We start from the raw sequence: 72,089 nt of genomic DNA on the forward strand, positions 1-72,089 counted from the left end.
AATTAGAGCGGCGCAACAGTCTGGAAATGCTTTTAGCAACTGAGAGTTGACACCTCGTCCCAATGGGCTGATTTTCAATCATAATTTCGGACACGTTTAGCTGTGTGACTAAAGAAGCTGAATAATATGAATGAGCGCAGCTTCACGGGGCATTTGGCTGTGTAAATACACACAAATGCTTAAACTTTGGAGCGTGCGCAGCGCGCTACGGCTAATTTGAGACATAATTGAGCTAATGTTTGCATGCGTAAATCGAATCTAAATCATACAATATGTGTGTGTTAATCTGATTCTGAGAAGCTTGATTTTAGTCAAACTGACCCGTTTACTTGCATTTCAAAGGCCCGGGTTTTGTACAGTGGAGGCTTGCGATCACATATGGCATTAGGACGACTTTACTACATTTTTGTATCCTATGTATAAGAGTCTGTTACTCATAGATGTGACTTGTAGACTTCAGCAGTAGACTGATACTCAAGTGCAAGGGCTCCATCTCCTGGTGTTGATGAGAAAATACAAAGCAAGAGTTCATACTCTGGGGTGGGAAGGAGTCTGAACTGAACTATAGCTGACATGGTACTGAGTTCTGTGACATGGCAATTAGTTTAATTGAGATATGTTGTATTCATGTCTTCCTTTTGAGCTCCCCCATAGGCATTATGAATTGAATGCTTTCATGTATGCGCCACAATTGTCACACAGCAACCTCATGCGGTCGTTTCGGTACAAATGGGAAATGCACTTCAAAGAGGAATGCATGTGAGATTAGGCACTCCATCACATCATGTGATGCGTGTTTCAAGATTAGATATGATCTATCTGCATTTTCCCGGCTGGATATTTCCGTGTGTTCCTATTCTGCTTTCTCAAGGTTATACACATATTTTTTTGCCGTCAGATTATTGTGTTGGTGATGCAACACTCAGATCCAGCCACGCTTAATTCGAACCACACTAGATAGCAGGACCTCTTCCAGCTCCCCTATTGAGTTTTTCCTGTCACTTGGAATTTTCCTTCTCTTATTTGTACAGAGTAAAACACATAACAAGAATCAAAACAAATATCAAGTAAATGGTTAGGAGCCTATGACCTCCACAAAGAAAGCTCCTCTAAATGAAATACATGGAGTGAAAAAAAATGAACTAAACTTAAATAATTGAATCACATTTTTGAAGACACATGATTGAAGTGCATTTTGCATCAAAAGTGCCGATGACTCATGTTTGATACTGAGTTGCAGTTATTTCCACTATATGGGTTGTCCTAGGAATGTGCATGTGAGTTTAAATGTATACGCATGCACACATGAGTGAGTGTATGCTTGTCGCAGTGATCATTGTTAAGGTGTTGATATGTGGTTGAAAAAAATTCCATTTTCATTTCTGAAATCTATATTCTGAATCTATAATTAGGAAACCAGCTCGTTTGTTTGATTTTTCATAATTGCAATTCCATTTTTGCTCGTGTGTTTGAATTTTCCTTTCTGTGTTCATTTAACATTTAATAGTCCCACAGTTCTGGTCCTGCTGTGACACGTCCGTTGACCTGAGTCACTGGTGGTAACTGTTTCCCAAAGTGTTTTACGTAAGGTTTGACAGCTCTTTCAGTTCATCTCTCTATCTCTGCATAGTTTAGCAATACATCAAAGTGAAAAAGACATAAAGCGATTTCTCTTGGATGTAGAGTTGTCTTTGGCCTGTGGGAGTTTGTTGAGAAGATCACACACATCATGGATGTTCTTGGAATGCATGAATTAAATCTGAGCTTTTCAATGCTCTTCTGCCCCATGGGCAATTCTTTGTTTTTTTTTACCTCCTTTTCTGGGAAAATAATTACATGACAGAAAATGTCCTGAAAATGTGAATTTGTGTTGGATTTGCTCCTATTTTTGTTCACTTCTTGAGTCTGTGGCGCATGAAACGAAGGCCGTGATTATGCCCCTTTCGAAGTGTTTCACTTGACAAAACGCAGGAAGAGAGGAACCGCTAATTATTATAAATGGACTCCATTATGGGACTAGTTTACTCTTATCACACCTTTTTGCTGGTTTAATGAAGACAGCTTATGTCTTGGTGTGTGGTTTCAGTGGAAAAAAAAAAAAAAAGAGTGGGTGAAGGTTAAGGAAGACGAGGCCAGCAGGAATAGACAGCAGTAAATGCAATTAGATGAAATCCCCGCAAGAGCACAGCAGGGAAGAGAGGGTTAAAACAGATCCCACCCAAGATCCCTGTCCAGACACTCACTTTTCATCTAGATAGCCCTGCAGCATCATCGGCATCTCGGTGACTTGCCTTCATCCTCTAATTACAGTTGCACCATCATAAAAACCAGCCAGGTAATTTATATTAATTATACAGGAATGAGTATAACAGTTAGAAACGCCATGGCTTGACACGCTGTACATAACATGCAGTAAAATTGTCAGAGACGTGTGGGTTAGAGCCTTGTAATTGATCGATGCATACACTGAAAGAATTGCTCTCTTTCTCGTGTGTGTGTGTGTGTGTGAGTGGACTTTGTGTATTAGAGTCAATAAATTATCATCATCTGTAAGCTTACAGAGTCTTTATGTCATAGTCAATGGGCCCCTGCACCCATCCAATAGCTTGTCCAGTTAAACAGACACAACACAGGGGAAAACAATGACAGCATGTTGGACCCAGCAGAGATGCCTATTACAAGAAGAGCCATTATATTGTCTGAGCAGGGCACAGGGTGAGACTCACAGGATGCTTAATGACCCACTGTATTACAATGAACAAGGCTATTATACATAGTCTCACAAACAAAGATCACTAACATAATCTTTTTAATCTGTTATTTAGTGGAGAGAAATTCATACAGTTTTAAATGCACATTAGTACCCTGGTTTAGAGTTTAAAAAAAAAAAAAGGTTTTGGTCATATTCTCTATGTGATGTTTACATAACGCATAAGAAACATAGTATACACTGTCATTAAAGGTCTTTTTTTTTTTACATTTGTGTACTGTAGTGTAACAACTCACCACCTCAGCCACTAATAGCACCAGCAAATTAAGCTCATAAACCGGGATAAGCTGTTTACATGCCACAGTATACTGGTTTCTGTCAAATAACTCCAGGTAGCATACCCAGGTTTCACAAAACCAAGATAACACCTAATCCAGGTTCCCCCAAAGCAGAATAAGATGTTTACACGTGCAACACATAACTATGACATACCAAAACCCCAACAATAACCAGTATACTGTGCGCATGTTAACATTTCGAAATAGGTCACCGAAAGCTGCTCGAAGCGTATGTGGTTGTGCGTGTGTGCATGCAGACAAGAGGAGATATGCGCCCAGGCCTGCTCCTTTTACCTCAGCAGCATTGTGGCAGCCTGATGTGCTTTATGGCCCCAGTTGCCCTCTCCAGGCCTGTTTATGGATTCCCATAGAAAAGAGAATAATGGCCTCTCCAAGAAAAGCCAGCCAAAAACAACACCTCCACCACCGCACTCTAGCCTGCCTTTGCCATAACTCAACCCACTATTTATGTGTCTGTAGAAGGAAAAAAAAACTTTTCATAGTAATGACATAAGATGACTGTAAATTCTGATGATAATGTTTAATTTTTTTTTGTTGGTGTAAAATAAAAGTGTCACCCCAAGTGTGTGTGGTTTATTGGATGTCATTACAAGTTGCTGAAAAAACAAACTGGGATTTTTTTTTTTTCTGTTCTGCAGCTCCGCCTTCACCATACCAGTTATTTCATGATACCTGCAAGATTTATCACATGAAAATGTTCAAGTTTGATAGGATAATGAAAGCGCACCACCAAGGGAATTTTTAGTCAAGTAAATATTCCTCCTGATGTGTTTTCCTTCTGCTGTTTCCCCGCAGTTCTCCTGTGAGTAACTCTTTCCTGAAAGCACGCTTAAGAGGAGTGATAGTGAGAGCTCTTTGAATGTGTACACACTCACTGCTGGCGAAAGGTAAAATGGAGCGGCAGTCGGAGAAGATGGGCTTCATCGTGGCTGGATTTTCTTCCAGCATGAAATCCCCAGGGCTAATTGTTCAGGTTTGCCGCGCTGCAGTGGCAGTTCTACCATGCTCTGAACTTGCACAACTGGGGCACATCTGGCTGGTGGATAGGCTCAACTGGACTATGCTTCACCCCCTCCGTGGGCCTCACGGGCAGGTTGTAATCCTGGGGATATGCTGCTGATACTGCTGTGTCCTGACAGTCAGAGGTTACTGCTGTTGTCAGTCAATTCAAAGTTTTGGTGTGACGATAATGCAAAAGAGCACTAAAGAAGGGCCATCAGTCATTTTCACTGTAGACAGTCAACATCAAATAGACTACTGCCATGTTGGCTGTAAACCTTTATGAGTGTGCTGGTGTTCATCAGCCCCTACTGCTGTTTTTTATTTATTTTTTTTTGCCCTCTGCTGTTTCACTGCAGTATGTGTAAATGTGTTTTTTGGTGTTGGAGCTTAAGAATGAAAAGAAAAAAATAACATTTTCCGTGCATACTTCTAAACCCTCAGCATGTTCTCTCATCCACTCTTTCTCACTTTCTTCCCTCCCTCCCTGTGGATTCCCCAACCACACCACAACCCCGTTAACAGACCGGCCTTGACAGATTTACAACCCTCGTCTTTCCATTGGCCGCCAGCGTGACAGCCGAGATTTAATGCCGCCTTCTCATTGGCCAAGGCTTGGCAGGTTAATTTATGGGTGCGCTGTGATTTGATGCCTCTCCCCTTTGAAGTGAGTTACTGCTCTGTCGCTTATAGGACACAGAAACGGTGTCAGGTTGCAATCGTAAAATCTTATCCCTGAAGGGAGGTGGCAGTGGAGCATAATAGTCCCTACATCACGAGAGTGTCTCTTGCAAGCACAGAGGTAGCAATGAGTGAGAACCTAACAGCCAGATGTCGATCCAGAAATGCTTTTAACAAAACATTATATTCAGACTGAGGAGACTTTTTCTGATCGTGCTGCAAAAAGAGAGGAAAAAATGTGATTGTGCACGTCTCCTTGCATCCAAAACCCATCTCTTACTTTCCTCTGGATGATTTCCTATCTCGAAACATGATTTATTTTTTTTATTTTTTTTACATAACTGTTCTGCTCATTCCTCATTTCTCAAGTTTTTGGTTGAATCGGGGGTCAGAAGATTAAAAAAAAAAAAAAAATCACTTTATCACGTGCCTGATCTGCAGCTGCAAACCTCCAAAGTCACTTTCTATCTGACAACTGCATCTGCTCACTGCAGCCTCAGTGTTCGTGCAGTACCGTCATCTATCTACGGCCTATCTCTTCATCAGGCTGACAGCCTATCCTGACAAGATCGAGAGCAGGCAGAATGTGGCCCTGTAACAGCCTTCACCCATGGAAATCTCTAAGGGTAAATAGCACGGGTGCCCCTGCCCTGTCTATCAACCTCAAGTGAATTCATGCACCATCTCCCTTGGATATCAGACCCCTCCCTTAACTCTCACCTCACACTCCGTGTAGTCTGTTCAAGTGGAAAATGATTGGAAAATGAAAAGATTGAGGAAAGCCCTGGACTTGCCTTGTCAAGCAGGATTGCATAATTTCACGAAAGACCTTCTCTTGAACTTGATAACATGGGGTTACACAGCTTGGCCCCTGACAACGTGCCATGCAGGAGAGAGAAAACAGGTTTTACATCTTAAAGAGACATGATCCCTCTGAACTCACAGGGGTGATGGATAGTTTGGCGGTGTGTTAAAAGGGTCTGAGGCAAATAGAGCAGGGTAAAGTTAATTATTACGACGAGGTCTTTCTTGTAGAATCATGCTGCTGTTGAACCTTTGACTTTATTGTTCCACTGTTGTGATTGGCCAGGTTACATATACACATCAGGACATCTTTTACTTCTACATTTTTAAGGTAATGGGGGGAAAAAAAGATCCAGCCATAAGTTTGTACTCTGAAAAATAGTTGAAGATTTATTGCTGCATTTTGTTTTTTTCCTGGCGTGTTAAACAAAAAGATAATGGCTTCAGAGATAAATGTCTTCCCACAGGGCAGTGAGCATCCAGCACTTCTAAAGTGAAAGGGAAATATACAGGGGTTACCAAATTTAGAGGGATATATTCTTTCAGTAGCACAGCTGTTCCAACATTTTGTGCGGATCCATCCAGTAGCTGTAGAGAAATACCCCACAGGATAAGTGAAAACTTGGGCCTAATGGCTTTGCAAGAGAAGAAGTTATTATTATTTGTTCTCCGGTGTTCTTGAATGCAGTCATTGTTAATGCCGAGACTAACATGGCCACCACTAAAACCATATGTTTGAATGGCTAAAAGTGGCCTGATGTGTGGAGATATTTGTCGAAGGTTCTACTTCAGTTTCACTATGTGAAATGTGTGAGTATTTTCAAGTACTGATGAAACAATGAGAATTGTACAAGAACCCATTGACATTTGTCTGAAACACTTCCATCTTTACTTGGCGAAGGGAAAACCTCACATAAAGCCGTAGATTTGCTCAGCCCAGCTCTGCGGTAACAACCACAGATTGGATAAAGGTATATATTTAAAACTCAGCTTGTGTACTCTGAGCGCACTTGAGGTTCAAGTTCATGTATGAATATTCATTGTCTTAGTAAATCAAAACGAAAATAGGCCAAATTTCAAACCTTTCCCTTGTTACCTGTCAGATAGGTGATAGCTTTCGCTCCTTTTCTCCTCTGTGCTAGGTGTCGAGTCCTCGGAGTGATATGCAGATGCTAATTAATCTTGCTGAGTTACACTAATTAGAAAAGCGAGGATAGACATTTGAATATAGGACACTGTGAGGCGTGAAGTCACTGAATGTTCCCACTGGGGACCTTTTGTGAGGTGGGTATATGTGGTAGACTTCCCCATGACATTTCTTCCAGAATTTGGTAACACTAACTGTGATAACCTTGTAGCCTACTGACGCCATCTTCACACCAACTGTGTGTGCACCCCACAAGCCACATTGTCTGCTTTCATATTGGTGTCAAATTGCTGCCTTCAGCTAATTTTGCACCTCTAAAAATCTCATTTTGGTGCACGCCACCCCTTGGGTATAACACAGACCAGGATTCTGCTACATAAATGATTTATTTCTGAATAATAGCCCCAAGTGTGAGAGAATATTGCTGTATTTGGTAATCATTAATAAGTAATGCTTTCACATTTTCTCTGCTCGTTGTTTGACGAGAACTTTGAATTTATGGCAAATTCTTTCATGTAATTTCAAATAATTATTAAGCGAGTGTAATAAGTCAAATTGAGATTTTTTACCTTCCTGCTGCCAAAGTTGGTTTAAACCCATGAAAGAGACACAGGGAGCATTTATAGTGTTCACCAGGCTTTAGTTGAGGTATTTTTCAGATTTCCTCAGCATTGGCTCTTTGCATCTGTGTGAATGTTTAAGGACGTGTTCACTGAGGTGTTGAGGAAAATGGGGGTAACCTAGACTCTGAGGAATTGAAATTGCTATGATGAGCGGCACAACCTCCACGCTGACGGCCATGGAACACCTCAGACAGCTTAAATATCACTGCTAATTAACACAGAGAGGTGGGCTGTCATGGACATGATGGATGCTCAGAGGGGGCAGATCGTTGCTTTCAACCAACCAGCGGTTCCTTTATTAATCAAAGCCTGAGATGAAAAGGCTCTCCCACACCTTGGGGAGAGGGAGATAGCAGGAGCTATTGTTGGGAGGGTTTTAATCATTTGCAGTAAGCCTGTGATGTGTTTGATCAGGCACGGCCAAACATTTGTCTTCGACAGAACATTTCTGCTGCTGAGCACTTGTTTTGCAAACCTCTGAACCACCCAAATGTTTATGGAGCCACAGTGTGCACAGGCAGCCGAGATTTACTGGTTGTTGGGAGATATTTTTGTTTAGAGGACCAATTTTTTGTATCCCTGTGACAGGAGAGCTGAGCCCTCCTCTTTGACGGAGGGGCGCCACACTGAGGACAAGGCGGCCCTCCCACACTTTACCTCTGGACTGACTCCGTGATCAGTCTGTCTTGCGGAGATGATTTCAAACCTCGATGATTTCAGCACTTTGTGCATTAAGATGGAGTGTTATCTCCACTCTCTGATCTCCTCCCCATCTACCTCACTTAAGAAGGTCCATTGTTGAGTGCGAGGGGCCTGTGGGTGCTGTAAATCAGGCTGCAGAGGGAGGGGATGTCTCCCATGGGGGAAGGCGCACACTCCTAGCAGCCTTCAGGCTGATCTCATTCTACCTATCCTAATGCTGTTATTAAAGAACTAGTCAATAACAAAGAGGAAGGTGCTAAAGGGTATGATCTGCACTCCCCACCATACGACTAATGTGCCAATACCCACGCAGGCAGAATTACGGAGGCAATGCACCTGAGGAAATTCCTTCCTTTACTCTGAAGAATGTGGGTTTCAGATAACACCACACAGATGATAAAGTCTGTTTGATTGCCGACTTTGATCACGTTGTGCCGAACAGACACATTTCACATGATTGAGTCCCATGACTGTTGTGTTTAAGACATTCCTTTTTCTGCAGAGTTCAAGCAACTTCAGAAACCAGCCTCGATTTGCAAACTCATAAAATATCACAACTCTAAGCCAAAGTGTTTAAAGTCAATGCATTCAAAATTCAACGTAAAAAAATGAACCCACAAACACACCCAAAAAGGGCGTGTGAAACATGCGAAGCACTTTGTTTTACACGGTGCAAAGACCATCTGTTTCATAGAACCATAAAAGGTTATAAAGAGAATTAGATTGCACTTTCTTCTCGCAGCCAAGGAGCTGTAAAAACCCAATAAATGAACAACCTGGAATGGTTGATAAAGTTTTGTTAGTTCTCACGCAAAGAAAAGTGGGTTTACTCTGTCTTTCATGTCTCTTTTAAAACTCAAACAACTGTCTTCACGTTAATTACTTCTGTGTATTTTCACACCAAGAAGCGTACAGGAATGGGAGTAAAGCATTTTCTTGTTTTCTCCTCTTTATCACTGGGCTGGAAAGACAATTAGTTGTCATATGGTCATGGCTGCCATCTGCTGACATACCCGGTGTATTGCCCCCCCCCCCCCCCCCCCCTTTAAAAAAAAAACAAAACATTTGCGCTACACTAAAATCTGAGCGAATTTCAAGTCGCAAACCATTCAGAAAAGTTTAAACAAGTTTGAAAAGGAGAGTTTGTAGTTTGATTCAAAAGAAAGAAAAACTACAAAACCACATAAACGGCACTCACTGTTTTTTTCTTCTTTTCTTTTTTTAAAACACCTTTATTGTGACCCCTTACACTCCATTCAGTATGAAGTCATTAAGTCAAAACTGGCTTCAATCATAACATGACAAAATGGTTAAGGCCTTTATAAAATAACAAAAAAAAAAGATTAAAAAAAAAAGTTTTTTTTTTTTTTTTTTTAACCAAAACAAAATCTATACAAGCTCATCAACAAATACATGCAAGATAAAACAAAATAAAAAAAATAATCCTAACTAATCATGGCTGATGCTAAAATGAAACGAGTGGCAGCTTTTAATCGTCACCGAACACAGAACCAAGCCTGCGATGGTCTTTTTCAGCCGGCACAATAAATCATGGGTTTATAACTTTGTAAAAACTTGATTTGCTTTTGGAGTTTAGTTCCCTTGTACTATTTACTACACCTACATCGATTTAAATATATATTAACTTCATTAACAATCGACAGTTGGTAATGGAACCCAAACTCCTCTCACATCTAAAAGCCTGACAGCAACAGAGCTACTGGTCTATCATAATACATTTCAGTCTAAATAACTGTTAAATCTCACGTGTTCCTCTACAACTGGACTTCCATAATCAGTCCAGCGTTTACAGTCTGATTTAACTATAAGCAGGCACGAACAAGCTCCCTGTCAACAAAGGGATCCATCTTCACTGAAGATGTTCAATGTAAATGGGACTTGACATGACACGGCACTGCAAGTGGGTCACATTCAGTCAGACAGACAGAGAAACCTGTTCATGAGGCAGTTCGTATTTTTAACTAACCGGGTTAACCTGGGACAATTTACATTGAATAAAAGTAGCCGCCATCAAGACGTTTCCCAGCGCCTCCGGTGAAACAATTATTGGGGCCTTGGGAGTTTTTCTGATCCAAGCACTGTGCAAAAAGTCTGGTAAGTATGATCCATACAAAATTTCATCTGAATTTTCATGAAAATCTATGGGCTGCAGAGAGCGTGCTCACCCGACTCCACGCGCTTTCTGAGGGGGATGAAAGTCTTTGAAAGCCAGCAGAATCAGTCGGTTAGTGAACGGGGGAAAAGACAAGTTGCGGATTTCTAGGAGCAGACAAACAATGGATTTATATAGGCGGTTATTTGAAGGAAGCACATTGGAAAGCACCTTTTGCAACAAAGAATTGATTAAGGTAGGTCACCGTTCTCGGGCTTAAGAAAAATCTGCTCTCCTACAAACGTATCGGCTTTCTAACGGTTACTACTAACAATGTCAGTTACTAACAGTTAGGATCAAATCCCTTTAAAACAGGGAAGAATCGTGAGTGTGGGTGCCAAACTTTCACTATGCGTCTTAATTCCAGAATCAGTCAAAAAGTGAACCTTTAGTGTTTCTCAGACAATGTTTAACCATCGCTGCGAGAGCGTAGTTCTTCAGGTTTTTTGGCTGGAAGATTAGCAGGCGAGAAGTTAGTTTGGAGCCATTTAAGGGGGAAATGAGACTCCTCTTAAGACTAGCTTGAATTCCAATTCTTAGTCAAAGGGTTTACATTTTAAATCGGGGTACATTAAAGGGATCTACAGTCATTGATTATTGACTATATATGTTCTTTTTTTCTCTTGCCGTGACCATTTTTTTTTGCTTGTCAGCCCAAGCAGGTTCATGATTGGGAGCATACAGAACAAAAGACAAGCAGGATTTTTTTTAATAATAAAAGGTCGCAAGGCTTTGTGCGCATCCAATGTAACAGAGGTATACGGTAGATTGCAGGTCAAAGGATAGAAGAAGTGCTGCTTTATTCTGACTGTCCAGGTAGTCAAAAAAAAGTAAAAAAAAAAAAATCATTGGGTAGTGACTCCAAATAAATAAATAAAATCACAGGAGATGTGTGCGTTTCTCAGCCGAGTTAATTCAGTTATTGCCTTAATGACTTGTCCGAATTAGTCCTTCCCCTTCTGCTTGTATTATAAATGTAACAGTTGGGTAAAAAGTTTTTAAATCCAGTATCAAGCTCCACAAATCAGCTGGCAGGAGCAAACTAAAGTTTGGTTGTCTTTAGGTGAAACTATTTTAAGGTCAAACTCCAGTGAGTGGCGGTACTAAGAGGCAGACTGCTGTCAGGAAGCCGATGGTCAGACGGTCAGACGGTTGTTAGAAGACTGTAGGGGACTCCAGGAGGCTGGATGAGCAGATGCATCCTGGGAGTACTGGCTTTCCTCTTTGCTTATCCCAACTGTACACAGCCGTCGGTGTCTTAGCAGTCTGTCTGTCCGTGAGAAGCTCTGCGGCGAGGCAAAGAAAGTTGTGCGTTTCAGGCAAGGCAGCAGAGGAGTGCACGGCTAAAGTACACGTTGAGTATTTTGGTATTCCTGAAAAAAAGACTGACTGACCTGATGGCAGCGATCACACTGGTACGGCTTTTCTCCGCTGTGAACCCTCTTGTGTCGGTCCAGGTGGTAGCGCTGAATGAACCGCATATCACATGCATCGCAGGCAAATGGCTTTTCCCCTGTAAGCAACCCACAGGCGTGGAGCATTCATTAGCATTTACCAGAACGCTTTGCATTTTTACGACCGCATATTATGAAGAGAGGCTCCATTTACCAAGAGAGGATTTAAAGGGATAGTTCGCTTCTTTTGACATGAAGCTGTATGACATCCCATACTAGCAATATCGTTTATGAACATTGACTTACCCCCCGTAGTGTCCTGTGAGCCGAGTTCCAGCCTCGTTTTGGCGTTGACAAAGGTAGTCCGGCTAGTTGGCTGGGATTTAAAAAATAAAGCGTTTTGATTCTCAAAACAATATACGTTCAAAAGAGTAATACATTTCCATCACAAAATTGTTGTGATGCAAATGCGATTGTCAGACCTCACAATCGCATGGCGCTATTTTCTCTCCCTTCGTATCACTGCGTGCTGCCCCCTGCCAACAGTCGCGCCTGTTACGGTGTTTACTGCTCGGAAGCAAGGGACTGCTCAGTCTACACTTCGGTCTGCACGGTCTACACAGTACAGTGATACGAAGGGAGAGAAAATAGCGCCAAGCGATTGTGAGTTCTGACTTTTTCCTGGACAACAATTTTGTGATGCAAATGTATTACTCTTTTGAACGCATATTATTTTGAGACGCAAACCGCTTTATTTTTTTAAACCCCAGCCAACTAGCCGGACTACTTTCGTCAACGCCAAAACGAGGCCTGAACCCGGCTCACAGGACGCAGCAGGGGGTAAGAAAATGTTCATAAACGATATTGCTGAAGCTGTATGGGATGTCATACAGCTTGATGTCAAAAGAGGCGAACTATCCCTTTAAGGAAAGAAAGAAATACAGAAAGAGCAGAGATTAAAAGCATTCAATAAAAAAAATATATATGAATGAAAAAAACAAACAAACAAAAAAAACTGTTGCATGCAGCCATTTTATGCTCAAAAAAATTCCAAGTGACTTCAGTCTGGAGTTTTCGCTGCTTATCCTAACTGAATATGTAAAAAAATAAATCCCTGCAGAGATCCACTCGCTAATCCGATGTGAATAAATGAGCTTTCGAGTTCTCACCCGTATGCGTAAGAATATGTCGCTTGAGGTGGTAGCTGCTCCGGAAAGCCCCGTAGCAGTGATCACAGATGAAGTTCTTCTGGACCTTCAAGGAGCTGTCATCGTCCATATCCATCTGTGGAAGTAAGAGCTATCACCATCGACACAGTTAGATCAAACTGATTGCAACTGCAGCCAGCATCTTTTTCATTTCTTAACATCTGAAACAATCCTCACCTCCACTTTCTCTTTAACCTTGTTGGACGACCCAGATTTTTTGTGTTTCTTCTTGGGTTGCATATTCTGGTTAGTCTGCGCATCCTTATCCTCAATTATCCGTGCTGTGTGATACTCCCCGTCTTTCCGGATTAGCTTTTGAGGGAGATAAAACATACATAATCACATCAAGAGTATTCTTTCAACTTTAAAAAACGGTCAAATTAAGCACTTAATGATATTATAAAATGAGTAAATGTTTATAAGACAGTAATAGTGTAGTTGCAAGAAGATAGAAGCTTCAAATGGCACATTTGACTGAAGCTTCTACAGATACCTACCTAATGACAAAGTAAACTGTCCTTATATCTGGAAATTAATACATTGATGCCTTCGCCTCACTCACCAGGGGCGGACAGCTCCCATCTGAAGAGTGTCCCATGAGGCTGTGGTGGGCTTGTCCATGATGACCCTGGTGCCCATGGTGGTTTTGGCTGTGCTGCGAGTGGGCCTGGTGACTCTCAGTGCTGGCCCTGTGGCCCTGACCCAAGGCTGACATCATCTTCTTCTGGCCTGGGATGTTGTTGGCTTGCATCAGGGCCATGCTGGACAGCACCGCCTCGCAGCCCAGCAACCCAGCCTGCCAACGCAATCAACAACACGTCAGAGCATACAGGGGGGGGTTACAGGACTCTTCACAGAGACAAGCAGCCGGGGGAAACTTGGAGGTAGGGTTGAATAATGGGAGAGACAGATTAATGCAACCATGATGGTGATTCTGGAGATGGAGAGACTTCCACTGACCCATTTCATATGGTCTCGAACTGAACTGTTGGAATGGTGTGTCATCGCCTTGGTTTGAATGCGTGTGTGTTTGAGGGGAGAGAGGGGGCTTCACTCAGGATGAGGGGTGACAGAAGAGACCACAGCCCCCCAAATCATCGGGGGCCAAAACCCTGAAAATAGAGGCATACGAATACATGACCAGATATTGAGGTCATTCATTGAGGTGCTTTTTTTTTTTTTTTTTTGGTGTACAATCTGGAAAGAAAGCCCCAAGGATTCAGCCTCAAGTTTGCAGGGTTGAGAGGAAACAAGAGAAGTAAAAAAGAAAAAAAAAGGAAAAATGAAGACAACCTTAAAAAAGCTAAATTCATTTGTGGTACACCATCAACTACTTCAAAACTATCTACGAGGAGAAATGTGCCAAACCTGTATATATACCATGGATTATTATAAGCATACATATATAAATAAATAAAATATAGAAACAGATTTTGAAAACTAACTGAAAGCTTTAGTCGACTCTAATATAACTGAGCCAGAAATGTCAAAGCAAACTAAAGACGAAAAGATAAAAGTTACAATGATTCTAAACCTAGAAATGTCACGCTCAGTGGTGTAAAACCTAGATAATCACAGCGTACAGTTCATCAGTCAACAATAAAACGGATTCTGAAGTATGAAGAATCCAGCAGTGCATGGTAATGATCTAACATCGCTAACCCAACAGCTTAATCTCCTTTGATTAAAGAGAGTGAGGAACCTCCCTAATCCAGCTAAAAACTTTTTTAATTTCCTTCCATCTTACGCAAGTCTGAGAAGTATCAACATTCAGTTTCCAGAATAACACATATCCTAGAGAAAAAAAAAAAGAATCCAAATAACTATGTAAGAAGATTAATGTTATTGTTGCTCTCTAAGCACTTTATCCCATGGGTTGCTTTATTTACCTGTGAACAGCCCTACAGGTGCAGGTTTTATTTATGCTGGTTTAATGTGATGGATTTTATTTGATCTACCCCCTCAGTTTTATACTTCCGTCATGTTTTATATGCTTTGAATGAGAAACAATTTTGTCTGTTTAAAAGCAGAATGACACACGATATGACAACGAAGTAAAGCATGCTGCTGACAGCACATGGCAAGCAGAGGTTTGTCCAAATAGTGAATGAAAACCCCAGTAATGAAGGTTAAAACAATGGAAGGCAAGTGATCGGCCACGAAGCATTTCAGGCAACTTTAATACAGAGTAACGCATTTGCTTTCAGTCGGAACCTTACATTAGAAAATTGTTCTCTAAATGAATCGTGTGGGTGTTCTGATTTTGAAAAAAAAACAAAAAAACAACAACAACAACAAACATAATCCAGTGGTGAGCTGAGGTTAGCATGTAACGAACACTTAAAACGTTTGGAGAGAGAGGGAGATAACAAAATCCATGGACAAGTGATCCCTGGAAGTCCATCGGGACCACATGATACTGGATAACCAGTTTGATGTGTTCAGATGTGGTTAATATAGTGTGCCGAGTGTCTCCTCAGCAAGACAGAACGCAGAAACCAGCTAGCTAGCCAGCAGAAGGGTTATGGGACAACTCTTGTATGGCTGAACTGAACCCCCACCCCCCGCCCCAGACAACACAAAAACAGCCAGGCAGGCAGGCAGGGCGTGCGGGCTCAGCGCCGACCCCATAATAACGCCTCCTTCCCCGGGTACAGCCGCTACAAAACAGACGACTGGCAGATTATAAAATGGCAGAAAGCCGCGCGAGAGAAGCGTCGCCACACGGAGCGCTTACCTTTGGATTTTAATACCGCTGAAGATTGTTATTTCTTGTCGCACTTCCAAATTTTTTTTCTCAGTTTACAAACAGTGACAGGAAACACTACCACCGGAAGTGCTCCCCAGGGAGAGTTCTGATTGGTCATCCGCCCAGCCATGTGATTTAAGCGGGGTGACCCACATTTAAGGCACAGTTGAGTTGGCTGTACGTAAAGAAACTGTAAATCATAGACGTCAGACACAGGCCCGAATTTAGACCGCAGTGTAATTATTTTTGCTCCGCAAGATAATACCAAATGTCTACTAGAGCTGTCCCGCCGGTAGACAGCCTATGCACTGCTAATACTACAAATCCCAGAATTCTCTGCTGGTGCGTTGGCGCGTCAATCAGGACCCACACGCGCCCCCTCCTCTGTTGCCGTTTATTAGCGACCTTATGCTATCAGTCGCATCGGGCCAGCTCTCCCAAAAATGACCAAACGAAAGGTGGGGAACATGAGCTTTCCAGAGAGGTGGGAAGCAGAAAATCTGTTGACAAAACAATACTATTATTATTGTTAGCCTGCAAGAAAAGGTTAGGCTACCATTGAAATTTAACTCAGAAGGCCACAAATAGAGAAAGAGGCATACGATTGAAAAAATATATTCAAGAAATGAATGCCACTGCCTTTTATTTGACATTTGATTTCACATGTGTTCATAGTATTAAGATTTTAATTTTTCCAAATTCAATGTTGAAGCAAAATTTAAGTTTGTTTCCATTTGAAAAGGTTCATCGCTTTATCTGAGAAAGAAAAACTTTTGTAGACCCTATTGTAGACATTTTTTTCAATAAATTTCAAATTTTTAATTTTGGCCCACTGTGTATTTGAGTTTGACACCCCTGTTGTAAATGATGCTTTATAGAAAAAAGATTCAGGATAAAACTGATTGGTATCTGACCAATTGAACACAGAGCATTTAATCTGGAAACCAAAGAAAAGGTTATAGTGAGATGCTTTTATTTGTCTATTTGTTTATTTATTTATCTATGGAGATGAGTTTTAAGAGCTGATTAGCAGATTCTGGCAGTTTCAGCTCTTTAGAAAAAAAGAAATAAGCTAGCACCACAAGTGTTGAAGACAATACCTCCCTGAGTGAAGTTTTCTTTGTTTCAAATATGAGATTGTTTTTTTTTTTTATCTCTTTTTTGTCCCGTTATCATAAACTGAGGATCTTTGGGATCTCTGACTGTTGGACCAAGCACTTGAGGTTGTATTTTCACTCTTCTGAAAATGAATGAAAACTACCTCAGCTCTTAATTTATGATGTTTTTATTGTGTTTATTTTAATGTACAGCACTTTGGTAACCTTTGCGTTTATTTAAAATGTGCTTTATAAATAAAATTGATTGATTGATTGATTGATTTATGAAAGCTAATAGGAAGAGTCAATAAGTGGACAGAAAGTCTCCAAATACAAGTAAACATATAAAATGATGCAACGCCATAAATGGAGGGGACAGAAATTCCTGGAAATGCTTCGGAACTCCATTTAAAAAGACACATTTGATATTCATAAATGTCAAGGATAATTTATTTGTTTCTTCATCTATTTCACCTGTGCATAAAAATCATAAACGTACAGTAAGGTTTGTTCGCTTGCATCAGTTTTTGACATTATAATTTCAGATTCGCACACAATCTTGATGGGCAGTGTGTTTACATCTGAAACATTGTGATTTTGGGTTACAAATCCTTTCCCAGCCTTTCAATTTCATCGAGGAAGAAGTCCATGTCCTTGTGGGAAATGAGTGGAGAAAACACAGTCACACGAAAAAAATTGCCTATGTTTCCAAGAGGTTGGTAGCCCACCATCATGGTGCCTTGTTTCATCATCCGCTCCTTGATGATCGGAGCCACCTTTCAACGAAAATGAAAATACACAAAAAGAGACAATTGTTGAATTCTGTGTTCTTAATAAGAATGCCTCAGATTATACCTTGAACTTGAATGTGCGTATCTGCCATATCAAGAAGGAGTCAGAAATCTCAAAACACTGATACTTCAAATCTGGACTCTTCACTGATGTGAAGCAAAAGTAAATGACTCTTCACTTACTTTTGCCAGCCTGTTCTGGTAATCTGCGTTTCCCTCCATCCCTCTCAGACTCGGTGGAATGAACCAGAAGCAAACATTCACAAACTCCGGCTGTCAGTGGAGATAGAATCCAAAGATGGAGTGATAATGTTGTGCTCAAAAATAAAAAATAAGAAAATGCTTTAGATGTAAATTTACCTCTCTCAAAAGAAGGAACCCATCTCTTTTTTTCATTCGCTCCACCAAATACCTGCAAGAGTAAGCTGTTACATTCAATTGATCTCAGGTACAACCTGTTGTTGAACGAAACCACGTAAGTTCGGTTTATGAAAACGGAGATTTAAACTAATGCTGTATTAGAGTGGATAAGCAAAGATGCCGTAAGAGGGGTGCAGAAGTAGCCAATGTAAAAAAACACGCAAATGATCCATTTTCTTCAGATTTTTATCCAGAATAAACAAAGCGTAAACTGCCCTGTCACTGAAAAGAATTCAGTTAGTCTGATATGCATAAGATAAAATAGTAGCACTTCAAAGTTCTAACCTTTAAGTAAAAGTTTGGTGACACAGTTTAACTACCTGCTTGTTATGACCCAGGTCACAGAGTGCTGCATGAAATGGACAGTGACACAAGCGTTAATGAGTTTTATTTAGAGCTGTTAAGCTATTAAAATGTATAGTTGAGATTATGAATGTGAATGTGGCTGAATTCAAATATGCTACCTACAAACGGGCTATTACTGGCGAACTCTAAAAGGGTGGCATTGTGGGTAATCTGGCTGCGATGTGATTGTTGTAGTCCTGGAAGTGAGTTGACTGAAATGCATTGGACAGAATATTCAACGTCAACAATTAGGTATCTATACAGGTGCAGGCTCCAGGATAACTGCTGCCCAAATGTCGTTCACATGGTTTAAATTTGCATCCCCATCTTACCATGCTTTTACTGATCCAAACAGTAAAAGCATGTCAGGGAGGCCACTCACCGGGCTTCAGTGAAGACACCTCTCTACTACCACTACTACTACTGAGAGCCACAATTTTTGGAAATATTACAACTTTGAACACTACTGTCGAAGTTTGCTGAAGGTCGACTGATCGGTGCGGAGTGTAATTTGTTACCAGGCCAAACGCCGTATAGGCTGGCAGGTGATATTGTCAGCTGAATGGTACTCTGACGTATGCAAAACTCGCTGATTCAAAAAGTGCAGAGTAATTTCTTCCTCCTGATTTGTACGACAGTTGGCTGCGGTACATGGAATGGGCCTTTAATCAGGGATCTAATTACGTATTCACTTAATTTAACACAGTGCTTGTTTAATGGTGTTTAAGTGAGATTGAGTTTGTGTGTTAACTCTTGACAGCTTAAGTGTTTTCATATTAAAAAAAAAAAAAACTGAAAGCAATCAAGACGGTTAAGGCAGTGAAGCCCATGCACCACACAAAGACTTCACTGCAGCTGTAAGGGCACCGGGAATTCAGCAGGGTGGAACAATGCTTTATTTACCTCACATGGAGGAATGCTTTGTCAACACGCTCTTCCAAGCCAGCAGAGCCAACAGCTTTCCACATCAGCCACAGCTTCAGACAATCCACTTTGCGGCTGCACTGGACAGATTTATCTCCGATGTCAAGATTAACATCATAGAACTTGTCTTGCTGGAAGAGGTATGAGGCGTTGGCGCTGTGGCACCGCTTCAGCAAGTTCTGTGGAACACAAAAGGTTGGTTGAGTCGAGAAAAGAATCTAAACAAAGCAAGAGTAAAAACTGTAAGCCCGTCCTATCAAAACCGTCGGAATTTCTAATTGTGTAGTTTCATGAAACCAAACCGTGGTATCCTTAAGCAGCAAGACCGAACACTGCAGGCCCGCCACCAGCATCTTGTGTGGATTCCATCCCACTGAATTTGCTCTAGTAACACACACGCACACACACACACACACACACACACACACACACACACACACACACACACACACACACACAGCAGCTAATGACCATTACTGCCAAACTTTGCAGTTTTGATTATCCAAGTTGAATATTGTCTTCAGTATGTTGCAAAATGCATCTTTCTTGCTTGCACGTTAATGCCTGTCAGCTCCTTTCATCAGATGCTTGTGCTGCTTGGAAAAGAGCACACTTCCTCCCCATGCAGCCTGAAAGAAGTGGCAAAAAGACAAAATGTGGGAGTTCTCTCAGATTTACCCAAACACAGAAATAGTCTCTAAAAATCAACGCCTGCCAACTTAGATTAGTCTCCCCCTGGAGCACTCACGTCGACGTGCAGCCAGAGATTGTGTTTCTCACAAACATCAGCTATGCGGTCCAGTGGGTCAAAGGCACCCTGCACTGTCGTGCCTGACGTGCAGCTTACAAAGAACGGGACTGCACCCTGAGAGGAGCAAATGGAAAGTGAGTGCAGTTTCCTTTCGCGTGGACTTTCAAGGCTCTGGTCGGTTCGAGCCAGAAAATTCAACCCGACATGCCTTATGCACGTGTATATTGGGCTTACTGAACATGAGTAAATTTACCAGAGATTTGGACAACTCTAATTTTTCATCCAGGTCCTCAGGAATCATTCTGCCTCTGTTGCGAAGGAAAAAAAGCATTAATGGGGTAACATAAAGAAAGGAATATACCAATTAGTGTGATCCCTGGGATTAAGACAGCAAAGATTTATCAATTTCTTTTGGTGAATTTTCAAATTTATAAAATGACACAAGTTGACATGTTCAATGTGTTTATAGCAGTTTTGCTTAATAAATTATTTCAATAGCCAACAAGTAATTTACAACTAACCTAAGCTCTTACAGTAAGCAATCAATTACCCTTCATCCACTTTCACCATGATGACATTGTCCCAAAACCCAGAAACGCAGCACCTTTCTTCACCGAGTAATGGCTCTGGAAAACATGGGAATGCATCCTTCAGTCATCTGGCACAAAAAAATCTCAGAAACTTTTAGTCTAATGAATGAGTCAGGCGTCCTGACCTCTGGAGATGTAAAGACGGTCATTTGTGGGAGACCCCTCAACCCCTGGCTTTTGACCTGTGGGAAGAGTTTGTAGCGTGCGAGGTTCATGGCATACATGTTTGAGGTGGAACCCCCGGGGCAGAAAATACCATCACCTTCTGTCCAGCCCACAAGCTGACGTAATGCCCTTAAAACCTCAGTCTCCATCAGCACAAAGACTGGTGCCACTTCATAGGTGAAGCTGCCAATGACAAGAAATATGTCTGATCATTGATAGGTTTTAAGTCATACAGTAGTGTACTTGTTGCAACTCATTTCGCTGTGTATTATACAATGACTTGTGAACACCAGTGCTTTCTCAGTTTTTGAACACTCGGGCTGTTCGTTTCTGCACGTCTCAGACACAAAAATCTGTGAAAACACAGATGGCAGCAGTAATGTGGTTTCATAGAACGAGCCATGGCACCACTAACCAGAGCAGCAGTGGCCGTCCTCTTAAAATAAAAACATTGCAAAGTGCTTCAAAATTAGCACAAGAAAACCGAGTTCTGGTGCAGTTCCGACAGTGTGACACTCCATGATGCCAACATCAGTGGATGGCATCCAAAAACTAATCCCATACTTGCTGTTGGGCAGAAAATCATAAGATTAAACTTTGCCAGACAACATTAAAAGGAGCCTGACAAACACTGGGAGCACATTCTTTGGTCAGATGAGACAAAGACAAATATGCTCTGTTCAACTGAGGATCAGTATGTTTGGGATGAACCTGGCCAGGACGACAGCGGTGAAAGCAATGACCTAGCAGTGAAGCATATAGAAGAAAGTAGGACAACGTGTTAAGGAGATGGCATTTATAGATGGCACCGTCAATGTAAATGGTTAGTTAATCAAAGCCATCTGGGAAAAGGACAGTCGCTTTAGTGAACTACACTCAAATCAGAGCACCATAAAAAGCCAGTTGCTGAACAGGAGCTACTTTATTCAACTGATATCTTGATTAAAATCCAACAATAGCAGCTAGTACAGGACAGTGGCCCGTCAGAACTTCTGTGTTAGGAGCCTGGCATGATGGATTCGGGTTTAATTGTGATCTTGTTGTTTCAGCAAATCCAGCCGCCTCGTAAAGTAAATGAAAGCCTGCAGATATACCAGACAAAATGACTCCCAGTCTCCAGACTTTTAGGAGAGGAGGACTATTCATGCATGGTAGCGGACTAAACCTCCATTTCAAAATCACAGAGGAGTTTCTAAAAAAGAAAAGTGTTAAACAAAAAAAAAAATGACATTGTCAAGAATGTCCCAAAAAATAAAAATGAAATTGCCCCGTTTAAAAAGAGAGCAAAAGGGTGAGACACCACTCTGACACGAGAAACTGAAAAAAATGCCTAAAACACAACAGATATCCCGAATGTTTTTTTTCTTTCTTTCTTTCATCATTGGTCTCCGTCATGCTGTGGACGGTCCAATCATCAAAACACATTATTTTGAGAAAAAGGAGATTTGAATCATAGTGATTTATCACAGTATCATATTCAGTCTAAACTTTAGTGAAACTATCTGGATATTTCTTCCATCACTGCCTCACTGGGTCAAATATATCTGCTTTGCTGTTTTTTTTTTTGGTATTTCTTACAGGTTAGTGTTGAGAGCCTAGGTGAGGAAACGTCCAGCCAAGGCATGATAGTCCACACCACCAAACTGCTGATTGAAGAAATGGGGGTGACCTGAAAGTGACAACAAGAAGAACCATCAAGTTTGAAAAAGAATCAGTTTGTAATACTGTTTCGGCTGTCTCTGTCAGTCTTCCTTGTCTTTATGCTGTACTTGGCGACATCTCTCACTCTCTGCAGGAGCCTGGCTTGTGGTTCCCCAGTGTCTCTCAGCTGCAGATCCAGCTGCAGCGCCAGCTCATCGGGCTCTTTCCACTCACACACCTGCACGAAAAACACACAAATTGTGGTTTTTGTTCAGCAAACCAACTGTAATATGATAGGTGAGACATTTTATGCTTCGGGAAACACCTTCTGTTTGACATCTGTGCCTTTGCAGAGCACCTCCTCCACAATAATCTTAAAGGCTTCGTTCAAGAAGAGTTGGCCCTCCGCATGGTCAATGAGAGGCTCACTCAGGTCACGGAGAGTTGGCTCCATTGTCTGTCCGTCTGCTGCGTTTAAAACAGTTCAAACAGAAACACAGTGAGTAAAGGGCTGCAGTTCAAAATAAACAGACAGATACCACACACTGTACTTACACGATAATGGGGACACGTGAGCCATGTTCACACTTTTAAATGAGCTAGCGAATCTCTGCTGCTTTTTTTAGAGGGTGCTGATAGAAAATGGCTGCAGAACAAAAGGAAAGCACGGCAGCAGTGGGAGGGACGCAACCTTTGTCCCAGAGCCACAGTTAATTAACACTGACTGAGATTACGGGGGAGAGTGGGAGAAATGGTGAGGAATACACTGATTTCTGAGGTTCTGTCATGAAAAAGAAACTTAAGTGTCAAGAGACATGCAAAACTTTCATGAATAAAACAATCAAGAGTTTCAGACAAAACTACCCGAGAGACAGGAAGATTCATTAATGGTGGTAACTAAGATTATGCATTCATGAAGTACAAATGTGATCTACAGTATTTGTAATTTAGTCAAGAGTTTTTATATCAAAGCAGCTCTATAGGTGGATCATGCTACATGTCCCATATTGTTGTATTAATTCCACTGCATATTTCAGGTGCTTTAGTTATTTTTCATATCATTACATTACGGTCATTTTGCAGACGCTTTTATCCAAAGCGACTTACAATAAGTGTGTTCCACATCGGTAGGCTAAAGAACTTCAGGTCACAAGAAATCACAAGTGCATTTCCTTCCAAAACCAAACAGCTAAGAGCATATGCATCCTTTCTCTCCAGTGTAAACAATGTATCTGGTTGGCGTGAAATATTTGTGATACATGGGGAAGGATTAAAAATTCCTTTATTACTTAAGAAAATTCCCTCTTTTCTCTTGCTTTAAGCTGTAAGCTACATCCGACAAAGGGGAGAGTAGGGCTGTTATTCTCAGCGCATAAAAGTGCGTGTTACAACAATCTTCTAGAAAATGCTGGAATGCTGTATACATACAGGGTGTAAAGTTATTCAGTTCAACTTTATTTGTATGACATAGTACATAGTACTAACAGCCCACGGTACTTTTAGCTCACAGGTCTTAAGACACCGTGATGTTACATTTATTTGATTTAAAATACCAAGATATGTTGATCAGAAGACAATCATTTCTCCCAGGAACTGAAGATTTATCAAATGTGAAGACGCTGAAAACAAAATGAATAAAATGAGAGAAATATTTCATTTGCCACTTTAAATTCCTTTCTGTATTGACATTAGAATGATATGGGAACAGCTCAGTTGTTTTCATAATTTCTCCTCAAGAGAGACTTAGTTTCATAAGACACATTGACAAAGCTGTCAGGCACCTTTATAAAAGGCATTTCAAGTAAACTTTTAAAATTTTTCATTGACAACTGCAGCATCGGAGTAAAGTGAACGTTAAACAAAAAGAGGCCTGCTCACAAGTGCTGAATAGCATTTTTGGGGTAGTAAAATCTAGGTGCTATTCTTTTCCTCATAGTCCTCGTCGTTGGAAACCCGCTAATTCTCTGAAAGTCTGAGTTTGTAGCAGTGGGCGAAGGCCTTAGTCAGTCTCCAACAGGCATTCAAGACTTTCAGGAGGCAACGCCCAGTCTTCCTGACTGAGGAGGGAGTGCAGATGAGCAGCAGTGGCTTTTCCTCGCTGGCGCGTTCGCCAGTAACGCAGCATGGCGAAGACTCGCTCCACATGGAGTGAATGGTCCTCTTCAATCTGCTCCAGCTTCACAGACGAGATGTCCAGAGCCAGTCTGCCAATCTCCCTCCAAGACCTGCCGATGGAACGAGCCACGGACATCAGCTGCCTCTCCTTCACTAAGCCATGGTCTGTGCAATGAGACAGCGGCGGATCTTGTAGGCGATGGCTTCTCTTGGAAGTGGAATACATTTCATTGTACTGTGACTCACCCTTGCTGCAGGTCTGTTTGGTTGGAACTATATCTCGTAATTCAGGAGCTTTTCTTTTTCTTGACACGTCTTTTCCCCCTTGTAAAATTAAGAAAATTTAAATTTAATGATTCAAATGAACATTTAATAATGAGACTGCTGACTTTTTCACTTTTTTTTTTTTTTTTTTTACCTGAACACAGAGTTTGGACTTGCACATCTTTAACAAAACACAGCATTGGGTAGGTCTCCTGCAGCGCCTGTTCTTCCAGCAGGTCGAGCAGTCCTTGAGCTGCTTCTGGACCTCTCTGGATGACATGATCCAAAAGGTCTCTCACCTTCTCACTGGGAATTCGGCAAGATTTCACTTGCTGGTAGCCGTGTGGAGACAGCAGACAGCGAGAGTCTGCGTGCTGCAGCACAAAATCTGCATCGGCGCTCAGAATCTCGATAAGCTTTGCCTTGTGGCGTCTCAGCAGTTGGATTTCTGGCTCCTCAGCCATGACTGGGCGACCCAGTGAATGGAAGGTTAGAGACACGCAACAATACTGAATGGGCAGAAGTACTTTAATGTTATTTGTGTGCAATATAATAGAAATTATAACTGAAAAAGACTCATTTAAAAACCTGTCAGCATTAATGAAAAATGCGGCGCAGGAGGAGAGTTTTCTATTTGACAGAGTTGCATCTCATAGCGTGAATATGAGGACTATAAAGTGGTAATAAGTATAGACCTATACTACCATATCGCGCATATATCTATATTCTACATTGTATATCAGGTCAGCGATATCTGCTATAACGTAAGTTTGTTTACAATAGGAAAACGTCCCAAGTCCAACAGTTTTTTTTTTCTGTAAACCTAACCTTGTGTGGGTATGCGTGCTGTCGTCCACTAACAGATGCGCTGAACAAAGTCTCCTACAGGAAGCACGCCGCTGTGCAACAAGCAAAACGTATCTGCATGTGCTCCTCTCAAACGCTTCAAGAGCGCCGTTTTAAACACGCAACCAGTTCAAATCTCCTAAACTTTCTTGGTAGAATCCCCTGCCTCCTTCCTTCCTCCCTCAGCTTCAGCTTTTTTCTTCTGTGTTTTTTTTTTTAAATAAAACTATCTGTTCCCACTGGTCCATCCTCTCTGTTTGCCTCCATCTAGTGGATGGAGGATTTCACTGCATTAAAAGTTCAAGGGTTTGGCGACACCTTGCGGGACTGCTCACGCACTGCATGCAGAGATGATAGAGAATTCATTCATCCGAAATCTTTTATTCTACGGTGGCCCTTTGATACAAAACACACCCACCCATCCATTTTCTGCACCCACTTAATCCAATTCAGGACCAGCCTATCCCAGCTGCCACCGGGAGGCAGGTTACGTCCTAGAAGGAGTCGGCGGTCCATCACAGGGCCACACAGAAATAAAGAGACTCACAACCACGCAAGCTCACACTCACTCCCAGGGACGATTTAGAATCGCCAATTAACCTAACAAGCGTGCTTTTGGATGATGGGAGGAAGCCGGAGTACCCAGAGAGAACCCACACATGCATAGGGAGAACATGCAAACTCCACAAAGAAAGGCCTCAGGCATGATTTGGACCAGGAGCCTTCTTGTACAATGACACATTGAGTGGGCTATTAAGGTCACAAGTGTAAAACTGACTCACCTGGCCATTGTGTGGGTTGTTTAGGTCATTCTTGCCTGTGAGCTGTTCAGCTGCCTGAACAAGCATGTCTCAAGACTGAAACGTGCAAATGGTTGTAAAACTGCCCGGGGATGAGAGTCAAGGCTGCTTTGTAGGTGGAAAGGTGATACCTGAGACCACCTACTCTGTTCAAAGATGTTTTTTCCAGATTAACATGGATAGCTTATTTGACTCCTCTCTCAAACCATTTATCTTCTCTGTCCAAAATGTGAAGTTTCTCAGACACTCCTGCCACATATAGTATCTGCAAAATACACAGAAATGACAGTGTTCATTAAAGATACAGTGCTGCATAGTACAGTGAAAATGAACAAATAATAATTTGCAATAGTCATGCATACTGCAGCAAAATGAATGAGAAAAATAAACATATGCTCATTTTTTCTGCCTCTGAAAGAACTCAAAGTCCTCATTCAAGGAGAAAACACCCCCTGCTGCTCTTATTCATCATGACTATTTAACTGTGAAGTAAATGGCTTCACCACTCGAGGGCGCTTTCTCAAAATGAGGTTCTAAAACATTTAAGCTGAGGTTGTTCACTGTGTAAAAATCAAATACTGTGAACATGGGAGTAAATATTTGATAATTTTTGAATGAGAACAAAAGGGTCCCCGCATGAATATCCCAAATACAAGATTTGTTTTCATAAGGTGTGTGTGAGGATGATGTCGGACGTACAGTGCATCCCAGTTTAAGGCCTCCTACTGTTACTGGACAACAATTGTCAGGAGCCAATGCTCAAAAGTCTGCTAAAGCTATTTACTGAGCTTCAGCCATGGGAAATGACAAATCAATATCTTATTCCAGGACAGGTATTTGCTTTGTGTGAGAGGAAAAGCCTCTGGAGCCCATTTCATCCACACTGAGTATACACTCTGAGTCACTGTGTGTATTAGCTGTCTGAATAAATCCAGTTTTCTCTCTTCCTACAGTGGGTGGAGAGAGAGAGCTGAGCGAATCATAATTTATTCCTGTTATTTATCTTTACCACCCGGGTGAGACTGCAGTACAAGAGAGCAAAGCACAATTCATCCACCTTTATGCACTTCTAATGATTTTATTATGGGATCAATTTGAATGCTATTTATTCTTGATCTTAGGAAAGAACACAGCTGAAGGGTAACGCAAAGTTCAAATTCAACAGTCTTAAAACACATTTTGACATTTAAGGAGCTTTCATCTCCAAATGCTTCATAACATGCTTTTGAAGTTAGTTTGTATCATATTTTTGCAACACAAGTAGAGCACATTCTGTATGGAATAAGACAATGAAGTTTGCACGCCTATGAACAAGCACAATCCCACTCACATTCTCTGCTTTTCAGGCCCCATCACATCCTCTGTCAAGTGGTAAACTCCCCTTGCATGTATGGATGGTATAATAGCTCCCACTCTCCACATTGCTGATAGAATAATGCAGTTTCTGAACGAGTTGCACTGACTCTCTATTCCACAGACTTCTGCCCTGGAAAATTGGGATTTCTTTTTTTTCACGTGAGCGTTTGCATGTGCGTGCGTATGTGTGTGTGCTTATTGTTGCATGTATACAATTCAAGAGGGAGCCAGCGCAGCTGGTTATTCTCACCATGCCTTAAGAGAAAAATGTGATTGACAAGTAGTCACTGACGAAGGAAATTGCTCTCCCTTACACAGTCGTTAGCACACAGAAGCACAAGGGACACATTTGTATGCGTCAAACACTGCTCTGTGCAGCCTGACCGAGCGTAAGTAGGGACTTCTATGTTTATACGAAGACATAAAGATGCAAAAGACTTCTTTCTTTTGAATAGGCACCCACTTTATGATTAGTTCCGGACACTCTCTCATTTTATTTCCTTAAAACTTAGATATAAAGCTCCATGCTCCACACTTATGACTTTATCACCTCAAAAATTTACATAGAAATAGACTCTAGTATGGTACTAAAATTGATTTTTTTTCCCTCCTTGTGAAATGTACAGTTTGTATTTGATGCGGGCAAATGTAGCTCCACACAAAGGCTTTAGAGACATGACCCTCCTCTTTCTCTGGGTGATCGAAGCCATAGCGAGGGGACAGCTGGGCATTCGAGGGACTCTAACATGTCTGTTTGTTTAACATGTACTATAAATGAAAGACCAGAGTGAGGGTGGGAAAAGCATGGCAGCAGAGCAGCCAAATAGTGGGGGAGGAAGTAAGAGGGGATGTGAAAGAGCAGGACACCGGGAGGAGAGCAAGACAGAGGGCAAAGGAAAGCTGCTAATCACGGCAGAGTGAGCTCCTGCTGTAGGTGGAAAGCTCCAGTTTCCTGCACAAAGTGGCTGGATTTTAGCATTATAAATGCTCAACTCAGACTCACTATCTGAGATGTTATTATCCTTATCTTAAGAGGACAGAGGGGTGCAATATCATGCCATATAAAGTCTCTCTGATCAAATAAATATTTATATATATATGATGCTTTTGTTCGTTGAGGGAGAAAGACTTTTTGCAGAAGACTTATAGATTGAGGCCATAATGTAATTGATGGGTCCATTGAAGCCGATAGAAGTATAAATAATTTATGTGCGTGTGTGTTCCACAGCACCCTCACTTAGAGAAAAATGGCACACACAAAGGCATTTCCTTCCTTTAATGTAATGAATGGAAAAGACAGTATGTCTGACTGACAGAGGAGATATATTCTCAGAATGCATTAAAGCCACAAAAGAGCTGCTGGAGGAAACAAATGATTGCAGGAGAAAGACAGATTGTATGTGTGTAAGTATGTGTGTGTTCGTTGGTGTGCTCAAAGCATCAGACGGATAGAAAGGGAGTGAAGGAGGAGGTCAAAAAGGGGATTAGAAATAGAGAAGAGGAGAGTTCAGCAGTACAGAGGAGCAAAACGAGTCACTACGCCAGATAATGCTCCTTCTGCATGAGATCATCACAGCTGAAGTCACCGTGGGAGGCAGGTGTCGGCTGGTGTCAGCTTTTAATACTTCCCATAATTCAATGAATTAAACACTCAGAGTTCCTGTGAGGGATTCATTGGGAATAATGTGAAATAGGATAGAAACCAAATTGGCCATGAGAGTCAACCACTAGAGGGAGCTCTGATCATTCTGAAGAGCCTGACTGCTTTCAGCTTGCTCATCCACGCAGCTCTTAAATTTGAGTAGAGCTTTTGTGTGATTCCAGCCGTGAAGCTCAGACTTTCCTCAGCCCAAAAGACTCTTTGTTCTTGGGCACGAGATAACACATAGTCCCTTTGGCAAATGAGGCTGAGCAGGCCAAAAGAGACCCTATATTCCACTGGCTTCGGGGTTTGGACAAGTGTCCGAAACTCAGTGGCCTGTGTAAGGACTGGAGTGAGTCTGGTGTTTGTGAGGTCTGAGTCTGAAACTAAATGTTTTCTGAGGACATCCCACCTGACACAACCACCCACTGTAACGCTGACCAAACACTGCTAATGCATGTAGGATCACAACAGCAACAGGAATAATGATGACTGGAATAATCGCAGAGACCGAATATTATCACTCTTTTCTATGAAAAGGAAAAAGATAATCAAATCAAACACATTAATCTGAACTGTATATCCAGAATGACTGAGCATGGACTTTTTTTTCCCTCTTAGTTCAAACAGTTCACTGAAATAAATGACTTTATTGAGTTCACAAGGTATGAATTTTTCATGATGATGTTTGTCTTTGACAGCTTGAGAAATGACTAAGATCACAAATGCACTTAGAATGGACTCACATGCATGTAGTTGCACACATTTTGGAGAATAAACTGCAGTCTTTGTCCCCATTTAAACTTCAATACTATTGGAAACGTGAAAAAATACCCACGAAAAATTACCAGTTTTTGTGTTTTGTTACTGGTTACTGAAAAGGAATGATTATTAATAAAAGTATCATGATATTGTGTTCCTTTGTGTGTGTGCGTGGAGACACAATTAGCATACTTAGAGGGCAAAAATGTTAAATATTGCATACAAACATAAAGACGTTATACTTTGTGAGCGCAATAAGGCACAAAATAGGTTCCATCAACATACAATTTTAATCAAATGATGTTTGTTTCCAATGAGAACAGCAACAGAGAGAAGTTGTTATTGAAATCCCCCGTTCCATCGACACTTGAAGTCTTAAATTATCCTCTGCGCTCATCATCAACTGATCTGATCAATACAGGGCGACGGTGCTGATTGTGACTAAACCAAATCTCACACTGTTACTTTATTCGCCATCATGGTAATTACATAAATGAGAAAATAGTATTTTTTCATGATCTGTCGTTGCCCTCGTGCATCCCTCTACCCCGCAGACACTCTTTACTGTTGCAGGCCACACATCCTAATAGTCCCAGCAAAATTTATGATAAGATTAAGAAAACAAATGGTGCGGATATTCATTTGCTGGGTGTACTTCTGTGCAACACAATTAAAACAGCTGGAAACAGAAGACAGACTGGTGTCTCTGTGTGATGCATGTGATGTGTGTGTCAGAGAGAGTGTTCTTGTATCCAAAGCTTTAAGGTGGTATCGATGTCTCTGTGATTCTAAGTGTTTTTGACGGTGTCACTCTCTTCTGCTGTGCTATAATTGTGCGAATGTGTATTTGTGCTTTGGTGTATGTGTGTGTGTGTGTGATAAGTGACGGTAGTCCGGATATGACATTCACATTACAGTGATGCTTTGCTACCAACATTCCCAGAGGGAGGAAGTATCTTTACTAATTACTGCTTGACATCCTTTGAAAAAAGGATGAAATAGGAAACTAAGCGTACAGTAACATGTATTCCTAATGAAATATATTGACTCATTTTATGCATCACACTAATGTCTACTTAATTGTTTGAACACCACCGTGTTTTGACTGTCAACCGCATTATGACTACGTTGCTAAGTGCTTGTATTTTGTTATGACATGAGTGTTTTAAAAGTATCTAGAGGCCTCTAAGATCCTCTAAAGTAACCATGCAGCTTCAATATTGGTGGAAGCAGTGGGTCCTTGTTAGAAGGCGCAACGCACTTCCTATGGATCTCTACAATCACTAACCGGAAAAACCTGGGCTTCTCTGCCTTACAAAACAAACCACTTCTTCATCAAAACTTGCCATTTTCAGCATTTTACGTTGTAGCTTAGAGGTTGTTGTTTCCTGCAACAAAGGGGATTCTAAAAGCGTTAACATGTAGGAAGGAGAAGGAGTAGGGAATGCTGCTTGCAGTGAGCAGCCAATTGGCAGGCTTTTTTCCAGTAGTTGACATCTGGTGAGTCAGACCAGAAGAAAAGAGAGGGGATCAACATAACTCAGATTTTTGGCTGAAATGAAAAGATGACTGTTGCTGTTGTGCTACCTCGACCGTCAAGGCGACTAAGGAAATCTAATTATCCCGACTTTCTGGGTTTGGTTATTCTCCATGTGTTCACTCAAGTTTTCTTCCACATTGCAGATACATGCAGGCCAGGCAGATTAGACTGCAGCGATTGAACTTCTGTGTGTCCTCTAAGCACAGGGCTTGAAATCAGGCTTTCAATGCTTGTAACCTGTTGTATTCTTGGATACATTTCAAGAGTTAGGTTTTGTCTGTCTTACAAGAGTAATCGAGAGGCAGCATGTACAATTATTCCAGTTTTGTTTGGTGTAATCTTTCCATGCTCCTCACACAGTTCATGTTTTGCCTTTTGATGTTGAGAGCGTTTTCAGTTAGAACATTTGATGGCTTATCTGAACATCAAAACTATTTTAATGCATTCTTATCGTCTGTGAACTTGTCCTTTAAAGAGGCCAATGACAGAATCAAAGCAGTTTATTACATGTGTGGTTCAAATGAATGCTCGAAAGTGATAGTGGCTGAATAGAATTACAGTTGTTTAGAGTGAGAATGTGCTTTACACTTCACCAACACCTTCACAGCCTCTGTCTTATTGAAAAAATATACAGATTCTGTCCCCATAGACCTCCATGCTATATAACCAGACAATCATTTAGTGTCTGACTGTGGGGTGCAACCCACAGCCTGCATTAGCCGTTTCTTGGCCATGGGAAATGGAGTATTATGCAACGATGTGCCTACCTCAGGTCATTAAGATGCCCTCACTCAGCAAAACTGGCACATCTGTGAGTGCTGATCAGCCTGGCTCTGTGGTTGGTGGAGGGATGATAACTGCATGCTAATTAAAAAGCCATTCATTGGAGTGAAAGGCCAATTAAAGGCCTAATATTTGATAAGGCTCTCAGTTCACTCAGCAGCAAGCCCACCTGGGAGGTATTTATTAAATGTTAATGGAGACTGTAATTAATATCCAAGACAGATTAACGTGCAACTGAATATCATTCTCAGGCACACATGGGGGAAGAGAGCTGGTGAAGAAGAGAGACTGAGAGAACAAGTGCAAATGAGAGACTCATACATAACTCAGCATTTTACTTTGGTACTGTGGGCTACTGTGAACACAGGAGGCCCTAACACAGATGTGGCATCAGTCCTGAGGACAGCTGCCATGTGCCATGACAATTCCTGCTTTTACAGAATGCAAAAAGTGTTGCAGAGATTCAAACTTCTTGTCACAGTCCATGTTTATAAAAACACAGCAGTCAGTTGGATCTCGATAATTGGATACTTATTTCTCTAAGAACTGATACTCACTTTGTGTGTGTCTGTAGGTGCATCTGAGAAAGTAATGTATTCCAAGTTACTGCATACATCACATACAGCACACACAGAAACTAGAATGCAACATGGAAAGACTTGTGTGACACGTCTTGCGTAATACGAATGAATTTATTTCAGTATCATTATTTGATGTTGACATCCAAGTGTAAGAGACCCTGTGTGACGGAGGAAAAGGATTTTGATGTTTTCAGACTCAGCTCATATCTCATCCTGAATCGAAAGCCAAATGTTCAGCTGCTGACAGGCTCCTCTCGTTCCTCTTTGTTTTTGATCATATTGATCAAAAAGTTTCTTTTAACCAGGCTGTTCCTAAACAAGTTGGAACAAACAATTATAAGAAAGTATAGCAGCGAAGATTCTCTGTCGTGCAGATCATGGAATACAATAACAAAACATACTTATTTCCTAATTGGTAGTAATGGTTGTTTTGATTCCCATCCATTTGGATCTAAGGATTTTCACAGAGGGCTGCACGGTGGTGTGGTGGTTGGCAAGAGAGTTCGATTCCTAGCAGGGGTCTTTCTGTGTGGAGTTTGCATGTTGTCCCCATGTATAGGTGGGTTCTCTCAGGGTACTGCGGCTTCATTCCAAAAACATGCATGTCTGGGTAATTGGTGTCCCTAGGAGTGAGTGTGAGCGTGCATGGCTGTTGTGTGGCCCTGTGATGGACTGGCAACCTGTCCACCTCTCGCCCAATGACAGCTGGGTTAGGCTCCAGCCCCCCCCCCCGCGACCCTAAATTGGATAAAACAGGTATAGAAAGTGGATGGGTTTTCACAGAAGGGAAACTAATACATTGTCCATTTGTTTGTAACACAGAAATAAGTTGCACAGATGGAATATCAACTTTAAAGAAAAAAATAAAAACAGTAACAAGATGAATAGATCATTTAAATTTAGCTTTCAGTTCATATGAACATTTTATCCAAACAATACCTAAGAATAATAGAACATTTATAGGTTTTAAATGGTCAAAATGTTATTCAAAAATTGATAACAACCACATTTACGCATTAGCAATGACTTAAGTTTTGCGATCACATTGATTCGTTTCTACAATTGATAGAATTTGAATAGATAAGTTAGAAATATTATAATTAAAAGAAATTCTGAAATCCAAAACAAAGGCAGCTGTACTTGCTTTAGTTTCCCTAATTCTGAGCCTGTCTTCACAGGTTCTCTATATTTACTTCAGTTTTTCACCTCTGCCTTTGACAACAATACACCTCAAGGCAAAAATTGTCAAGATCCTTCAACTTTTCTTGATGTGCACATTGGGCCTCATGCAAGAACATTTTCGTATTTTTATTCTAAATTTCTCTTACTTTTTTCGTATGAAGGTCTCGTAAGAACACGCCACGTCAGATTCAACAAACGCTCTTAACTTCGGAAAAAGTGTGTAAACGACCTGCGTAAATGATGAATCACACCTGTGCGTATCTAAGTTCACGTGCACGAGGATAGTAGATTTGCATACTCCACGCCCAAAATAATACCATATAAGGCTGTGCTTCCTCTCTCCTGTGCCAGGAAGTGTTGAGTCATGAGAATGGCATCAAGGCGCAAAAAGAACAACTTTACAGGCTCTGAGACTGAAGTTCTGCTTTCAGAGATCCAAAAAGGAAAATCTGTCATTTTTAGCAGTGTCAGCAGTGGAATTACGGGACCTGCTAAAGCAAAGAAATGGGAAGCAATTACGAGTGCTATTAATTCTGTGTCACCTGTAGTTCGCAATGTTTCCGAAATAAAAAAAATAAATGGTTTGATATGAAAATGGCTTAAAAAAACGTCTCGCCATGGGCAGGCGATCGATGACTTCAACTAAAGCCGTGCAATCAGTTGTTGCCTCATCATGATGGCACTTTGATGGGGTGGTCCATGAGGGGGATCTCCTGGCACCACACCTTCTGGTCTGCCTGGGCTGGTTCAGGTTGTAGGAGACCGTTCATGGCAATATTGTGCAAATCTGGCATGCCTTCTCTGGGCTATTTGCCCCCCGCTGTATTGAGACACACCCACCTGGCCTTCAGCTGAGTGCGCTCCACGACAGCACGGGTGCTTTGATGCGTATATGTGTCTCGTGCTACAATTATGATTGGCAGTCCAGCCACAGGATGAAAGTCCCTCTTAATTTGTACTTGTTGGACAGCGGTGTATGGGAATCTGATGTACCATGGTTGATAAACTGATGAGAGTTTTGATGACCAAGGGGAGCGCACGACTCACAGGGGACACCCCCCCATCTGTCTCCACAGTCTCCCTCTGAAAGGTTCCAGTGGCCAAAAATCCAAGGATGGTGAGGACCTGGACGTGTGGTGGAAACGGGTTTGATCGGCATGTTTTTCTCTGGAGTTGTGGTTCTAGCAAGCTGCATATTTGTAGCAGCACAGTCTTTGGGAATCTTAATCGCGATGTCAGCCATTCGTCTGTCTCCACACGGTCTCTTCAAGAGCCTGACGCACTAAGGCATCCAAAAGTAGCAAGACAGCCGCTGCGCTTCCCGTTACAGATTCAAATGAACCTTCAATTTGTCATGGTTTTCTCTGGTTGTCAGACCCAAATGCAGAAAACTCTCAAGAGTCCAGATAGTTTGAAGTGTTTTATTTTCAAAGTGAGGAAAATTGTCTTTGATGGAGTGGATCTTTCCAGGAAGTGAATTCAGTCAGGGGTTGGCACCACAGTGGTTGCAGGAATAACTGGGACTGAAACAGATGCACAGGTGAGTCTGGATAAGGTTTTCTGAGCAGGATGCAGATGATAGGAGACTTACAGTTTCTTAGATGCGGATCCACTTGGGGGGGGGGGCAGATAAACACTGAGGGGTTTCTGAAGGTTGAGGGTTTGAATCCAGATGGGTGTTCCAGAGCACGGTGGAGAGCGGACTGGGTTCGATCGGGAGCAGTAAGGAGAGCACGGCTGCCAGTAGTTAATCAGGTCCAGGTCTTGGGAGAGTCTTCAGGTTTGTGTACTGGATACAATGGTCCGAGCTTGGTTTCAGGAAACTGGAAAATCTTGGAAGCAAAAACGCAACTAGTTAGTTTTCAAGGTATCTCGACAGGTTCGTGGAAAGGTAATTCACAGGCTTGAAGTACCACTTATGGCAACAATCAGGCGCCGAAGGACTGACAGCGATCTCCTTAAATGCTCCTCCTTGATGATGGTAAGTTACTGCAGGTGTGCCTCGTCAGATGCCAGCCTCAGCCACCGTGCTCCTGACTACCACCTGGTGGAAGGAAAAAGAACCACCTGACTCCCAGAAACCCAATAGCCTGGGAATTCCCATGCTGCTTTGCGCTCGATTTCATTCTCACTGCAAAGTCAGCCTGGAAACCACCGCCCTTATTTTTGCCAGAGTTTGGGAACCAATCACAGAACGGGGGGGGGGGGGGGGGGGGGGGGCAGCAAGACGATGACGACGTCTATGCGCTACACCGAAGCTTGTAGAGTGTTAATCCAACATGACAGCGGACACAACGTTACCGTTCAATGCAGCCTTAGAAAGTGTTTCGGAGTAGATTCACCCTAGGGTCATTTGAACCGTGACATCCAGCCAAGTAGCCCACCCGAAGTTTTTCCGATATTGGCTGAACATCAGCTGAGTTACTGAGTTATCCCGAATAGCTTAGTACAAGTGCTAACGGACCCTGGCAGTATCTCCAAAATGACCACACTAAAATCACATGTCATGACACCAAACTTCTACAGTAGTACAAATATGGTCTGTACTCACAAAACGATGCATTTGGAAGTTTGAAAATAGTCCAGGAGTTTATTATTATCATCAACACAAGCCTGATAGCTTTTCTGCTGCTAAAGCTGCGTCGACGTCACTTCTGGGAGCTGGGAGCTTCAAAGTAAGATGAGGGTTGATCTACTACTGTAGACAACAAAGCAAGGCTGCTCAATTTCTCCATTATTAAAATAAATTCACAACTCTACAACATAAAAATTCATGTAGAATATAGCATATTGGCCTACTTTGTTGTCAATTTAAGTAGCTTAGAGCGCAAGTTTACTTTTATTTTCCATTTTTTTCTTCTTCCTCGTCGAATTTCTGTTGCTCTACATACGTCATATGGTATAAGTGATACAATTGGCTATGAATCGCGCGCAAAACAGCATGGGAAGAACCTGACGTCATTTGATAGACATTCGTAGCGCCCAATAAACGGCTCTAGGCATTCGTAAACCACGCCTCAAATACGAGAAAATGCACACCTAGTTCCCAGACCACCATCTCATCGAGATTGTGGACGCGTCAGCCAGGCTAGAAACCCAACACAATTAGTGCACAATTTAAGTCAAACAGAATAATGTCAGCATAATTATGGGGTATAATGTATATTTATTTATGTTTGCTTCAAAGTAATTAAATATACAATCCATTAGTCAAGCAAACTTGATTGGAATAACAGCGGACTATTTTACGAAACTCCTACGACAGGTCTGGATCACTCGTAAATTCTGTTCGTACCTGAAAGAAAACGTAAAATACGAAAAGGTGAATGTGCAAATTCTCTTAAATCACTCGTACGGACGATTTAAGAACAAATCTGTGCGTACGAACGCTTCTTGCATGAGGCCCATTGTTTGATAAATCAAATAGTTTCTTAAAACTTTCTCTCTTAGTTCTGTTCTGACACACTTTCCATTCAATATTTACTGTGTGGCAAGAAATGAATCACACACAGCATGTGTTTGGCTCCCGTTCCTGTGAGTTTTTGTGTTTTGTTAGAGTGACTGCCCTTGTTTCTGACCCTCAGAGGCTGGCCTCTATTTATAAATGGATTTTCTTTTTTAAAACTGTCCTCATGGTCAACCTGCGTGACACAAGGTATGGGAGGGAATCTCAGAAATCAAAGGAAAGGCCAAACCTAACCGTAGATAATGCACTCAACACAATAATATCCCCCTAGAGGAAGCGTCTTGCTTCCCTTTTCCTCATACAAATGGCTTTGTTTGTTGTCGACACTGGGAGCTGAGTTATTGTTTGGCCACAGTCGTGTGTTTCTTATTTTCCCCATCTACTTCATCTCATGAGCGGTTACTTTCGACCTTGTTTACATCCCTTCTACAAGCCATTAGGACCTAGAGTGTTTTCATTACTGATGGCTCCTCTTGAGCCAAGACTATATAGATGGTCACAGAGTGAACACGCCGATGGCACTAAAATGGGTAAACCTAACAGTCTATCGGATTGGTGGTAGGATTAAGGTTAAAGCTAAAGGCTGAGATTAGAGTTAGGTTTTTACACTGGTTAAACTGAAAAGTGTGCAGTTGCTGAGGCCAGTGTCAGTGGTTGACCAGAGCGGGAAAGGGGTAAGCTGTTGACAGAGGAAATGCTGAAATAGACAGCATGGAGGTTTTAATCTAGTTGATAATCTATACCCAATCTGGATAGGATTTTGACATGACTCACGTGTGTGTGTCTGTCTGTGTGATGAGAAGTGATGTTGATTCTGTGTTGGATGTTTAATCCTGTTAGAGTGATGCTGTAATGCAAATACTGTATGTATGTGTATGTACCTGTGGGTGCAAATAAAGAGATTGCGAAGCCATAGAATGTGATTATCGGTGATGTTGTTTTAGTTTCATAAATTCAAAGACAATTAACTGAACTCGAAAAGACCTATTTGCAGTGTGTTTGACAAACAACAGACTCGGCAACAACACAAAGGAAAAGTATCACCTGTATCCTTGTGAAGAGAGTCAAACGACAGTAAATAGTGAAAGTTTCAATAATGGATGTGTGTGAGCGACTGAATGGTGAGCAAACAGCAGGAATGAAGTGGGTGTGTGTATGTGTGATCTTTATTGGTCAATAAAATACACAGGCATGCGCTCGAGTGTAAATTTATCGTTTCCTTGGTTGGTTAGTTGTATATGTGCGTGAGTGTGTGGAGCAAAGCACTATGTTAACAAGTCACTGTAGAGCAGCGAGTGAGCCATGATGGATAGGTAAGATGGGGGGGGCACTATTAAAGGATATAAAGAAAGAAAGGGAGAGCGAGGGGAAGCAGCAGGGAACGACTGTTGAACGGCTCTCAGATCAATACTAATAACCACACACAGAGAATGACTTCCTCTCATCCCTTATAACTCACACAGAAGAGGAGAGGGGATGGAAGAACACACGGTAAAGGGAGAAATTAGAACAGAGAAATTAGATGAGAAGTAAAGAAAGGAAAAATGAGTGTGAGGTTTAATTTAGTCTGTTTCTTAATCTCTCTTGGTCTTTTTTCCCCCCCATTCTCTCCTTTTACTGTCTAATTAGAGACTGGGCGGGCAGACGGCCATGTTAGAAGAGTCCCTTTATCACTGTGGAAATGCGGTACCACCCATTTCCACCTGCTACAATCCTCAGTGAGCTTATGGAGCCATATCTGAAAGGGAAGTGTGTGTGTCTGTGAGAGTGAGTATGTGGAGTGTTGGAAAGCTGTGCAATTTGTGGTGAATTAGATTGTTCTAAAAGCATTTCTCAATTTGAGGCTGGTGAATGCGTTTGCCCTAATGGCCTGCCATTTTATATTTCTTTAATGAAGTTACAGAAGAGGAGGAAATGGTCAACCCCGCCGTGCTCCTCCACACACACACACAGTGCTCTCCATTTTCCTCCTGAAGTGAGGTGTCGGCATTGACCTCAGCTAATTCTGTCCGCCGGAGAGAAACCGAAGCCGCCTATTGTTTATCTTCTCATACTTCAGCACACAGGGAAATTCAGTTCTGTGTGTGTTTATTCTTACTGCGAATCTTTGCATGTGTGAGCATATCTGTGTGCATGACTATGTCAGCTGAACTTACCATTGCTGTATCAAAGCATAATAATGCGATCCCAGCTTATTTTAGAGTGACAATCCCATTTCACCCTGGCTCCACGGCTTAGGCTTCACATCTTGCTCAAACTCAAACGTATTCATGCTCCGTCGAGTGGAAACCTCCCCGTGAGAGTTAGTGTGAGAGAGAGAGAGAGAGAGAGAGAGACAGTGGGGCTGAATAAAGTAAGTTTTTTTTGTGATGTCAGATAAGAAACTATGCACACACACACAGATATTTCAGCGTTTCACATTGCCTGACAAATACAACAATGAATCCTGATTCTTTAGTGCCAAATATGAAAACTAAAGGTAATAGATTCCTCCAGTGCACACAGCTTTCCCAGTATGCTTGCACGAATGTTTTGAAGAACCTCTTCAGATTGTTTCTAGAGACTGTGTGTTGAAAATGATCTGATCGGTTCAGACTTGTAGTGATTCCCAGATGGCACTCAGCTCATTGTCTGCTGCTGCAGTCATGGAGCCAAATTTTAGCGCAGGGCTTTCATAAACTGGTCATTATGGTGGGACTCAAGAGCAGATGGCTCCCTAAAATGCCTGCCTAGAACTTGCTTCCAGCAGCGGCCACCAGGACATATTGTCTATAATATCTTTCATGGATTACTATAGTCAGTAATAACCTCTGGGTGTGAATAAAAAAAAAAAGAAATAGAAACAATGATGTGAATCTCCACTTAAAAAGCGATATGCTAAAATGAATTCAAGTGGTGTTTGTTGGTCGTGAATGAATATTTATGTATTATACAGGCAATCTGCTTTAAAAAGGCTCTTTGTACTTATCAAAAAAAGCATCTGAATCAGTTTTTCAGTATCATGGTGTATATCATACAATACAGTCCCGAATCACCATATCTATTTACCCCTTCCTCACCCCACCTTTTCTGTTAATCCATCCCTCTGAAAGATTGACTTCACCAGAGCCAAAGAGGGCTGGTATTGACTAGAACAAAGTCTGACCAAACTACTATTGACCTGACGTGAACAGGCATACATACACATACAGAAACAAGCTTGTGACCAAATACATTCACTGACACAGATGCAATGAAATTATCTTATCTGCGAATTAGGGAAATGTTCAAGTTGGGCAAAATAATTCAGTGTTAGTCGTTTTTGTTAAGAATCAATGTTTGGTGTAGCTAAATATCAGTCTTGGTTTTGATCATGACGCATAGGTTTGTTTACTGAATGCAATTGTATGTGTATGCTGCATTTTATTAAGTGGGGTTGTATAAATTATCTATGTGCAGTAGCAGCTATATCAGACAGTATTCAGAGTACTCTCGGTTTGGGAAATCAGGAAGGAAGTTACAAACGATCGGGGTCAACAGAAGAGCATATGTTTACCTTCCAAAAAACGGAGCTGAAGAATGAACATGATGCTGAATACTGCAGTATAGTACTTCACACAACCCCACTTAGAAAGAAATTAAAAAAAAAAGATTGAATATCCCCTTAAGGGGTCAGGATCACAGTAAAAGCAGCATTGCTTGCAGTTAAGCTACTGCTCTATAATCCTTGTGTCACGTTAACAGACATAAGAAGCTTGAACAGAGAAATATTTCCAACAATAAAGAGGCAGAGTGGAGATTAGATACAATATTCCCCTCTTTGTCATGGTGCGTTCATACCATCGCTCGGTTTTTGTGGTCAAAGCAGATAACAACTTTTGAGAGTTTAAAAGATTACGATATATTGCTCTATTATTTCTAAAACATAAATGTTTAATACTTTTATAAACATCCTTTAAAATTTTAACAACTAGACATATGATATGATGGTGACACGATTTCTAAGCAATGCTAAACATATCTGACATCTCTGCTCTGCAATTTTTTCTTTAACAGGCTGAAGCTTGTCAGCACTCACAATCTACCTGTCGGACATTAATGGAGACTGAGTAAATACACAGTTTGATTGAAGCGTCTTAGGGGCTTTCTTTATACCAGCCATGAATGTCTGTTTTCAGGGGAATTGGATTCCTCGGCATTGGGCTCCAGTCTTCAAAGATAAAAGATTGCTATTACAAGGGGTAGAACTTCAACAGATGATGATTTTCCTTTGTGTAATTTTGATGCTTTCACCATGATCTTTTTATACACACGTAATATTTCTGTCATTTACATTCAAACTCAAGCTCAAAGAAAAACACGAGCAGTGAAAGGAAGAGAGAAAGCTTATCAAAATCTCATTTCCATGATCCTAGAATTGTAAATCAGTTTTTGTAAGTATTATGAACTCGGTGTGGCGGGACAATTAGAACACTGACATGGAAAAAATAAGAAGTAAGACAAAATATCAGGTCTTAATTCTTTAGCCCTAAGCTGCACCCCTCCATAAAATGCCTCACAAATTTGGCTTGAAAAGAACTTGAAAAGAAGACAAAGAGAAAGGAAAAGCAAAAGGAAGCAAACAGCACCATTCTTACCTCCAAAAGGAATAATGCTGTATTTTTCCTCAATTCTCAACTGTGATACTGCTCCCGGCACACAACTGTATAACAATATAACAATGTTGACAACTCACGACATAATGATGGCAACAGTTGCACTCATGACCAGGACAAAAATCCCTCTTTTCCACAATGCTTTCACTTTTTTCTTCAGTCATACATCCAAGATTACTCACTTTTCTACTAAGTTCCCAATTGCTAATCATTAGGTTTAGGAGTTAAAAGTCCACGTTCAGGGTTGGAATTAACTTACATTGATTTAGTTGTTCAAAAATATATTGTTGGGGTTAGAGTTTATATATTGTCACGGGAAACACAGTGTTATACTCACTGGTTGGGGTTCCCATGTGACACAACTTTACCCTACACAAAACAAGTGCCTATCAAAATATTGGTTAAATGTGTGGATACAAGCTACTGTTCGATAATGTCTGGCGAGAAAGAGCTGCAAACAAAGCAACTGAAACTCTGCATGTTTGATACTGAAAAGATCTAAAATCTTGGCTGCTTGCATTGAGAAACGCTTATCAGCAGACATACGGTTCATTTTTAAGAAGGAAAAAAGACACAGAAGTTAAATAGTTTAATTTTCAATTCGCTCAGGAGTAACAAAGGAAAATTGTCAGCTGGAGAAAATCATTGCTCCCAGTTATTTCAAGTGCAGCCTATGTAGAATGAGCTGTAATAGTTATAGAACTAAGATGCAATAAATATGTCTTTTAAACCAGAATACAGTTATTGTTATTTTTGCTTGGAAATAAACTCTAGGTGCTTCAATAGACTGGCAACCTGTCCTGGGTGTATCCTGCCTTCTGTCTTGAAACAGTCATTTTTTTTTCATGCTGATGAGGACATTTTAATTTTTTATTTTATTTTTGCGCCATCCGGCTTGACGCTAAAAGTAATGTATTTTAATGGGATGTCTGGTTCATGTGTAGAGCATGTTCAGCTGCGGGGTCAGGGCTAATCGGTCGGTAATCCAAGAAAAGGATATTTTGATGCCATATAAAACAGGGTCAGTGTTAATTAAAGCCATGGTGTCTTTTTAAACTTAACCAATATTTTATTTTCAATACCTAACCCAAACCAAATAGTTCGTAAAGTATAAAATAGATGAGATTGTGAATACATTGAGATCTTTTAAAAACTTGGGTGTTTTTGCTTAGGGGCTATGTGAAGGTTCTGGATGCACACAGCAGAATGAGCTCAGAACAGAAGAAAATCAGAAAAGGAAGATCTGGTTTCAAATAAACCACAACGGACTGGAGAAGTGGGTCGTTTTAATAATCTTAATACAGAGAGCCCACTAGATCACAATGAGTCTGAGAGAAACACCTCTCTGCCTCACTCCCCATGGTTTATGTTTATGCATTTGACTAACGTCAAAGCTAACAATAAGCTACATAGAAGGAAACCCACTGGTCAGGCTCTGTCAGAGTATACATAGAGTGCAGGTATAGAGGGAAGTACAGAAATAGAAGTGCAGTTGAGGGGGTAGGGAAGTACAGGGTAACTGGTAGCTAGGCTAGGAGATGCTCTCTGAAGAGGGACTTGGTGGTTGGACTTGTCCACTCTTTCTGTATGTCTTGAGACATCATTATTTAGAGTTGTTTCATCTCTACAGCTCTTTCCTTCCATGGTTAGACAGGATATTGAGAAAGGGCTATGGTTCTCCTATGTGCCTCCACCTTCCAACTGCTTTCTGCATACTGTTCTCCCCCTGACTGCTGACAGCACAGTATCAAGTGTATTGGTAATAGCATTATTCCAGAAAATAGAAACAACATTTTTGTTGTTTGGTTAGTTGAAAGGACCGCTGGGATAGGCTCCAGGCCCCCCGCGACTCATTCAGCGTATAGAAAATGGATGGATGGATGGTTTGTTGAGCAATTGTTTTGCATTAAAGATAAAGTAAAAATTCCCAGCGTGTGTGTGTGTGTGTGTGTAGTTTAATCCATTTTGTTCATTTTGTAATCAGCTGCCTTCTGCTACAAAATAAAATCATATTTTCTTATTTTGACATATGTTGCAGTCTGTAAAGTGACTTTTTCAAACCTCTGAATCCCCACTTGCAGTGGCAGTGCAAGAGTTTTTGGGTGGCCCGTGGACTCCATTTTTTTAATTCATGAAGGTGTGGAAAAGCCAACATTTGTTCCATTCTTGTGTGACCTACCATTGTCAGTATGGGAATGACATATTTTTTTAAAAATGAATGCATTGCACTGTTTACTGATTGGATTGCATTGGAATCACATGCAAACGCATTTTTGCTTTTTCCGAAACAAAGAAGGAGAAGATATAGGAGAATTTTGCTTCTTTATATGCCACAGCACTCATCTGAACATCTGAATATAGTACATTTGTAGGAAACTGTAACCATTGCTAAACAAAAGAGGTACGTATCAGCATGCACCCATCATATTGAGAAGAGGATTAGAGTGGCCATTTAGTACTTCACTTTGGATGCAGACGCCAAGCGATTAGACAAATTGTTTGACACTGCTAAGCAACATTTGGATATTGCTTGGTCCAAACCAAACATGAGATTGTTGCAAATAATTTAAATGAGCAAATAGGGAGTGAACATTTACAGTAAGTTGGTTGCAACTTTACAATTTTTTTTTTCAATCTTTCAAGCCAGAAAGAGACAACATTTCTTCATAAAATGTTGTGGTGTGTTTACAAATGGTGTTTAAAAGTAACCAACACCCCTGACAAATACATGTCCACGAAGAAGACAGTTGGGCCGTAAAATAATGTATTTTAGACCCAAACATGATTGTTTTCTGACTCTAGTAATGCCATTGCATCATTTTGTTATTGGGTGAAAGCACAGCACTTAGTTGGTGTTACAATGAATCATTTTGCGATTAATTTGCGATTTATCATGAACAACATTCCACAGAGTTCCTACACAGCATTATTAATCTGTCCCAATTAAACACGCCAGTGAGCTGTCATGCACAAAACCGGGTCCCTGAAACCGGTTTACCACAAGAAAGATACCGTCAGTAAGAATGCAATTCATTGTACTTGTCTTTTGTTGTCGGGATGAGTGAAAATGTCTGCCATTGTAAAGCTTTATGTGGACATTTGTTTGAATATTTTCACTGGAATTAACTTCAGATCAAAAGATTTTTGTGGTGGCAGGAGTGAGTGTCTGAATGATGACCAGACTAAACACAAGATATAACTGGTTGATTTGTGTGTGTGTGCGAGTGTGTGCGCAGATGCTCACGCTAACATGTGTGAAGTGGGTGTGGACCTGGGAACTAATGGTGACTTATTAACATCATAATTCAGCCAGGCAGGACAACTAATCACTGAGACCTCAGATAGACCAGCCACAAGGAGTGATGGATGAAGCCTATGTGTGTGTGCATGCGTTTGTGTGTGGGTGCTCATGTTAGGATGGGAGTATATGAATGTGTGTGTGAGTGAGTAAGGGCTTGTGTGTGTTTGTGATAGATGGCTCGTGTGGGGGTCCTTTCACACTGAGATGTCTTCTAATCAGTCTTAATGATTAGTCTTTATTGATGAGTTGCATTGATGAGGCTGGGATTGTAGGTGCAGGGTGTTTCAACAAAACTCTGAAACAGGAAATACACCTAAATGAAAACCTGTCAACTTTAGAATTTCAAGAAACTTTAAGACTAAACAACAAATCACTACGCCTCTGCTTGCTGCTGATTAGTGCGTTCGTGTCTGTGTTCATGTGCGTGTTGGCTTCCTTTAGCTCACAGACGACTTGTCTGAAGTTGTTTGTCACAAGGAGCTCTATAGACAGGAGAGGGTGGTTCCGTCTCCTGTCTTCTGCTCTGTCTGTGTCTCTATCCATCTCTCCTCCTCCTCCCTCTGCGTTGCCACTCATGTGTCTCTGGCCCAGTCAGGGCTGTTTACACTCATTTAGCTCCAGCTGAGGTGCAGCAGGGCAGGCTTTGGGGTATTTATAGACAAAGAAAGAATAAGAGGAAACGGGATGCAATTGAATAAAACTGGCTCAACATTTGCAGATTGGCAAGAATGAGATCGCCATCTTGACTTCTGCTCTCTTTAGCTCGCAGTTATTGTAACTAATGCCAGCAATGAAATTATTCAGAGATAATTTAGGACTTGTCTGATAGGAGTTATTCATAATATGGACAATTCCCCACCCTTCCTCTTTTTTTCCTCGCTCCATCCCTTAGCAAGCGGCGAGGGGCAGCGGAAGAAAGGAAGAGACAAACTGAATTAGTGTTCTTTTCATCATCCGTGACCAGCGAGCCGTCTGATAACCCTGATCTCATTATGAACGCTAATTGTTAAGTTCCCCATCCTCTCATCCTCTCCTCCTCACCATACACATATTAAGGACTAAAGGCTCATCTCAGTGAGAGGAAGCTTCTCTTTCACTATCTATCTCTTAGTGTCTAAGTATTTACTTCCTGCCTGCTAATGGTCCCGACTTCAGTTCCAATATCCACTTCTAGTGTAATCATTCTGAGCAGAAACATAAGAGATTTACGATCTGCTGAATGCAGGCTGGCAAATCTTCCAGCTTTCACATTTGAGCCTCTTAGCTGTCTGTCATATCTACATCCTGGCCCCCCTTCAGCTTCACTCATTCTCCCTAAACTGCATATGTTTTTCTCCACAAGTGTGAACATTTTTCTCTCCATATTTGGTATTTGTATTTGTACATTGAGGATTGTTTGCTTGAGAAGAAAACCTAGGGAAAACCATAGGGAAAACCTATATCATCAAATTTGACCAATTTATTCTTTGTAATATTTTCTCTCTCTCCGTTCAGCCTGATGATGTTCGGAATCCGGTAAAAAGGAGCATCAGCCATGTTTTGATTATCGGCTCCCTCCATGCACCTACTGTGAGTAATGAGCATGCCTTTCAATAGGGGTCTTACAAGTGTCCTGCTATTAATTAAAGCTTGATTGGAAGAATAAATTAATCTAGCTGTGGTCCGCCCGATCAATGACCAGTATGAGGGCTCCATTAAGCACAAAGCGCTGAGCTCTTTCCCTGTGATATGTGTGCTGAAGACGTTTGGGGGAGTCAAATGGCGCTCCTAGATTGCAGGTGATTTTCACCTCTATTAATCATAACAACCTCCTCAAGTCTTGGAGGGTGTGTGTGTGTGTGTGTGTGTGAATCCCTCCATTAATGCATGTGTGTTCCATGCTTTAGAATTTTAATCTTTAACACAGTTGTGTATTGATTTTTGAGTTATTCATGTTGACTGTTAAGAGATGTTCTTTTGCACACATGAGTCTGGGGAATTGGGCATTTTTTTACTTGAATCAATAAAGCGCTCCGTCATGAACCAAAGTCAAATAGCACATTGAGACTTTCTGAAGTTAATTAAAATGAGGTGCTAATCCAGGATCAATATGCAGGCCCGACTCGATCAAAATTGCAGAGGAATTTCTGAAGGGTGGGTAAAACAAATCTAAACTAATAAAACAGGCATGAGGGGTTATATTCAAAGTGATGTTGCTCACAAACTTCAGTTCTGTAGAAAGCTGAAAACTGCTGACTTGTGAACAACTTACCTGCTTTAATAAAAGTGCTTCTTCCAGTTAGAATAAGTGCTAACATCCATTCAGATTACATTTTGACAGGTTCAACAGGTTCAGATGTAGGAAGAAGCTATGTGTTTGTATTTGCTAAAATTAATTCTTGTTTTTTGAAAACTTTCATTTCAGGGCCAAAAAATTCTGAGGGTGATGATGATGGCAGATGAAATCCATTACAAACTGTGGCATACGACAACTTTTGTTGTCAATAATTACTAACCAAATATTCGGAGGAAAACTCTCTTTGAGACCAACAACAAAATCAGTCCAAAAATGAAAACACAAGGCTTTTTTACACATGGCTTTCAAGCCAGGACTGACGGGCCTCCACTCCGCACCTGTGTGTTGTGTGAAAGTACAGGGGTGCCATGCAGGTGATGCATGCAAGGCTGAGCCACCTCTGTCTGGCATCTGTGAATAAACAAGCACTCCTTTTAGCGCCGCTATGCCAAAACTGATATGTGAAACATCAACTTTTTACCAGATTCAAAGACGCAATCAACATGACAATGAGCTAGGCGGGTGTGTTACTACAGACCAACATCCAGGCCAGTGTCTGACATTAGCCCTTTTCACATGTGAGATCGGTAACCTTAATATTTTAATCAATCTGTTAAAATTCTGGGATTCAGTCAATCAGACGTTTTTTTCTGTTAATGTTCCTCACCCTTCATACAGACATGCATACAAGTAACGGAGAGAGCTGCAGGACCCGGATGGAATTTGTAAGATCGCTCCAGGGGCAGAGGCAGCTGAAAAAATAACTTTGGGCATATTTAAGCTTACTGAAAAGACAATCTTGTTCTCGTTAGGCTTCAATTGTACTACAGTAACAGTGTCGTTGTTATCAATTTGAGAAAAAAAGTGGTGTTTATTTCGCCTGAGGACAGTGTCTCCACTGTCTCGGCTGTTTAGTCAGAAGAGAAACTGCACCACCGCACAAATCTCTGTAAATCCTTTTCGGGTTCCAATTTTTATTTTTGCCATTAGAATTCATATCAAAGCTATCAAACAGCGGCATTGCGTTATTCAAAGATGACAATGGATGGGAGCCGTTGAAAAAAAAATATGACATAAGGTCAGACACAGCAGAGCCTCCAGCTACTAAACATTCTTCTCATTTTAGTTTAGTGGCTTAGATGCTGAGCAAACATAACTTGTTGCTGGATAATTACTGTCAGTAAAACCATGTGGGATTAAAGTTTGGACAGCGCTGCTGTTTATTTGATATGGCCACCGTCTGGATTCCCAACTCAATGCCAGAAAATTTTATGGAAATACTTTTCAGCATCAGTGAATTTTTTCATCAGAAAGCCATAATTGATAATTCGCAAAAAATATCTGACATGCACAGAGACAATCAGTGCTCTGGTTCTGCTTTGTGTCAATTCATGTATTCTTTTTGCAGCTTCAAGATTTGAATTATTCAAATAAATAGAGATCAAAATGTCCCATCGGCGTACAGTTTCTTGTAAAGAATCCAGCACTAAATGTCTATTCAACTTTAATGCAGAATGTTCAAGTTTTATAGTCAAATGCTTCTTGTATCTCTTGTCATCTACCACAAATAGGAGTCATTTGGATATGCGCTGACTGGACTGGATGAACGCAAACCCCGAACAAAGAGCAATAGTTGGTTGTAAATGCAATCTTTCTGCAGTGCTTCTTAAGTGTTTCTCAAGTGCACAGCTTGTTAGTCTGGTAAATTGTTTGCCTTGCTTATAATTTGTTATAGTAGATGTTTGTCTCCCAGCCAATGATAATCAAAATCCCTACTCTAATTTCATTGCAGCATTTTAAATGGGCTTCATGCTGTTTACCAACGCAGAGAAGCCGCTCGCTCGTCATTCTGCTCCTCTGCTCTGCATTGTACTTTGTTTGAGAATAAAGAAACCAATAAACCAAGTTCATCTTTTATCATCTGTAAATTAACTGCTTACATAAGGATGTGAAAAACTATTCTCATGTACTGTTTCCCATATTGCTCCCCATTTTACCCGGCCTGGTGGGAACTGCATGGATGTGTGCGTACGCTACATGTTTCTGTGTGGATGTCAATGCATTGTGTGCCTCTCACTGATAATGGAAAGCTTTGCTTGGTTTCCCCAATCTCATTATTTGATAGACCAGATGAGAAATAGATTCATGATTCTGATTAATAACATTAGCTAGAGTTCATTGTTTCTGCCAGTCAGCTGAACAACTTCATATCAGTCCCACTAATGCGTCTGAAACACCAATGTTGTGTGTTTTAATAATATTGCTGTTAGAAAAGCCATTTGTTCTCATTTGAGCTGCAAGTCTCATTTGGCTGAATGGAGTAGCTCTCCACCTCACCGGTCCTGCCCAACACTATGGGGAATACCAGGAAAATGAACGGTACAACTAACAAAATTTCCACTATTGCCTTGTGCAGAGTTCCGGGAATATGTGTCGTAATATTGGAATAAAATTTATTGTAAACATACTGAGAAAGTTATGGAAAGCACATTCTGCTCCCAGAGTGCTATATAGAGAAAAAACATTGCTGTTGTTAGTTTTGTAATCCGAATGAGATGTTTTTTTTCCTTTTTGAAACTGCTGTGAAAAGGCCGAATGTGTTTGTCTCTGTTTTTTAAAAACCAGTGGTAGTGGATACTGTTAGATTGTGGCTGAATTTTGAAGGAAGAGAGATGAAAAATTAAGCTGAAATCCTGTAAAGTCTGGAAATACTATATGTGGACACAGATGCAGTCTTTGTTATTTTAGTAGGTCAGAAAAAACCCCATCAAAGTTACAGGTACTCTGTAATGAATACAGACCTTAAAGTGACTTGGTGTGATTAATGTAACATTACTGTGTTTCAATGGTCCACTGATGATGGCGAATCTGCAAGATTGTTTGAACTGTTTGCTTTCCAGTCATGACCAAACTTGTTAAAGAGTGGACTGATTTCAGTGGATGAAATGGAAACGCAGCATAATGAATCAAAGGTTGTTGTGCATCAGAGAGCAACCTCATGAAAACACGTGCAAATAGAACACTCTATATCTCAGAGGACTGCTTTGGCAAAGCAGCTGCTGCTGCAACCACAGAGTAGCCTCTGGTGCTGATGACAGTTACAAAACATGTAAACATTGTGATGCTGTCACATTAAGGTAACACTTGTTTGTATTATAAAGAAAGTGTCTGCAGTTATTAACTCAAGAGAAGGTTACCTGCTTCAGCTTTGACAGGTGATTCAGACAAAAGCAGAATGCTACAGAATGGTCCCCAAGTTTATTCCGAAAGATCTGCAGCTCTTTACTCATGTGCAGTTGAGTTGGTTAAAGTGTGCTCTGTAGCCAACCTTGAAGAATCGCTAACATAAAATGTGTAACATTATGTCAGAAGCTTACATTTTTTGACTTAGAGTGAGGGCTGTCCTGGCAACGCCAGATCACTCATTCGTAAAGCTTATGATTAATATTCACAGCTGTTATAATGTCATTCATCGTTGCAGTTATCGTCGCTTCGCCGGTCGTAGGTTTTATTGGCAGTGTAATGTTACCACACCTTCTACTGTCTGCCTGTCACAGTGCTGGCTGAGGCGGCAGCAGAAGATGACAAATGCAGTGTTTAGAAGTTTAGTAGCAGCTAAAGTGATAGTCATACAGTCATTAATTTCATACGAACAAAACGGAAAGTGTAGTGAGCACAATCATCAATGCAGACGTGAGGCACTGTAGGTTCCATTGAAAACTGAAAATACAGTAAACCAACAGGGGGCAGGGAGTATGTCTGATTTTATGCAATTAAGGTTTAAAAGTATAAAGTCAGTATAGTATGGTTCAGCAGTACTTCTAAGTCGGAAGTTTCTGTTATGATGATTACAGAACAAATGACAGAAAAGGCAATTAGACACTTAAGTCTGGTCACAGTGTTTCATAATAGTGGATGATCAGAAGCATATAACATATCTGTACATGTATCTGGACAAAACATTAATGCAGTGTGATAGAATGGATATGCCTAATATGCAATGACACTGGGTCAGTTTGACTCTGTAAGGATCAACAATGACCCAAAAGATGGTGAAAAAATAAACTCCTGTGAAAGCAACCCAGAAGATTTTTAATGTAGAGTAATGGACAATTATGTAGTGCCAAAGTCAGCCACCTAATCAAACTGAGCTGTATTTTTTACTGGTTTTAATGACTGAACTTTAAGCCACAAGAGGAAAACATAAAAAAAAAAAAGAACCGAGGATAACAGCAGCCAAGCATCACACAGGAGGAAAGTATTTTATTAGTAATATCCATGGGTTCCAGACTTCAGAACATGACTGCCGTAAAAGAATAAAAGAAAAGGGAAAAACATCTGCTGATGTTAATTTGTCTAGTTATATTTCAGACCTTGAGAAAATATTAAAGACAGCAAGTCCTAAACCGTTCCTCAAACTTTTAGGTTACCATCTTCAAGTTAAAACCGAGAGCGCCTCTTTAAAAAATCCAACTGGAACTTGAATATGTAACGGTAAACGGTTTTTGTATGACCGTCTGAATATTTCCACCTTTAACTGAATGTGAATAGTCTTTGCTGTTTAGACTTCATCACGGGGCCATTATCAAGGACGTGATCCTTAACTGTTTGTTTGTTTGTTTCTTTATTTGTTTCAAATCTGTATACAGAATAGAGTTCACAATTAGCTACAACACTGCGATTTGAAAAGGGGATGGAGGAAGCTTTGCTTTTAATATGCCAACCCCTCACTCAACCGCTCACAACAAAACAATCACAAAATTCACAACAAAACAAACATAAAAACACAATTCACTACAATAACTCTCAACACAAACACAGGACAAAGATAGAGACACAGCCAGGCCCAGACAAACTCCAACCCTATACCCCTCTCCCCACAGAATATACATGTGTATTTACATATACATACATACACATGTATACACATACAAAAATATATATACATACACACATATATACACATATACACACATAACATACACAAAAATAAAAAATAAAATGACCAATAGTTAATACAATAGGTTTTTGGGCATCAGTCACTCTCCTCCTGGTATTTCCTCATCACCTTTCTTTTGAACATTATTTTAAACTTTACTAAATTTATACAGGTTTTTGTTTCCTCTGATAGACTGTTCCATAATGTGACTCCCCTCACCGAAATACACATAGATTTCAGGGTTGTTCTTACTTTTGGTTGGTATAATTTATTAATTCCCCTTAGTTTGTAATTGTGGTGAGCTTCCCTATCTTGAAATAGGTTTTGAATATTACTAGGAAGAGAATTTTTCGATGCCCTGTACATTATTTGAGCTGTTTTATAATTAATCAAGTTGCACAGTTTTAAATTGAAGATGTTGAGGAAAAGTGTGTTGGTGTGTTCATTATATTTAACGTGATGAACAATTCTCATGGCTCGTTTTTGAAGTGTGATTAAAGGTAACAAATTTGTCTTGTAACAGTTTCCCCAGATTTCTATACAATATCTTAAATATGACATTATAAAGGAGTGATATAGTATAAATAAAGCACTTTGATTTAATACAAAACTACAGCGTTTCATCACACCGACACATTTAGCTTATACTTTTCTTGCGTTATTTTATTCAGAAGTTTCTCCAGGTCATCCCCTGAACATAATATATTTGTATCATCTGCACATAGAATAAATGTCATGATTTTTGATATTTTACACATGTCATTAATATAAAGTAAAAAGAGAGTTGGCCCCAAAATTGAACCTTGTGGGACCCCACATGTAATTTCTCTGCATATAGATTTATGTTGATCAACCTGAACAAGCTGCCGTCTGCCCTGCAAATAGCTCTCTAGCCAGTTGTATGGAGTTCCTAGCCAGGGAATTCCCATGCTGCTTTGCGCGCGATTTCATTCACACTGCAAAGGCAGCCTGGAAACCACCGCCCTTATTTTTGCCTGAGTTAGGGAACCAATCAATGGGGGGGGGGGGGGGGGGGCCACACGATGACAACGTCTATGCGCGACACCGAAGCTTGTAGAGTGTTAATCCAACATGGCAGCGGACACAACGTTACCGTTCGATGCAGCCTTAGAAAGTGTTTTAAGTAGCTTAGAACGCAAGTTTACTTTTAAAAAAGAGCAACGTTTGGCGTTGAAAGATTAAATTATTTATTAAGATAAAGTGTCTTCTTCTTCCTCGTCGATTTTCTGTTGCTCTACATACGTCATATGGTATAAGTGATACAATTGGCTATGAATCGCGCGCAAAGCAGCATGGGAAGAACCAGACACCATTTGGTAGACATTCGTTGCGCCCAATAAACGGCTCTAGGCATTCGTAAACCACGCCTCAAATACGAGAAAATGCACACCTAGTTCCCAGACCACCATCTCATCGAGATGTGGACGCGTCAGCCAGGCTATGGAGTTCCTCTAATGCCATAACGTTCCAATTTGTTCAATAGAATATGGTGATCAATAGTGTTAAAAGCCTTTTGGAGATCAATAAAAATTCTGATAATAAATTTGTTTGTTTCAATACAATCTGAAACAGAGACATTCCACTGACGGAGTGAAAGAGAAAACCTCCAGTTGAGCTCAGTTTAGCTCAGAACCATATGAGCTGGTTGTGATAAATACATGAAGTTGAGAAGGGCTGTGTTGATCTGACTTGCTGAACGACTTATGGAAACCTGATTAATTTAGATAAAAAAGTGAACAGCTGACTGAGTTATGAGCAGAAGATGAGAAAGAGAAAGAGATAATCCTCCTGACCTTCGTTAAGCTTAATTGGTAGCATGTTAGAGTTTCTCAGAAAATGTAACTTTTGCCCAAAGTTTTCCTTGCAGAGGTCACATGCTTTGAAAGAATGTGGCCCCCAGTCACAGCTGGGAACAGGGGTGCACTCTAACAATAAATGAATGTGGCAGCAAAGGAGCTAATCGGCCAAACAGTGCTGGTCACAACGGGATATTAGCAACCCTTAATCATCAAGCTGCAGCAAATTAATTACCACAATCATCTACCTACGGCAAATTAATTATCACAATCAATCACCACAAATTATACTGCGCCCTAAAATAGCGCGTGGTCAACTGGAAACCAGCACCTCTGGCCTGCTCGCAGGGCAGGAGGAATGGATGGACGCAAATGTGCCTTGACATTCAAACATTTATACGCACGTGCATTTAAATCTGCACATGTGTGCAAAATCACAAGCACACACAGTGACACGCCTACAGAATTAATGAGAAAAACCAAGAGACTTGTTTAATAACAAATATCAGTTAAACGGTCCCCTTAATCAGAGGCCTCTTAATGTTGAAATGACAGTCAGCAGGAAGAAAAAGGGTAGGAGACTGATGATGAAAAGATGATTAGAAAGATGTTAGAATTTAAAAAAAGTTTTAAAAAAAAGTACAAAGCATACACGATTGGACTTATAAACAGAAGAAAGTGAAGAAGTGAAAACTGCAAAATTAATTTCAATTTGATATTGTTTTTCATTATTATTCAGCAACTCCTTCAGTGAACTTTCTTTAGAAGTTGAGACAAGCGTCACTAAATAGCTGTATACGGTATATCTATATCTAGCGTTTGTGTAGGAGTTAAACCTAAAGGGAACAACTGTCTAACTGTAAGACCTGTGTGATGACAGTTTTATTTCTCTGCATCCAGCCATATTTCCAAGAACAATTCAAAGATGTTTTCTTGTTGTAGTACTGCATCGCTATTTGTTCATTAATAATCTACATTTGTCTCTAGAGAAAACAGCTTGCAAACATTAATCCATTTAATTTTCTCAGCGATGTTAACAGTTGCTGGAAATTTGAACACATTTATCTTTGATCAACCATACCGGTACAAAGATCAAAGACTCCTGTGTTTATGGTGTTGAACAGACTGTATCATAGAACTACATGTGGTTTTCCAAAGCTTGTTGTCTCCTGTTGACAGTCTCCTCAAGTTAATTAAAGTGAACTTGTCAAAGACGCTTTGCCTATTTGCTTAATAAAATCTCTTCAAATGTCTTAGATACAAATGTAGCAAAACAAGGCCTTAAACTGATATTGAACTGTTCTAAATTCAGTTTGAATGAATATTAAAGATTTTTTTTAGTTACATCACAGTACATCACAGAATTTACCACATGTGTGGACATTCCCCCCCTTCACACATTTAGATCATCCAGTGAATCTGCATCATTAACTGAAACCTTTGTCATTTTTGGAGATTACCAGATCACCCCCTCTAATCCACAATAAATTTAATCCGGTTGGAATTTTGAACAGTGCTCCTGTCAGTCTATCTGTCTGCTCCCTGGCCAGCAAGATGGATGAACTGATGCTCCTTAACAGAGCAAATATGGACTGTTACAGATGCGGCTTGGTGGAACATAGCCCGGTCACTGCACCGTGTCTGCCAAGGTTTTCAAATCGTCAGAAAGGACAAAATTTAAAGGACATTTTTGTACAGTGCCTTGCAAAAGTATTCAACCCCCCAATTGAAGTGTTTTTAAATCTTATTTCATGTGATGGATCTGCACAAAATAGTCTAAGTTGAAAGTGAAATGAAAAAAAAAAAATATATATATATATATATATATGTATATATATGTATATATGTGCATATGTATCCACCCACTTTGCTATGAAGCCCCTAAAAAGTTCTGGTGCAACCGATATCCTTCAAAAGTCACTTAATTAGTGAAATGTATCCACCTGTGTCCAATCCAAGTGTCCCATAATCTGTCAGTATAAACACACATTTTCTGAAAGGTGTGTTGAAAGCAAGAGGTATCACACCATGAAGACTAAGGAGTGCTCCAAACAAGTCAGGGACAAAGTTGTTGAGAAGTACAAGTTAGGGTTGGGTTATAAAAATTTCCAAATCTTTGATTATCCCCTGGAGCACTATCAAATCCATAATTTTCAAATGGAATGAACATGGTACCAAAACAAACCTGCACGCTGAAGTTTTGTGTTATTTTGTCCTATTTGTTGTTTGCTTCACAATAAAATAAAAATAAACAATACATCTTCAAAGTTGTAGGCATGTTCTGTAAAGGAAATGGTGCAAACTCTCAAACAATGCATTTTAATTCCAGGCTGTGAGGCAACAAAACATGAAAAAATGGCGGCCAAGGGGTAGGAATACTTTTGCAGGCCCATGTAGTTTTAAATTTACCACAGAGCTGTGCTTGATTTTTAAAATGTTTTTTTTCCATTCTAATGTAGACCTGTAATAGTGAAGCCTTACAACTTCCGGGTGATGGGACATTAGCACCAAATCACACTGCTCATTGTTTTGGGGGTGCTTATGAGATGCAACCTGAGCCATGAATTACCTAGACGTAATCATGGCATTGATTAATGAGCCAATTCTATTATTGAAGATAATAGTAAAAAAATGATTAATTCAATATTCACATTTTTATAGAACATTATCCTATAGTTGTGATATTCATATTCACTAGTTAGTGGAGTTAAACTGTGGAGGGGCGGACCAGTGGGGCAAACTTAGGCCACAGGCCAGCTTTTTAGTTTGAGATTGCAGCTAGTCCAGACATGTACAAACTCCGATATATAAATATTTTACTAAAGTTTTCTGAAGAGTGTCTGCGTGTTGACAAAAACCTTCTTCAAATACAACAAAAAACCATGGAAAAGCTTGTTTCTCAGGCTTTGGGTTGAGGCCTACAGAAGAGTGGCAAAATCTTGTACAACCATTTCAGAAACCCTGTCTTGGTAGCTGTTTGGTATTTACGGTAACCTTATTAAGTTGGAACTGACACCAATTTGTATGATTGGGGAGAATACACTTCCACCTTTTACTAGTATTTCCACCACAAGTCTGGTTTAAAATTTCTTTAAAAGCATATAGAGCCAAATATTTTCCTTTTCCTTTGTAGCAGTTTCTTTATAGAGGAAAAAAAAAAAAAAAAAAAAAAAAAAAAAATGCACAGTATTAGCACTTATGGTACCATGATGCAGCACAAACAAGTAAACGGCAGCATTCTCATTATATCTTCACTGACAGCCTCTTTTGGAAAGTAGTGATGCTTTTGGTGAATAGGAAAAAGCTTCAGTAATGCAGGTTGACTGCACTTCTTAAGTGCTGCCGTCGTTGGTTAAAAACTGAAATTGAAGTTTAATGTTTTATTCGTGGTAGGGATTACGAGAAGCTGTCTGAATTCTGCCCAAAACCTTCCTGCCACTGAAAATTCATCAGCCTCAACCTGTTGGTCTCTCTCAGAAAATGACATCAAATCTTTAGAGAACCAACAGCAAGCTTATTACTTGTGAGTGAATGATTATGCAATTTAAAGAAAACTTTGCACCTGAGACACATGGCCAGTCTCTTTCATCAAGCCCAACTAAAGTTTTTCTGAAGTCTGATTCTTGATTTTTTTTTTCTTCCACTTATTCATTCATTTGTTTTTGCATTGGTTTATGATCGGATTTTATACAGATTTGTACTCAAAAAGCAGCATTATCCTCGATCTGGTTGAGAAGTGACTGAGAGTAAAAAGTATTTGTGTGTCAGGACTCTATTAAAGAAGAATCATTTTACAACAGGACGGAATCAACAAAACAAAGTACACACTTCCTGTTATAAAACATTTCATGTGATTTGTCTCACATTTTTTCCTCAGGATTACCTTGAATAGATTGCTCTTATGTGTTGCACCTGTATCAAGACATGACTCATTGTGTAGAGGATAGAACCTTGACTTAAAACGTCAGTATATTGCTTTTCTTTTTGTCACGTCTTCCAATATACACCTTGTGCTGTCTTGTCAGCTGTCCATCTCCTCCTCTGCTCTCTCTACTTCTATCCCATCTAACCCCCCTATTTGTGACTGTCCTTCTTTCTTTATCTGTCAGTCACCTTTTTGTCCCTGTCATTCTCTGTTGTCTGTCACTCCCACCTCATCTCTCTCTGTTGGCTCTGCTGATCCATTAGAAACTGAGTGCACCCTCTTTAGATCCTGAATAAACTGGGTTGAGCCATGTTTTGTGACACCCTTAATGGTGCCTACGGGAAACTTTGCACTCGCACGTAGAACCACACTAACGGAGGAGGTCTTCTTTGCATTTTTAATACATGCATGCTTAATGCATTTAAATTTCAAATCTCGTGTGAGGAATGTTAGTATGGTGTTATGAATAAGTTCATTGCTCCTGCACACACTTTGTGTTAATGATTTATATAACTTCAAGTGTGCATTTTTGTGTATTTCTGTGTAAATGTTTGTGTCTAGGATTAAAGGGAGTACTTTATTGTATGTGTGTGTGTGTGTGTGTGTGTGTGGGGGGGGGGTCCCTTGACGGCCTTTAACCCTCATCTGGGCATGCTCCAATACCACAGTCTGATTGGCCTCAAACTGTCCTGACAGGAAATCCATCTGTGTGTGTGTGAGTGTGTGAGTGTGCGTGCACAGCGACAGATGCATCTGGATGACAGCTAAATTGAATGCCAGGCCAACAAGGCCACAGGATCACAATGAGAGAGATGAGGATGACACTGTGCAGAGAGAGACTGGGGAAGAGATGCTGGCAGTAAGCCCAGAGATGACATGGGGAGACAGTAGTTGGGAGCTCTGTTTGTGTGTGTGTGTGTGTGTGTGTGTGTGTGTCTAATTGAGTTTTAATGTGGTCCCTGATGAGGAGTCACTGACATCAAGGGGAGGAGAGAAGAGGAAATGAGAAAACAATGTCTTCTTCAAAGCAAGATAAAAGGGATCATGCCCGCTGCTCTGTCCGTGGATCCTTTTTCATCTTTTGTTCTGATGGTAGCTTTTTTTGATGCAGCAGTCACTCCACATCTTATTGAAAAATACAGAAGTAGAGTTGATATGATGGAAGTGGTCTTAACTGGTTCTTTTTCCTAGTCTGACTTGCAAATTCAGTTTCTGTGTCACGTTTCTGGGAACCAAATTATTTTGTCACTTCTTGATGGCAATTTTAACTGCTGTGATGGACTGGCAACCTGTCCAGGGTGTACCCTGCCTCTCACCCAATGACGGCTGCGATACGCTCCAACCCCCCCCCCTCCCCGATTGAGAAGGTGTAGAAAATGGATGGCTTGGGTTCATAATAAAATCCTGATTAATCCTCGTTTTTAATAAAAGAAAAAAGAAAAAGAGTTTAGAATGTTTTGTGCCGGAGCTTTAGGTCTCGGAAGTTTGGTTCTCAGTGCAAATATCAGTCAGTACAATTTGTTATCTTTCCGGCCTTTTAACTCGTGTTTACCCTTCATCAATGACATGCTAGCCTTTGAATGTGAATGTGGTGCGTAGCTGAGCACAAGGATACACAAATGTACGATTACTACTTATACCACTTACCAACTGACTGATTGGTTCATTTTAAAGCAGATGAAAGGCAGACGTAATCTCCCTCAAAAGAAGTAAAATTAAACATGGTTGCTTTTAGTAATTCTCGATTTGAATGTACTTGTAACACATGCATCTCATCTATCCTGCATATGTTTTGATATAATATCTGATGATGGTAAACAAATGAAACAAGGCTGAGCTCATTAGATGGGGGGCCTCTGTGAACTGGTAACTCCTTTTACGTAGTAGAATTATCACCCATTTTTCGATTGCGTGAGTGTTTTCTGTGGATCCGAACTTTACAGTAACCATAAAGTTTTTCATCTATTTTGTGACAAAGAAGTACACAAGCTCTTCATTCATTTCACAAGCCAAAACCTTCATTTGAAAAGTAGCCGGGCAATACAAGTTGTATGCCTTGTGCAATACATTCTGAAAATTAGTGGAGCAGACGAAGGAGGTACAGTATTAGATAATTGAATTTACTCAGACAGAGTTAATAATGTGACATGAAATCACAGGTTTTGAGGTGGATAGCAGGCTACATTAGGCCAGACTCTTAAATACTTACAGCTCCACCACAGTTTACAAGGTTGTTGTCACATAGTCAAAGAAAAAACTTTTTGAAAAAAAAAAAAAAAGGAATCTGTACATTGATATTTGTGCATTACAGTGGTAAAAAAAAAAAAAAAAAGATACTGGTATGAGATAAGAAGTGATGTAAGACAAGTTAGCAGAGTGTAGATTCTGCTTTATTCAACTTCAAATTCATCATCTTATGTTGTACCTTTCTTAGTAGATCAAAGTGCATCAAGCAACAGAAACTGAAAGCAGCAAATGCAAAGTTAAATACGTTCATACATAAGCACAATAATCCCATAGATTCACACATTGGGGGTTAAAACTGATCGTCATAATTGTTAACGATTTAAAACATAAAAAGAAGACAAAGTTTAAAATGATTTAAATTGAAAAAGATGAAAAACTGATGAAAGTTAAACGTTTATAATTTACAATTCAGAGCAGAAAACAACCACAATTGAAAGAATCTCACAAATAATTAGATAATAAGAGACCAACTGTCATGGTCTGAATTTTTGTTTTTGGCCTTGCTTCCTGTTTTATTTTCCTTAGTGTTCTCAGTTCAGTTTTATTAAAAGCCTAAAGACCCCTACCAGCCACGCCTCACTCTTCTCTCTTTTAGTCCTGCATTTGGGTCTGCCATTGCCAAAGCAGGAGAAATGGAGCACAAAAGTGTCATGTGCAATTTCTCAAATAAATATCAGGATAGCTGATTGGAGCCAGCCATAGCTATAAGCCTGATCAAAAAGGAAAGTTTTAAGTCTAACACAAAAGTAAAGACAGTGTATACCCCAAAAATTCAAATTGGGACCTGGTTCCACAGAAGAGGGCCTGATAATTGAAGACTCTCTCTCGTACTTTACTCCTGGAAGCTCTAAGGATCACAAGCCCACCTCTGGATCAGCCTGACCCAGAGGAGGAAATTCATGTCAGCATCTATTTGTTTGTGAACCCCTTCTTTTGTTTTTGTTTGAAGCCTCAAGTTTGGCATCTTCTCATTTCCAAATAACAAGTGTGATGTATCTGTGATGCAGCAGAGCTGAAAAAATCTCTTACTGAACACGCTCCATTGTTTCAACACTATGTTATGTGGAGGATGGGCAGTATTGTTGATCTTTTCCATTAACTTGTGCAGCATTCTGCTTTGTACAATCCGCTCTTGGGCCACCAGAGCAGTCCCCAGCACAAAACCAGCCTTCTATAAAAAGCATACCTCAATTGCACAGCATCTCTTTTTTCATGCATTATAAAGTGACCTTTGCCAGTTGTACAGGTCTCATTACTCATGTTAAAAAAAAAAAAGAATGAATAAAATCAAACGAGGTCGAACAAAAAACAGATGTCATGTTTAAATCTTTTTCCAAGAACAAAATCTCTGTCAACAGATTTTATTCAGGATATGTTTACAAAGTAGGCTATAATGTGACAGATATAATTTGCTCTATACCTCAAAAAGTCTTTGCTTGTACAAATGTCTTTCACTCCAGTTTGAGCTAAAAAAACTACTAAAATGGCAGATATGACATTGGCCAATTAAACTATTATTGCTTTTGTGGCTGCATTTATTGTTTGCAGATTAGACAATTTCTTAGGGGGAGTGAGCTGTACCCCAGCAGTGCTTTTTCTTTTTTAACAATGTCCCCGTTATACACACAGTCCATTTTCAGGATGTTACACTGTCATTCATTACCATTTTTGGGACAGCAAGAACATCTCGAACCACCCACATGACCTGCGAATATTTCCAGGGGATAAAAATTGGTGTGTATGTACACATGCGATTGAGAGAGAATAATGACCCGCATAAAAAAAACCCCAGTGTTTTGACAGTTCTGTACAGGCTTTAACTACTTGAAAAACGCAGACACCTGCTTTGAGGTTTCAACTCCAACTGTTTTGTACCAGTGTTGGAGAGTGCACACGTAAATCGTATCATAAACTTGTTTCTGTTCATACAATTGTCATACAGGGAGCCGTCATGTGAAACATCAGTACAGAGTTGGAATTGCCTTGTATACATACGTTTCCGTGAATGCAAAAGTGCCAATCAGGTGACATAAATAGACATGCAAGCAACACATTTTTTTCACAGCTGTATTATTGATCAAAGGTTGACAATTACCTCGTCAGTTTTTGTCACCTCAAATATGTTCATTCAATACAATTTGCTGTTAAGTTTCAGTATCATAAACTGCCTTTGCTCATTGAAGACTTGGAAACTATCTGCACAGTCCAGTGTCCAAAATCAATGTTATGGCAGCCATATAACTTAGTTGCATTTAGAATCATTTCAAATTTCTTGAAAAAAAAAAAAAAAATAAGACGTTCATAAGAACATCACTCAATTTGTGTTAGTTAAAGACATTCCTATTGCAAACCTGCTTTGTATTCATATACATATTCACCTTCTCTGTCCTACGGCGTTATCTTCCTCTTTTTCATCCCTTTTTCTTTCCTTCTCTCCTGCTTACTCCGGGGTTGTTAGTAAGTATGCAAGGTCAACCATTCTACTGTTGAGCTGAGCCCTGACAGCGCTTTGAAGTTCTCAGAGAGAGAAAGGGGGAGACAACGATGTGTGTAAGGTTAGCAGGAAACACAAGAGAGAGGCAGAAAGATATCGTGGGAATCCTGTAAGGAAAGAACGGGGAGATGGCTTCTGAGAAGAAGACAGAGAAGGAGAGAAAAAGAAAATGATGTGAAAACAAAGTCAGAGGCAAGAAAAGACAGATGGTTTTGAGGCTGCAAAATATGTTGTGTTCAAATTTGAAATGCAGAAACCTACATTAATTAGATCTGTGGACGAAAATGAAAGAAAATCACAGTTTATTGATGCCTCGTAAACAATAGATTTACATATGGGTTACTGCAGAAGCATTTGGCTTGTGTTTGCGTTCTGATTCCAGTCTCTAATTAGAATGAAACAATGACAAAAAGAACATGCTTTGGATGATTTAAGCATGCGTGAAGTGGACGAAAGGCATGCAAATTAGTTAACAGCCATTGTGCTGAGTGTCTACCTCACATTCACAAATCACTCACTTGCAATTACACACTGCAATAGAGACAGCAATGCAATGAGTGATACCAAAACAGAAGTGGAAAGTGGGCGAAAGAGGAAGCAACAGAGTGAACTGAAGCAGTTTAGATAAGAAGTGAGCAAACTGATTAAATGGGGACAACAGGTGATGCAAAAATGAAGGAAGTATGAGAGTCATAGAATATGTGTAAGAAAGAGAAGAAGAAAAAGAAAAGCTTTTCTGGAAAAAAGGGGAAAAACGGTAGCCACTGTGTATGGTAGAGAGAGACAGGTCATATTCTGTATCTGTGGTTGCCTATTACAGTGTATTAGCCTGTGGCTGATGTATGGATTGTTGTCAGGGATATGAGGTTTAGATAGGCCACAGTCTGGGTTAGATAGAGTTTGTGTAATGGAATCCAGTCCCATATCTCTCACTGTGGGCCAGAGAGGGTGGGGCTAATTCAATTACCCCTTTCTAAACTGCTACAAATGATCTGAGGGTCGAGGATAAAGGATGGACTCCTTTACAGGTGAGTGCATGAGGCAAATCTACCAGTCAATCCAAATGCTGTTTTCATTCAGATAATACTGTACAGTGTGATCATGATCTTAAAAGATACCGCAAATGAACTCATACAAGACCCTCAGAGAACTCCGGAGTTACTCAGTTTTTTATTCAAATGGAATCAAAATGTTGTATCACAAATTTTACTCTAACCACATATTCCTCCCAGTGTCAGGAAAGAAGTTTCTGTTTTGTTTCACCCCTTTTACTCTCATCTATCATGTTTTACTACAAAATAATCCTTACATTTGAATAATTGGTGTCATGGTTTGCTTTTCTGGTAACTTGTATTACTGTGGAGATGGTCTTCGATTTACTTTTGAACATCCTAAAAAAAAGTGTTAGAAAGTCTGACTTAATCTAGACCTCTTTAACCTGCAGAAACAAAGAGTGATAGATAAGGTAAACGTCAGGGATCTATTTTCTTAAGTTTGCCTCTTCAACGGCTATAATGTCACACCCAGAGAATGGAGGACGCAGATGCAGGAGGTTTAATTCCAAGACTTTTATTGGAGGACAGCAGATCAACCAGTTCCTCGTGAGAGACGCTAAATGGGCTATGAAATATTAATCTAAGAATATACTTTCCAAAAGTGGAGAAGTATATCTATAAAAATGATCAAACTCAAAATCACTCCACTAGCGGAGGAGAAAACAAAAGACCATGAAACTTTACTTTTAAACTAAAAGTCACTCCTACTGAGGAGGAAAACAAAAGAGCCTCTCATAAAAATCGGAGGAAATATGCTGAGAAAGTTTTACAAACAAAAGGGCCACTCCACCCAGGAGGGAAAACAAAAAGGCTAAAAGCAAAATTAACTCTGTAGCTCTTACAGGTTCTATATTATCAAACTTACTCTGGGAAAAACAAAATCACTCTCACGAGGATAAATACCACTGGGAACTCGGAAACGGGCTTGGCAAAACGCTAGGATGATGCACTATACAGGGACAGATACAACACACTGGCACAAGACAGGGGGAGACGCAGACTCTTAAGCACACAGGGGTAATGGGAAACAGGTGGAATCATTCATACCACAATCAGACTGGAACACGAGAGGAAGGGCAAGTGACCTGGAACGAGAAGGAAGTTAGTCTTTCAAAATAAAACAGGAAATGACGAAACAATACATGAAACGAGACAAAAACCCAACTTAACCTCACCACGGTGTGACATATAAGCATGCCGGTCTGGCTGTAAATATTTATTTCCCTGTTTGATATTGATATTAAAGTTAAGAGACAAAACGTTTGTCTGCATTGTGAAGATGCTGATATTGACTAATGTCTAACTGACCAATGCGTAACTGTTAGGTTAGATACTGCTTGACATTGAACTTGCTTGCTAACTCAAATTTAATCAATTCTGTAACTAATTCTAAGTTATTTTAACATTCTAAATATGAAGCCAGCTTTGGCAACTCAAAGCCCACCTCGCAGCTTAAAGGACAAGACCTTTTTTTTTTACATTGGGCCCTTGATTTCACATTATAACATGATGTTCTACTCACCCCTGCTTGTTGTTGGTAATTTGGAGCTGTTCCGAAGATATTCGAGAGGCGTCTGGCTGCTCTCTTGAGATATTCGGCCATGAAACGGTTTCCTATGGGCAAGCTTATACAGGCACAAACTATGCTGTTTATAATTTATTAATTACTGTACACTAGCACTGATAACGTGGAGGTGCGTCGCTTACTTAAAAAAATCCGGGTTACTGTAATTTTGAATTTTTGTCGTAAAGTGGGTGTTACTGACGTCATCATCGTGCTACTGCCACAGACAGCCCACAGACAAACACACACAGACTTTACGACAAAAATTCAAAATTACAGTAACCCAGATTTTTTTAAGTAAGCGACGCACCTCCACGTTATCATAAACAGCATAGTTTGTGCCTGTATAACGTTGCCCATAGGAAACCGTTTCATGGCCGAATATCTCAAGAGAGCAGCCAGACGCCTCTCGAATATCTTTGGAACAGCTCCAAATGACCAACAACAAGCAGGGGTGAGTAGAACATCATGTTATAATGTGAAATCAAGGGCCCAATGTAAAAAAAACGGTCTTGTCCTTTAATATTTAGCGGGGGACATGCAGTTTTAGCTTGTTGTGAACAAATAGTTTTAAATAGTTTTCCCGTTTGGCGTAAAAGCTTTTGCTGAATTACATAATATTATGGAGAAGCTCTGATGCAATGTGACCTTAAATACACTTACTGAGTATAAAAACACTCCGGTAATCACACTCAATTGTGCCGGATGGATGAATTGAATAGTTGCATCATGGGCTTCCTTAAGTCAATTTGCTTTCATAATCACACTTCTTTCTGAGAATTGGTACGGCTCATCTCTGTGAATTATAATCCATCTCATATGATGCCAAATGACGTTCTGCAGGGCTTTAATCTAACTTTGTGAAATGCGCTTTCAAAGCACAAGGCTGCACCTGACTGAATATGACTCGAATGAATCTCACTGATCTTATAGATTTTCCAAATATTTCATATATAGAATAAATGATTAAAATGTCAAAATCTTTTTTTCTTTTGCTAGAGTGGTTGCTTTTATTTATCAGTCAGCTCTGATAACAGTCCTGATTTTCACATTCTACGCACGGCAGGATTAAATTTAAGGACACCTCCTCCCTTAAAGTGAGAGTATAGCAAAATCTGAGATTTGCTCGGAACATGGTACGCATGAGTGCTTTGGACCCACACTGAGAACAAGAGCAACTACGATGAATAAACGCTTGATAGAGAGTTGAGGGTCATCACCAGCACCCCCCACCCAATTAACATGTGGTAGATTTAAAACTTTTACAGACTGCTTGAATTGGTGGGATACAGTGATGCAATTTTGCAACTGCCAGATTGAGTCTCCCCCCTATCCCAGTGGCATGATCACGTTGCACTGATGTGATATAATATCTGCAGTGATTGCATATCTGAGCAGTTTGGTTCAGTTAAAAAGAACTTAGATCCATTTGCTCCCTGGTGGGATTCATTTGAGCTAATCTCAGATCTGTCAGTAAGAGTCCTCAGCGAACACATCCCCAGCATCTCAGAGCTGAGAAAACTGCTCCTTGTCATAGAATTTTGAAACTTTATTTCATACACTCTGTGATTGTTTTCATCATTAATGTTAAGTGGGCTGTTTAATAACCAGGGGTGCACAGAGTTATTGGCCTAACATTGTTACATCATGTAGGGCGACATTAACCAATGGCAGTGGCTATTCGTCATTCATTGTGCTCTGGTTGTGTTGTATCGACTTGGCCATGAATATGACAAGATTTTGTTACATTGAATTTTGTTCAGCATAAAAAAGATTGTTGGGCTTGGTAATCACTGAAAAGTCATTGAGTTTGGCAGGAGTTTAACAGACTGAAAAGTTTTCTTTTTTTCATACCAATGATCTTTTTACTTGAAAGGTTTTAAAGGCTTTTTCATACATTTGTACAAAATAATTTGCACTCATTCAAAGACAGTGTGATGAAGGGAAGAAATACTATTAAAAAACTGTTGTTTTTCCTTTATTATACTTATTTCATTGTTTATCTGACTTTAAATGAAAAATAAATATTTGAAACAATCAATATCAACTCTTGGAAAAAAGTTTTTATCTTTAACATCACCATGGGTGTCAGCCTGAATTTTTACAATCAGTGTATCCCTATTAATAACATCTTTCTCTGTAAAGTCACCAACTGCAAATGCATCTATTTTTTTTTCTGCTTCACACAAACTGTAAAGGCCCCATGAATAAGTGCTTGTGGGAAGAAGAGGCTGTCCCCCCTTTTCCTCTCTCAGCTCTGATTGGTCAGCTCTATGATTTGGCACCACCAAACATTCAAAATCAGTTCTGCTGAAAATTCAAGAAACACATAGTAGTATACGTCTCTAGTGCAGGATGAGTGGTGAGTTCTTTTGAAATAGTTTTCCAGCAAATTACAAACTCTAACCCTAAGCCTGGCCCCTAAGCCAATTGCCATGACAAATATCTTTGAGCAGTGTGTTTGTATCAGTGGTTCAGCTTAGACTTGATTCAAATCATACCTGACTGAGGGGGATTGTCCCTCTTTGGCAGTCCCCTTCACTTTTGGAATGTCTTAATTTATTTGTTGCCCGTGGAACCCATTTTCGGGAAACACGAGTGCTTTCAAACCTTTCCATAATAATTTGTTTCCATTGCTTTGCCAACAATATCCAGGTCTATTTGCCTATCAAATCCGATTGCAGTGATTACTGTAACCTTTGCTGTACTTTCTAAGGGATTTTTAAACCGTAATGATGTAAAATATTCTTAAACTTCATTGAAAAATAAAAAGATAAGGAACTGAAGCTATTTGGTTTGGAAAATTGCTTCCATTTCATAGTTCTGCTGGCACTCTTGGCCCTTTTGCTCCATATAGTCACTTTGCTGTCAAAAAGCTGGGAGTGATTCTTGACAGGTCTTCAATGTTGGATAAGCACATCAGTGCAGTTGTCAAATTCAAGCTTTTTGCAACCCAGAGTGATTTCCAAGGTAAAGCCTTATGTCCCCCTCAAAGACATGGAAATGTTTTTTCATCACATCTCGACTCGATGACTGTTATACGTTGTATGTCAGTCAAGAGGACTCCTCTCTTTAGAATGCAGCAGCTCATCTTTAAACTGGTTTCAAACACAATGAACATATTACTCCAGTCATGGGACACCGCAGTCGACCAGCCACTTTCTCGAAGATGTACTAAGATACAGATTAAAACAGAAGTGACCGGCTTTTACAGTGGCTACCCCAAATCTGTGGAACTGTTCATATCTTCACATATACACTGCTCAGACTGTAGATATATGTAAATCCTTCTAAGTCTTGCCTCTTCTCCTTTGCTTTCAAGTCAAGTAATTAGATTATTATTTGTATTTTATTGTGCGTTTATATCCTTATATCCCATTGCAATTTTGAATTGACTTTTTATTCTCTTGTTATTTGACAGTACATATTTACTAGACTAAAAAACTTTGGTCAGCTTGTTTTTATACACTTGCCAAAAGTATTTGCTCATCTGCAATTACACGCATATGAACATCCCATTCTTAATCCATAGAATTTAATATGACGTTGGCCCACCCTTTGTACCTATAATAGTGTCAACTCTTCTGGGCAAGCTAAGAGTGTGTTTATGGGAATTTTTGACTATTCTTCCAGAAGCGCATTTCTGAGGTCAGACACTGATGTTGGACAAGAAGGCCTGGCTCGCAGTCTCCCCTCAAATTCATCCCAAAGGTGTCCTATCGGGTCAAGGTCAGGAGTCTGTGCAGGCCAGTCAAGTTCTTCCACACAAAACTCGCTAATCCTTGTCTTTATGAACCTTGCTTTATGCATTGGTGCGCAGTCATGTTGGAACAGGAAGGGGCCATCCCCAAACTGTTTCCACAAAGTTGGGAGCATGAAAAATCCAAAATCTCTTGGTACGCTGAAGCATTCAGAGTTCCTTTCACTGAAACGAAGAGGCCAAGCCCAGCTCCTAAAAAAATAACCCCACACCATAATCCCCCCTCCACCAAACTTTACACTTGGCACAATGCAGTCAAACAAGGACCGTTATTTTGGCAACCGCCAAACCCAGACTCGTGCATCAGATTGCCAGATGGAGAAGCGTGATTCGTCGAGAACGCGTCTCCACTGCTCTAGAGTCCAGTGGCGGCATGCTTTACACCACTACATCTGATGCTTTGCATTGCATTTGGTGATGTATGGCTTGGATGCAGCTGCTCGGCCATGGAAACCCATTCCATGAAGCTCTCTACTGTTCTTGAGCTAATCTGAAGGCTACTTGAAGTTTGGAGGTCTGTAGCGATTGACGCTCCAGAAAGCTGGCGACATCTGCGCACCATGCGATAATAAAAACATTTTGACAGTGGCTTAAAATAGTTATTTAAGGTGCTATATATTAGCCATTCAACTTGCACCGCTTCAATCATTGAGCTTATACTTCAAGAAGAGGCACAGATGGGGTTACTCATACAGTTTGAGCGAATCAAAATGGCAAATGGCATGTAGCCTACCCCCTGGCACATATGCAAAACAAAACATAAAGGTTTTGTTTTGCATACATGCCAGAGGGTAGGAGAACATCCGTCCTATAATAAATTTAAAAAGAACAACTTTACACAAGTCTAGCTCTCAGGTTTCTTAGGTGTGGATCAGTCAAGCAGTTGGATAATAGCTGTCTGTGTATTTGCTTGCAGGAAGCTGTAGGGCACAGATTAAAAGCAAAACCAAGTCAGACTCTTTGTGAGAAACTCTGCTGATTGTATTACTGTAGCAGACAGCCTTTATAAGTAATGCATAGGCCTTGGGAATAGACAAACCTGGCCTGGTATCTCATCTAAGAAAGCTCGCCACATTGAAATGTGCAACTGTGTATGTGTGTGCATATCTGAGACATAAAGAGATTTTTTTTTCAAACAGTTCCTGATACTGCTATATCCTCTCTATAATGTATTTTACTCAGATGTTCTCAAAGTTTATTGACATGAATAGGCCCAGGCTGTCCTCTCGTTGTTGTTATATTGATCAGTGGCACTGCTCCCTGTCCCCTAAATATTCCCCAGATACACCTCTTTCCTGTCTTTGACCTCCATTCCCTTCTTCAATCTTTTACAACTGCTCTTTATAGTCACCCACAATACTTTACCATTCCGTTCCCATTATCTCCTCTCCTTTTCCATCCTCCAAGCTTTTCTCATCTGAGTGAAGGAGAAATTTGTTTATGATGAGGGCTGGGGGACTATCTGGTTCCACAATAACTAGGCTTTATTGTAACCCCATAAAACTACAGCAAAATGGGCTGAGGATGATATATAGTGCTGTGTGTACAATACAGCTTGCCCTGCATTTTTCCCTGGCTTATTTGCTCGGACATGTTTCTGTTTGTGTGCAGGCCTAATGTGTTAGAATCAAGCTGCCAGCGTTTTGTTACAGATGAACCAAGAAAGAACAGACAAGTACAGTATACAGTACACATATACACACATTCAAATATGAATACACCTCCTTTACATACCACCTGTCTTTGTAGTAACACAGTGGAAGAGCACGGGGGACAAAGCGTTCCAACAACGTAAAACGTATATGCTTGATCTCCTTTGATGGTCAAACTGTATTGAAAAGTGAGCTACTCACCCTCAGACAGCAAGTGTCCGCTGGGTTCTCTCTTGTGTATTGTGTAGTCATTCAAGAAAAAGCGAAACCAGACATCACAGACAGATCTTACAGTGGGTCTGGAAGAGATGGGCAGATAGAGAAAATGAGAAGACAAGAGTGCAAGAGTGAGAAAACACAACATTGTGTCTGTGGCCTGTATTTTCAAAACATAATCTGACAGCATGTCCACTTGAGCTACATTTTCCTCTGCATGAGCAGACCAAGCAGATTCATAGAGGTGTGCTGTTTGCAGACAGTAAGTCCCTCTGGATCAGATCCATCAGTTCATGGACTTCAAAGAGGGTGATAAATATACCATGGCTACTGTGGGCTCATCTACCACCAAGCACACTCCCTACTACAGGAGGACAGGTCAAAGCTGCTGTGTTACCACAGGGAGCAAAGATGGTAATCTGATTGGATGCAGAGCAGGGAAATGCTAATTGGATTTGACAGTGAGACAGAGGGTTGCATGAAAATATTCTGAAAGCTTTGAACATATCAAAGACACATCATTGGAATCAGTTTAGCAGTTGTGAAAGACTGCAGAAATACTTGAAAAAACAGTCGAAACAATCAGTAAAAAGCTTCCCT

General features: G+C 40.4%; 3 protein-coding genes across 4 annotated transcripts; all 3 read right to left on the bottom strand.

Annotated features, from left to right (window-relative positions):
* Positions 1-9,239: 9,239 nt before the first annotated feature.
* znf740b (zinc finger protein 740b) lies at positions 9,240-15,638 on the bottom strand. Of its 2 annotated transcripts, XM_075476796.1 has the most exons (7): positions 15,538-15,638; positions 13,761-13,912; positions 13,363-13,596; positions 12,978-13,112; positions 12,762-12,891; positions 11,593-11,711; positions 9,240-11,484 (listed from the first exon to the last, which is right to left on the bottom strand). In XM_075476796.1, exons 2-7 carry the CDS (start codon positions 13,803-13,805, stop codon positions 11,335-11,337), a joined length of 813 nt encoding a protein of 270 aa, XP_075332911.1. In that variant the 5' UTR covers positions 13,806-13,912; positions 15,538-15,638; the 3' UTR covers positions 9,240-11,334. The 2 variants fall into 2 exon arrangements, with proteins under 2 accessions (XP_075332911.1, XP_075332912.1); XM_075476797.1 differs by lacking the exon at positions 13,761-13,912.
* A 1,440-nt stretch (positions 15,639-17,078) lies between these two features.
* Positions 17,079-23,454, bottom strand: csad (cysteine sulfinic acid decarboxylase). Its single transcript, XM_075476799.1, is given in 15 exon segments — positions 17,079-17,422; positions 17,621-17,710; positions 17,798-17,849; positions 19,106-19,305; positions 19,429-19,510; positions 19,691-19,755; positions 19,875-19,991; positions 20,131-20,185; positions 20,428-20,461; positions 20,464-20,503; positions 20,593-20,815; positions 22,211-22,301; positions 22,358-22,511; positions 22,599-22,741; positions 22,829-23,454. Coding segments are annotated over 15 exon segments (1,545 nt in total). The 5' UTR covers positions 22,854-23,454; the 3' UTR covers positions 17,079-17,248.
* Positions 23,455-23,538: 84 nt separating this feature from the next.
* LOC142390919 (uncharacterized) lies at positions 23,539-25,797 on the bottom strand. The gene is made up of 3 exons (XM_075476798.1): positions 24,807-25,797; positions 24,635-24,712; positions 23,539-24,553 (listed from the first exon to the last, which is right to left on the bottom strand). Exons 1-3 carry the CDS (start codon positions 25,114-25,116, stop codon positions 24,273-24,275), a joined length of 669 nt encoding a protein of 222 aa, XP_075332913.1. The 5' UTR covers positions 25,117-25,797; the 3' UTR covers positions 23,539-24,272.
* Between the last annotated feature and the right edge of the window lie 46,292 nt (positions 25,798-72,089).

The sequence above is a fragment of the Odontesthes bonariensis genome, chromosome 10 (genome assembly GCF_027942865.1).
Source record: "Odontesthes bonariensis isolate fOdoBon6 chromosome 10, fOdoBon6.hap1, whole genome shotgun sequence".
Classification (NCBI taxonomy): domain Eukaryota; kingdom Metazoa; phylum Chordata; class Actinopteri; order Atheriniformes; family Atherinopsidae; genus Odontesthes; species Odontesthes bonariensis.

What these genes read in the sequence shown, in the direction of transcription:
- znf740b (XM_075476796.1), bottom strand. Translation starts at nt 13,805, where the DNA reads ATGACACACCATTCCAACAGTTCAGTTCGAGACCATATGAAATGG. An exon ending in AGGTTAAAGAGAAAGTGGAG is followed by an intron (nt 12,892 to 12,977) that starts GTGAGGATTGTT and finishes CGATGGTGATAG; the next exon opens with CTCTTACTTCCACAGATGGA. An exon ending in AGTGTGATCGCTGCCATCAG is followed by an intron (nt 11,485 to 11,592) that starts GTCAGTCAGTCT and finishes GCCTCGCCGCAG; the next exon opens with AGCTTCTCACGGACAGACAG.
- LOC142390919 (XM_075476798.1), bottom strand. Translation starts at nt 25,116, where the DNA reads ATGGCTGAGGAGCCAGAAATCCAACTGCTGAGACGCCACAAGGCAAAG. An exon ending in AGTCCAAACTCTGTGTTCAG is followed by an intron (nt 24,713 to 24,806) that starts GTAAAAAAAAAA and finishes TAATTTTACAAG; the next exon opens with GGGGAAAAGACGTGTCAAGA. An exon ending in CAAACAGACCTGCAGCAAGG is followed by an intron (nt 24,554 to 24,634) that starts GTGAGTCACAGT and finishes CTCATTGCACAG; the next exon opens with ACCATGGCTTAGTGAAGGAG.